This window comes from Lepidochelys kempii, chromosome 1 (assembly GCF_965140265.1).
Source record: "Lepidochelys kempii isolate rLepKem1 chromosome 1, rLepKem1.hap2, whole genome shotgun sequence".
Taxonomy (NCBI): domain Eukaryota; kingdom Metazoa; phylum Chordata; order Testudines; family Cheloniidae; genus Lepidochelys; species Lepidochelys kempii.
Window position 1 is genome coordinate 88,057,540 of NC_133256.1, and position 72,089 is coordinate 88,129,628.

The following is a 72,089-nucleotide window of genomic DNA, read 5'->3' on the forward strand; positions in this document are numbered from 1 at the left end:
CATCAAAAAGAAACAGACTCTCCACATGCTTTGAAAAGTGTGTTATTTGTCAAGAAGTTCAAAAGACTATAAAACAGTGAAAAGCCACCAGTGCTGTACAGAATTCTGTGATGATGGGATTTTGACCAGGGTCCCAAGGGGGCCACACTTAGGGCAAACCTCAAAGAATGGGGCATACAATCCCCAAAGCTAGTGGATATTCCAATACTTAGATCTACCAAGCCAGCACACAGCTCCCTTATTGCAACCCAGCTGTGGGCTTCCACCCAGACACGCAAGTACAATATGTTGGGGATTACTGAAAATCTTATTCATTATATAAGAAAGTTCTACCAATTCCAAAGGATCAGACACATTACCTCCCAAGTTAATGAATATTTTAGATCTTACCCAATTACACACTTAAAGCCAATTCTTATTAACTAAAGTAACATTTATTATAAAAGAAAAGAGAGAAAATATTCTGTTAAAGATCAGTAGACATACAGACATGAGTACAGTTCTGAGATCAGTTTCATAATAGAGATGGTGAGCCTTGGAATTATGAAGAGTTTTTAAAATTAGTTCATAGATTCAGTCCAATGTTTATATCCAGGGTGATCCAGATTGGACTGGAGATCTCAGTTTTACGACTTAAGCTTCCCCTGAATAAAGCATTAAGCAAATCTGAGATAAAAAAGGATCAGGACCCAAAACACTTTTATATATTTACAGGCCTTCTCTTGACAGCACAAACTCTTTGAACAAACAGTAGGAAATATTCAAGACTTTGGGTAGAGTCATTTCCTAAGCATCACTGATAATTTGCTACATGGATTAACATAAGGCAATTGCCTGTTTTCCACCATCTGCAGGTGAGTTGCTACATACTTTAAAGAGAAATCAATACAATATCACTATATTTACAGTTCATTTAAATGTTAAGATCAGCTTTTGATCTCTGAATTAACAGAATACAGCATGGACAGGAACTGTTTGATTACATTGTTAATATCTAACAATATATATGTAAACACATAAAGACACAGATATTATTTACCCATATGTCCCTAATGATTGAATTTGGGTCATTTATCCTGCAGGATGCTTAACCATTTCTGGCCACGTGTCAAACCCCCAGTGTGAGATTGGTGTAGAAGGGAGTAATCAGAGCTCCTGAATACACCTTAAGGACCTTCCAATCTTGATATGAGCTGTGTTTTAAGTACACTGAATTCTTTGTAAGACCAAATTAGTGATGCATGCTCTAGCCCAAGTTGATAACTTAGTCACACTTTGTGAAACAATACATGTTTGTGAATGTACACCTGTAATAGGTTCAGTGTTAATGTGGATACTAACAGATCTTGGAATGATTGCAATGTTGATGTCAAAATCTGTAAAAATGCAGTGTGTATGATTTATAGGAAAATCCTTAAACAGTATGCTGGAAATAGTACACAGAGATGTGCTATGTAACGAAAACCCTTATAATTATAATGTTTTGTTCTATAAGAACAAACTTGGTATTGAAAAGCCTAGAAATGCTGAGGTTTCACAGCTAATGCCTATACACAATCCTAAAACTTTCCACAGCAGGAAAAAAAACACATTACAACCTTGGACTACTATGCAAGAAGGAAAACTGAGGTACAACATCACACAACTTCATGGCTGAATGTCAGAGTAAGTGCTCTCTGAAAACATTTATGTCTGTGTTAAGTTAACACATTGCCAAATCAGCAATTTTCTAGCCCAACTGGGCTATTTTTAGCTGTCAGTTGCCAGGGTTTTGTTGTTTTTTTTTTTCAGCAGGGTTGCGAGTTGTGGTATTTTGGACTATTTTGCTGCTCTGCTGCCACTGGCTGTACTTCTCAGGAGTTCTCAGGTGGGAGGGAGCCTCCTGATCTGCCCTTCCCCCTGCTGGGATGCCCCACATGTCGCTTGTCTCATGTCATAGCCCCTCCCATTAGATAAAGTTTGCAGCATGCACCGGAATTCTTGTCCGAGGGAGGCAGACTTTTTGTTTTCTGCAGAAAATGTGCTACAGTTCTGCCTTTTGCCAGTGTGGCGCTGGAACAGCCTAAGCTGACGGGGATGGCAAACAGCTAGCAGGCAGGTGGCAGGTGCATTTCTATCTCAAGAGAAAAGTCACAGTAGCCATATTGGAGCCAGGTTAGGAGGCAAAGCAGGCCACAAAGGGCTGCTGGGGGGGAGGGGTCACAGGGCCACATGGGGATTCGGGAGGGGGGGCTCCAGGCAGGGCTACAGAGGGAGGCCGGGGGAGGGGTGCAGAAGATGATGTGCCTAGGGGTGCATAAGGTGTAAATTAGGCCCTGCCTACTTGGAGTGGTGGTTGCCATCCTTCCAGCCTTGGGGGTACATGTCTTCTCATCCACCCCTTTGGGGGTGATTCATCATTGCTCATTGCCAGGTCAGCATAACAGTTCTTCAGCGCTATGGTGGGTGGGTTGAGAATAGGGGTGGAGCTCTGCTTGCTGCCAGAAGTAAACAGGAGTCAGTGTCCTCCCTGTACAGAGCCATATCATCCACCACCAGGGGTGTGACAGCAGTTCTCTCTAATTGGATAGCTTCCTCAGGCTTGAATGTCTCCATATGAACATGCTCAATGAATTCCTCATGTGCATGGATGCTCCTCATCCTAGTCCCCTCCTCTTGTAGCTTTCCCACCTGCTTCCTGAGTGATTCCACCAGCAGACACCTTTCACACTGGATGATCGCCACAGCCTGGCTTTCTCTGAGTGGGAAATGCAGGCCACAGTCTCTGCAAATCCACACCTAGGATCTGGGTAGAGGCATCCATGATTAGATTCTGTCTGGATATGGGTGCAAGTGGAAAAATCAGTGTTTCTTCCTGCTTGAGTAAAGCAAATCTTGAAACAAAATAATCTAACTACACTAGAACAATACAGTCATCTTGTGGCATTGCATTTTATCAGTGGATTGAAGAGATAGACAATGATCTCACACAAAACAAGGAGGCTCTTCTCCTGTCTAAGTTTCTACAAAAGATATGAACCCCTACTTCTCTCAAATGCAGGAACTACGAACTTTTCCAGTAGCAAATTACAAGCAAGATTAGAAAAACACTATGGTTCTTCAATTTCATTCTATGCACAGCATGACAAGGTAAGTCTCCATTTTTCTATGCAGCACAGTCTTCTTCTTTGTATGGCTGATGTAAATGTAGAGTAACAACTATAATTTTACATTTAGATGGTTAAGCCAGATTATTGCATCTGGAGTAGTAGGATGTATTGCTGTGATGCCTCCTTTGTATTTTTGAATTGGGCATTGAGTTGTTATATGTTCCATCATCTGTTCTGGGTGACCACAGTCCCACAGTGGAGAGTCTTTAATTTTCCATTTGTGCAGCAACTATCCCCATCTGCCATTTTTTGTATAGATATGGTTTCGGGTTGCCCATGATCCAAAGCCAGGTGATTGTAATTTACAGAAGACAGCTACTTTTGTGGCCCAATTGGTGCAGGTGTCCTTTGGTTGATAGATAAAAGGCAAATAATTCAGCCACCAATGAGCATCATCAATTGCAGAGTGCATAGTGTTTAACAGTTCTAAAATAATCATACAACTGCATGCAAGCCTTGCTGCACAGCTTCAACATGAAATGGGGACTTGCAATTTAATTGACACACCACAGGCACCGACTCCATGGGTGCTTCAGCCCTGGAGCACACATGGATTAAAATTAGCAGGTGCTTAGCACCCATTGGCAGCCAAGCACCCCCCTCTCCATCCTGTCCCCGGTGCCTCTCCCCTGCCAGCAGACCCACTGATCACTCCTCACCCTCCCTCCAACTGCCTACTGCCCACCGCAAACAGCTGTTTCATGGTGTGCAGGTCAGCTCCTGGAGGGAGAGGGAGGAGCAGGGTTGGGGAGCACTTGGGGAAAGGGGTGGGGCAGGATGGAGCATGGGCAGGAAGAGGCGGGTAGGGTGGGGGTTTGAGGGAAGGGCTGGAGTGGGGCCGGGGCCTGGGACGGAGAGGGGCGTCAAGCACCCCCTAGCTAGAGGGAAAGCTGGCACCTATGTGAAATTCTACACATTCATGGATTCTTCATCAGTTATGATGAGCTTAGGCAGTTCATCACTAATGCTGGAAAAAAAATCAAAACAGGAAATAGACTACGGAGCGGTGTGTTCAGTCCAAATAGAATTGTACCATTACATGCTGGTGGAAATCTCACCTATGAAGGAGAAGATAATACAGACACTGACATAGAGACCATTGATAGAAAGAATGCCTTTCATTCAGTGACTAGAGTGGTATCTCAAGAACAGTCTGTTGATAGTGTGACAAGGTTCCTCCTCTGACTTGGTGGGTTCTGCCCTTATTGGCGGATTTGCTCAACTCAGAGATTCACAGCAGCCCTCAGTTTGGCCACTTTTGCTAGTGGCTCAAACCTGCCATTCACTCAGCTAACCTCATAACTGGCCAGCATAGGGAAAAGGAAGGAGAACAAACCCCACAGCCTCTGCTGGCCCACCTAGTGGGTCGGGGAACAGACTAGGGACCTTCCCCTCTGGTGGGACCCACAGTCCAGGTCAACTCCTCCTGTATGCAATAAGGAGTTGGGGGGATGGAGGGAATCCGGGCCCACCCTCTACTCCAGGTTCCAGCCCAGGGCCCTGTGGCTCACAGCTGTCCACAGTGTTTTGTGTAACACCTGTGTGATAGCTACAACTACCTGGGCTACTTCCCCATGGCCTCCTCCCAAAACCTTCTGTATCTTCACCACAGGACCTTCTTCCTGATGCCAGATAGCATTTGTACTTCTCAGTCCTCCAGCAGCAAGCCCTCTTACTCTCAGCTCCTTGTGTGCCCCCCACTGACTGAAGTGAGGTCCTTTTTAAACCAGGTGCCCTGATTAGCCTGCCTGTCTTAATTGATTCTAGCAGCTTCTTAACTGGCTCCAGATGTCCTAATTAGCTGGTCTGCCTTAATTGGTTCCAGAAAATTCCTGATTGTTCTGGAACAGCCCCTATTGCCTTACCCAGGGGAAAGGGACCTGCTTAACCTGGGGCTAATATATCTGCCTTCTATCACTCTCCTGTAGCCATCTGACTTGACCCTGTCACAATAGTCCACCATCACCAGAAATATCACTCAAGCATGGGAAAGAAACAGCACAACTGTCCTTGGGCACTCGGTCTCTCGTTGGCAGTCTAGAAAAACCTAGAACACATCCAGAACCAACCCATCATGAAAGAGTACTTGAGAATAAACCCTTCTCACTACAAATGAATGCTCTCTGAAATTTCTCCTGGTGTGTTTTAAGTCTACTACCTCATGATGTCCTATGATGTTGATTTGTTCACACTCAGGTGATTCCATTTTGGACTGGTTCCAACCACAAGCTTGCATCAAAGAAGAGCACCTACATAGCAATTGTGTATGAACCTATTATGGATACTAAACCAGCTGCCATGGTCACAGTCTATAATACAATATTGAAATATAAGGAAATGCCAGCAGCTCTAGGACAGCAGGACTCCATTTAGACCACAGATCAGCAGCTATATGCTGTTGCTCTGCAAGTGAAATGTACTCTCCCAAACTAATTTGGTATCAATCTGATGCATCTGCATGGTTTTCACACCATGTGCTGTTTTATTGCATGTACGGGGAAAATTTGGGGAGATGCAGGATTTCTATACCAGGGGTTCCCAAACTTGGTTCGTGGCTTGTTCAGGGTAAGCCCCTGTCGGGCTGCAAGACACTTTGTTTACCTGAGCATCTGCAGGTACAGCCGCTCGCAGCTCCCAGTGGCACCGGTTATCCATTCCCGGCTAATGGGAGCTGCGGGAAGCGGTGGCCCGGCCCACGCTGCTTCCTGCAGTTCCCATTGGCTGGGAACAGCGGTCCACGGCCACTGGGAGCTGTGAGCAGCCATACCTGTGGAAGCTCAAGTAAACAAAGCATCTCACGGCTCGACAGGGGCTTACCCTGAACAAGTTCTGAACCAAGTTTGGGAACCCCTGTCTAGACTTCTTGTTGATTCAGATGTGTGTACAGCTTGTACTGCAAATCAAATGCTTGCTGGTAGGCAATTCAACTGTGCTCTACGTGGCTTGACTCTAGCATTTGAAGTTCTGAAACTTCATTAATTTGTTAAATGGCATGATCAGGGAAGAGGACCTCATGTAGTTCCAGAATTCATCTGGCAAATGTGGTCTGACACTCAAAAAGGGGTTATTTTAATGTCATGATGGTGTCATTCTTTGTCCCCACTTCTATTGTAACAGCATAAGTTGACATCTCCACATTATACCTCATCTTAAAATAGACATAATAAGCTTTCATATTGTGTATGATGTGCATATGTATAGAGAGAGTTCATTAAGTCATCCAACTAGGCGGCATCTGCTGCTTGTACTTACTTCACACCTTGAACAGCACTGACATGGTAGAATGAAATGAACCCTGATATTAAAAAGAAAATGTAGTAACCAACTTACTGTAGCAACTCCAAAATTACACAGTATACTTGCCATTTCTGAAAAATTTTGCCTGAACAAAACCACCAACTTGTTTCAGTTCATCATGTTCCCCTTTAGCCAGTGATGAGCTGCAAAAATCTTAACTGGTTTCCTCCTCACCCCACGAGGGGTCATTGCCAACCCCCAGCCCCGCGGGACTCCTGCCCCATCCAACACCCCACGTTCCTTGATGCCCCCCCAGGACCTCTGCCCCATCCATCCCTGTCCCCAACTTCCCCCAGAACCGGGCAGGAGGGTCTTGTGGGCCACCGTAGTGGGTGCCCACCCCACCCCAAGAGCCAGAGGGATTTGCCAGGGGAGGAGGTGGTGAGTCCCAGTAGTGCTTACCTGGGGCAGCTCCCAGGAAGCATCCGGCAGGTCCCTCTGGCTCCTAGGGGTTGGGGAGTGTAACTGGGGGGTGGAGCAGGGGGAGTGGCTACTCCCCCCACTGATCACATCAAATTTTCCACAGGGAAAATTGGTGGGTGCAGAGCACCCACCAGCAGCTCCCCACCCCGCGCCTGGCTCCAGATCACCTCACCTCTGCTCTGCCTCCACCCCTGAATGCACCGCCCTGCTCTGCTTCTCCGCACCCCCGCCCCCGGCTTCCCGTGAATCACCTGTTTGGTGGGAAGCTGGGGAGGGCTGAGAAGGAGGCGGTGGCTTCCCGCTCAGGCTGAGGGTGGCGGAGGTGAGCTGGGGCAGAGAGCGGTTCCCCTGCTTCCCCCCGCCCCCCGGGTTACCTGCTGCGGTGCGGGCAGACCTCCTCGTGCCCCCCAACCCCAGCTCACCTCCACCTCCCTGGGCCTGAGTGCGAAGCTGCCGCCTGCTTCTCAGCCCACCCCGGCTTCCCGCACGAACAGCTGATTCGCGGGAAGCCTGCAGGGGTGGAGAAGCAGAGCGGGGTGGTGCGTTCAGGGGAGGAGGCAGAGGCTGAGCGGAGGTGAGCTGGGGCCGGAGGTGGGGTGGGGTGGGGAGCTGCTGGTGGGTGCTCTGAACCCACCAAATTTTCCCCTTGGGTGCTCCAAGAGCACCCATGGAGTCGGCGCCTAAGGCACCACTTTTGGGCGGTTAAATTTAGAAGCCCTTTTAGAACCGGTTGTCCCTCGTGGAACAACCGGTTCTAAAAGGGCTTCTAAATTTAACAACTGGTTCTAGCGAACGAGTGTGAACCAGCTCCAGCTCACCACTGCCTTTAGCTGTTCACATCTTTTAAATGACCATGTGGTTTAAAAACAGCCTTTCTTTAATTGTAAAGCTTAATATATTTATTGAGTTTGGTGTGCCAGGGCTTTGGAATCTGTTGAGTCTGTGGGTGACCTAATGCCTTACAATGCCTAATGCTTACAAAGAGCTACCATACCCAGTAAGAGTCTGCAGGGTCACCTGGAGCTGGAAAAGATTTTCTGGACTGCAGCAAAATGAAAATGGTCAGTTGGGGAGTTATAGTGCGCTTTAAGAATAGACATGGACACTTCTGGAGTTGACACTTGTTACCTGCTTAAATAATCAGCCCAATTGCTGGATAATGGGCTGACACCATGACTGGTCAAAAATGAGAACACTAATTGCAGCGTTTTATTTCAATTCATTAGCCTTGTGTTCCCTTTTGTTGTGAAGGACTCCCTGTGAGCAGAAACCGGTAGGATTTAGGATTTGGTTTTGTTTACTTTTCTAGATTTTCTTGTCTTTGTTATTAACCTGTCTGTCGGAGTTGCCTCGATACAGCTCCAGGCACCTATCTGGCTCTTTATTGTTGTACAGCTAATTCATTTAATCTTCTCTGTGATGTGGGCTCTTAATTAAGTGGCCTAATTAACTTTTTAATTTTGTAAACTGTCAGTGTGTTAAATCCATTAGGTTTCCCCATACTGTTCTGTAGTTGAGATGGTAACTGTTATGGTTTGCAGGCTGGGCTGCTGCAGTCTTTCTTGGACGTTACCTATGCTACCTCCATTTTATGCCACTTCTTTATAAATATCCCTCCCATGAACAATCAGAGGGATGACAAAAACCTGTGTGTTTATCTTCTCAAACCTCCTCCCAGTTCATTATTATTCAACAGATATTGGCCTGATCCAAAGCCCATTGAAGTCACTGGCAGTGTTTCCATTGATTTCAATGGGTCCTGAATCAGGATTTATATGCTCTACTGGAAATAGCATGGTCTAGTGGATAGTGAATCAGGGAACCAGATTCTATTCTCACTTCTGTCATTGACCTTCTGTGTGACCTAGACCACATCACTTCACATTTCTGCACCTGTTTCCCCTTCTGTTTGTAAGTTCTTCAGGACAAGAACTCTCTCTCATTATGTATCTGCACAAACCCTAGCACAAAGGAGCTCCCATTTCAGTTGACTGCTCTAGATGATATTGTCATACAAATAATTAAATAATAATAGTAATCCAGTTTCTCTCCTGAGAACTCAATTACTCCTGCTGTTTATTTATACAAATACTGACATTTAAGTGGCCCACCATATGCTGGTGCCCCTCTTGGGAACACTTTCTCTTAGGCCTTGTCTACACTGGCAAGTTACTGTGCAGTAAAGCAACTTTCTGTGGTGTAACTCCCGAGGTGTACACACTGCCAAGCCACTTAGTGCACAGAAACTCCTCAGTTGAGTATTGCAAAAAACCCACCATGATGAGAGTTGTAAGCCTTAAAGCGCAGAGGCTCCTGCGCTGTATTGGCAGTGTAAACACATTACAGCACAGAAAGCAATCGATTGGCCTCCGGAAGTATCCCATAAACGCGCAAGTGGCCTCTCTGCTCATTGTTTTGAACTTGTCTGCCCTGGAGACATGTGCCCCTCCCCTTTCAAAGCTCCATTTCTGACAGCCATTGCATGGTGTGGTGATCTGCTCCTGGACACAAAGGAAACCATTAATATGGAATGCTCCTGCTGTTGAACACAGAGGCAGGTGAGTGTGTGCGTGCATGGGAGTGAGAGAGATTGAGATTGCTGGCCAGAGGGCTGGGGAGAGAGGCTGGTGTTGATGTCGGAGTTTCCTCCTTCCCCAGGACTGGTTGCTTCCTGCCGCTATCTGAACTTACAGGACAGCATGCTGACACACTCTCGGTCCCTCAAAACATTGTGTCTCCCCCCCTCCATACACATACACATTCCCTGTCACACACTCTGCTCCCCCCCCCCCAGCTTCAGTTGAAAAGCACCTGGAAATGTAGTAGGATGTCCAGGGAACAATGGGATTTGGAAACCTGCATCATGTGACACTGTGCCTGCCCCATGAGACATTGCAAATCCTTCCCAAAGCACCCTGTGTCCAGTTGCACAGTGGGATAGCTACCACAATGTTCTTCTCTTTGCCATTACAAGAGCTGCTAATGTGGATGCATTCCACTGTCACAAGGAGCACAGAGTTGTGGACACACAACAGCGGTTTAATTCCAGTGCTTTAATAAAAGTAGTAGAACTTGTTGCGCAGAAACTTGCCAGTGTAGACATACCCTTAAAGGTTTAAAAGAGTGACTTCATAGCATAGGCTGATCAACATTTTGACATTCTGGTTGTGCTCCAAGGATGCAGCTAATAGGTTCTAAACCCTGCCTCCAGAAAAGAAGGCACATATTTGGTCCATCATTAAAGGACAGTAATGAGTAAAATGGAAAACTGTATGCAGCATCTGTGTAACATGTATATTATTAATTAATATCTATCCTCTTTGCTGCTTTCATGTTCATTCTGAGACAGAATGGGGGGCTCACAGTATATGGATTATTAAATCTTTTTTTCTTCTTTTGAAATCTACAGAAAACCTTTATAGTGTTACTGAAATTGGATTACTGTAAAACTACAAACCTTATTTAAACATTGTGGTTCATAGAAATAATATTTTGCACATAAGAGGATCTATAATGCAGTTAGCATTGAAGGTTTTACAGGCTAGCCATCAGGCAATGCACTTCCTCTCCAATATCGAATAATTTAGGCATTGGCTACCTTTCAGAATGGCTGTGTGGCTGTCTCCCAATAAAGCACTCAGCAGAGTTTTCTCTTTGTTCTGAGAGTGATACCTTTTCAAAGATCATGGACAGTTTGTCCTGAAGAACAAAAAGCTTGTTTGTGCTAATTTTGTCTCAGCATGGCAAATGAGGAAGAGGAGAGACACTGTACTACGAAAAGAACGAGGAGTACTTGTGGCACCTTAGAGACTAACACATTTATTTGAGAATAAGCTTTCGTGGGCTAAAGCCCACTTCATCAGATGCATGTAGTAGAAAATACAGTAGGAACATATACACACATATATATATACACACAGAAAACATGAAAAAATAGGGGTTGCCATACCAGCTGTAACAAGACCAATCGATTAAGGTGGGCTATTATCAGCAGGAGAAAAAAAAATGTTTGTAGTGATAATTAGGATAATTTATCCTGCTGATAATAGCCCACCTTAATCAATTGGTCTCATTAGAGCTGGTATGGCAACCCCCATTTGTTCATGTTTTCTGTGTATAGCTATATATCTTCCTACTGTATTTTCCACTACATGCATCTGATGAAGTGGGCTTTCGCCCATGAAAGCTTATGCTCCAATAAATTTGTTCATCTCTAAGGTGCCACAAGTACTCCTCGTTCTTTCTGCTGATACAGACTAACATGGCTACCACTCTGAAACCTGTACTACAAAAGGAGACAATAAAATAGAGAGTATTATTGGTAAAATATTTGGGTGAGAAAATACGTAGGCATGATAATAAGCTACGAGAGGAAAGCTTATGTATACTTTTAGCATAAATATTGAAAAAAGAATGCCGATTTGTCAATAAGAATGCATCTTAAGGATGACTGGATAACAGCATGAAATTTACTTACAGAATTTGTTACAATAAGACAACAGAAAGTGATTCATTGTGAATTACATTGAAAATTTGAAAGATGTTTTTTTTTTCCCCTCAGGGAGGCAGAATTGAACACAAGTGTACAGTTCTTAAGATAAGTCATAGATTCTAAGGCCAGAAGGGACTATGATGGCACTGTTACAGTCATACAATTTTTTTTTTTTAAGCGTGAAGGTAGGGTACGCTCTAAGAAGAAATGTTGGATTGTTGTCAACTTTATTATGCAGTTTCTTCTGAGAGATGCAATTGCAAATAGTAATAGAGTTTACTCTTGACCTTAATCTTTCTTAAGAGAGTCAATTCTTAGAGCACAGTTACTTCCTGGGAATTGGGCATTTGTTTCTGGGCTCAGATTTCTGAAAGAAAAAATTGCCTGCATGCATTTGTGAGCATTTATGTTCAGTGGCTGGTTTACTGAGTTTAAACACAACAAGAATATATCTAGATTCTATGTCACTGATTTCTCTTAAAGCAGGAAACTGGCCTGGCATCTGATACTGCTGTGCAGCAGAGAGGTCACAATATAAATGTAAAACTGCCACTGAATTCAATGGAAGGAGAGTTATGCTTAGGCTGAGCAGTTCTGAAAAGCTCACCATACTTTCAAAAATGCATGTAAATAATGTATTAGTTTGTGCCTGAGATCATCCTGCGATTTTGTGTATGTAAGAGAGAGTGTAAAGGGGCTGGAGCTATATATACAGTTACACAAGCATGTTAACTTTGCCACTGAAAATGTCACTGAATAACCAACACACACCAAAGAAGCCACCGTCTCTGTACCTTCCTCATCTGATACCACAGTTCTGTAGGATGATACTAAACTGGGAGGAGTGGTAGATACGCTGGAGGAGAGGGATAGGATACAGAAGGAGCTAGACAAATTGGAGGATTGGGCCAAAAGAAATCTGATGAGGTTCAATAAGGATAAGTGCAGGGTCCTGCACTTAGGACGGAAGAACCCAATGCACAGCTACAGACTAGGGACCGAATGGCTAGGCAGCAGTTCTGCAGAAAAGGACCTAGGGGTGACAGTGGACGAGAAGCTGGATATGAGTCAGCAGTGTGCCCTTGTTGCCAAGAAGGCCAATGGCATTTTGGGATGTATAAGTAGGGGCATAGCGAGCAGATCGAGGGACGTGATCGTTCCCCTCTATTCGACATTGGTGAGGCCTCATCTGGAGTACTGTGTCCAGTTTTGGGCCCCACACTACAAGAAGGATGTGGATAAATTGGAGAGAGTCCAGCGAAGAGCAACAAAAATGATTAGGGGTCTGGAACACATGACTTCTGAGGAGAGGCTGAGGGAGCTGGGATTGTTTAGCCTGCAGAAGAGAAGAATGAGGGGGGATTTGATAGCTGCTTTCAACTACCTGAAAGGGGGTTCCAAAGAGGATGGCTCTAGACTGTTCTCAATGGTAGCAGATGACAGAACGAGGAGTAATGGTCTCAAGTTGCAGTGGGAGAGGTTTAGATTGGATATTAGGAAAAACTTTTTCACTAAGAGGGTGGTGAAACACTGGAATGCGTTACCTAGGGAGGTGGTAGAATCTCCTTCCTTAGAGGTTTTTAAGGTCAGGCTTGACAAAGCCCTGGCTGGGATGATTTAACTGGGAATTGGTCCTGCTTCGAGCAGGGGGTTGGACTAGATGACCTTCTGGGGTCCCTTCCAACCCTGATATTCTATGATTCTTACTGAGGAAAAACCACCACTGACCTCAATAAGAGTTTTAGCATAGTCACTCCTGGAACAGTCTGTACTTTCAACAAATCTCAGAAAAGTCACAGGCTTATTCAGCTGTACTGAAAACACTGCAAGCACAACAAAACAGCAGAGAGGCTAATACAGGGAGTTTGCCTGGGATCTGTCCGTGAGGAGGTATGATATGTGCTGCATTAGGTGGGCTGTGTCGGTGAGTATCTGAGTGTCAGTTACAGGGACAGTTTGTCAGTTTGACCGTGTGCTTGATTGTTTGAAAAGTGTGAATTGGGAGTGCTTTGTTCCAAGTGGGCCTTGAGTGGTCCTGACTACTATCAAAAGGCAGTCAGCTGCAAAACAACTGAGCGGTGAACAGCGGAGAGGCTAACAGAGGGAGTTTGACTGGGAGTTCGCCTGGGGAGAGCCCACTGAGGCTTTCATCTTGCAGGCTTCTGAGTAGTTACAACAACACCTGAGGAAGCTCTTAAAAGGAAGATAATATGGATGGTGAGCGATCAGCTGTTGTGACCTGCACAGGATGTGCCATGTTTGTCTTTCTTCCACAGGACAGAAGCGACTTTGTCTGAACAAAGTGCAAGCTGGTCTCCATATTGGAAGAGATGGTTCAATGTCGGGAGAAACAAGTATCGACCCTGCATTGCATAAGAGAAACTGAAGATTTCTTAGACAGATGTCAGGATATGCTTCTATGGGCGCAACATTCTGAAGATTCAGAGCAGGCTGCGCAGCGGGGACAGAAGGACGGTGAAGAAATTTGGCAGAACGTGACCTCCAGAAGAAGAAAGAGGAGTGTCCATGTACGAGCAAGGCAGATACAGGTGAGCAACTGTTTTCATGTTCTCTCCACAGGTACTAATGCAGAGAGTGGATAGATGATACATCTGAGGGAAGGGAGCAGAAGAAGACTCCACCGATTGGAAGGCATGAGATGCACTGTCTTAGGGATGGGGGTTCCACGACCACACTGCTCCCAAGAGAAGGAGGTGGGTGGTGATGATCAGGGACTCACTCGTAAGGGGGACTGAGTCGTGTATCTGCCATCCTGACCGGGAAAGATGAGAAGTATGCTGCTTGCCAGGAGCTAGGATTCACGATGTGACAGAGAGATTGCAGAGACTCATCAAGCCCTTGGATCACTACCCCTTCCTGCTTCTCCATGTGGGCACCAATGATACTGCCAAGAATGATCTTGAGCAGATCACTGCAGACTATGTGGCTCTCGGAAGAAGGATAAAGAAGTTTGAGGCGCAAGTGGTGTTCTCGTCCATCCTCTCTATGGAAGGAAAAGGCCTGGGTAGAGACAATCGAATCGTGGAAGTCAACAAATGGCTACGCAGTGGTGTTGAAGAGAAGGCTTTGGATTCCTTAAACATGGGATGGTGTTCCAAGAAGAAGGATTGCTAGGCAGAGACGGGCTCCACATAACAAAGAGAGGGAAGAGCACTTTTGCAAGCAGGCTGGCTAACCTAGTGAGGAGGGCTTTAAACAAGGTTCACTGGGGGAAGGAGACCAAAGCCCTGAGGTAATTGGGGAAGTGGGATCCCGGGAGGAAGCACAAGCGGGAGAGTGCAAGAGGGGAGGACTCCTGCCTCATACTGAGAAAGCAGGATGATCAGTGTGTTATCTTAAGTGATTATACACAAATGCAATAAGCCTGGGAAACAAGCTGGGAGAACTGGAAGTCCTGGCACAGTCAAGGAATTATGATGTGATTGGAATAACAGAATTGGTGAGATAACTCACATGACTGGAGTACTGTCATGGATGGATATAAGCTGTTCAGGAAGGACAGGCAGGGCAGAAAAGGTGGGGGAGTTGCACTGTATGTAAGAGAGCAGTATGACTGCTAAGAGCTCAAGTATGAAACTGCAGAAAAACCCGAGAGTCTCTGGATTAAGTTTAGAAGTGTGAGAAACAAGGGTGATGTCGTGGTGGGAGTCTGCTATAGACTACCAGACCAGAGGGATAAGGTGGACGAGGCTTTCTTCCAGCAACTAACAGAAGTTACTAGATTGCAGGCCCTGGTTCTTATGGGGGACTTCAATCACCCCGATATCTGCTGGGAGAGCAATACAGCGGTGCACAGACAATCCAGGAAGTTTTTGGAAAGTGTAGAGAAAAAATTTGTGATGCAAGTGCTGGAGGAAACAACTAGGGGAAGAGTTCTTCTTGACCTGCTGCTCACAAACAGGGAAGGATTAGTAGGAGAAGCAAAAGTGGATGGGAACCTGGGAGGCAGTGACCATGAGATGGTAAAGTTCAGGATCCTGACACAAGGAAGAACGGAGAGCAGCAGAATACGGACCCTGGAATTCAGAAAAGCAGACTTTGACTACCTCAGGGAACTGATGGGTAGGATCCCCTGGGAGAATAACATCTCCTGGGAAAGGAGTCCAGGAGAGCTGACTTATTTTGAAGAATCCTTATTGAGGTTGCAGGAACAAACCATCCTGACATGTAGAAAGAATAGTAAATATGGCAGGTGACCAGCTTGGCTTAACAATGAAATCCTTGCTGCTCTTAAATACAAAAAAGAAGCTTACAAGAAGTGGAAGATTGGACAAATGACCAGGGATGAGTATGAAAATATTGCTCAGGCATGCAGGAGTGAAATCATAGAATCATAGAATATCAGGGTTGGAAGGGACCCCAGAAGGTCATCTAGTCCAACCCCCTGCTCGAAGCAGGACCAATTCCCAGTTAAATCATCCCAGCCAGGGCTTTATCAAGCCTGACCTTAAAAACCTCTAAGGAAGGAGATTCTACCACCTCCCTAGGTAACGCATTCCAGTGTTTCACCACCCTCTTAGTGAAAAAGTTTTTCCTAATATCCAATCTAAACCTCCCCCACTGCAACTTGAGACCATTACTCCTTTTTCTGTCATGTGCTACCACTGAGAAGAGTCTAGATCCATCCTCTTTGGAACCCCCTTTCAGGTAGTTGAAAGCAGCTATCAAATCCCCCCTCATTCTTCTCTTCTGCAGGCTAAATAATACCAGTTCCCTCAGCATCTCCTCATAAGTCATGTGCTCCAAGCCCCTAATTATTTTTATTGCCCTTCGCTGGACTCTTTCCAATTTTTCAACATCCTTCTTGTACTGTGGGGCCCAAAACTGGACACAGTACTCCAGATGAGGCCTCACCAATGTCGAATAGAGGGGAACGATCACGTCCCTCGATCTGCTCACTATGCCCCTACTTATACATCCCAAAATGCCATTGGCCTTCTTGGCAACAAGGGCACACTGCTGACTCATATCCAGCTTCTCATCCACTGTCACCCCTAGGTCCTTTTCCGCAGAACTGCTGCCTAGCCATTCGGTCCCTAGTCTGTAGCTGTGCATTGGGTTCTTCCGTCCTAAGTGCAGGACCCTGCACTTATCCTTATTGAACCTCATCAGATTTCTTTTGGCCCAATCCTCCAATTTGTCTAGCTCCTTCTGTATCCTATCCCTCCCCTCCAGCGTATCTACCACTCCTCCCAGTTTAGTATCATCCGCAAATTTGCTGAGAGTGCAATCCACACCATCCTCCAGATCATTTATGAAGATATTGAACAAAACCGGCCCCAGGACCGACCCTTGGGGCACTCCACTTGATACCGGCTGCCAACTAGACATGGAGCCATTGATCACTACCCGTTGAATCAGGAAGGCCAAATCACACCTGAAGTTGCAGCTAGCAAGGGATGTTAAGAGTAACAAGAAGGGTTTCTTCAGATATATTAGCAACAAGAAGAAGGTTAAGGAAAGTGTGGGCCCCTTACTGAGTGAGGGAGGCAACCTAGTGACAGAGGATGTGGAAAAAGCTAATATACTCAATCCTTATTTTGCCTCTGTCTTCACGATCAAGATCAGCTCCCATACTACTGCCCTGGGCAGCACAGTATGGGGAGGAGGTGACCAGCCCTCTGTGGAGAAAGAAGTGGTTTGGGACTATTTAGAAAAGCTGGATGAGCACAAGTCCATGGGGCCGGATGTGCTGCATCCGAGGGTGCTAAGGGAGTTGGCTGATGTGATTGCAGAAGCTATTGGCCATTATCTTTGAAAACTCATGGCGATTGGGGGAGGTCCTGGATGACTGGAAAAAGGCTAATGTAGTGCCCATCTTTAAAAAGGGGAAGAAGGAGGATCCAGGGAACTACAGGCTAGTCAGCCTCACCTCAGTCCCTGGAAAAAACATGGAACAGGTCCTCAAGGAATCAATTCTGAAGCACTTAGAGGAGAGGAAAGTGATCAGGAACAGTCAGCATGGATTCACCAAGGGCAAGTCATGTCTGACTAACCTAATTGCCTTCTTTGACAAGATAAATGGCTCTGTGGATGAGGGGAAAGCAGTGGACCTGTTATTCCTTGACTTAAGCAAAGCTTTTGATACGGTCTCCCACAGTATTCTTGCCAGCAAGTTAAATAACTATGGGCTGGATGAACGGACTGTAAGGTGGATAGAAACCTGGCTAGATTATTGGACTCAGTGGGTAGTGATCAACGGCCCCATGTCTAGTTGGCAGCCAGTATCAAGCGGAGTGCCCCAAGGGTTCGTCCTGGGGCTGGTTTTATTCAATATTTTCATTATTGATCTGGAGCATGGTGTGGATTACATCCTCAGCAAGTTTGCAGAGGACACTAAACTGGGAGGAGTGGTAGATATGCTGGAAGGTAGTGATAGATACAGAGGGACCTAGACAAATTAGAGGAGTGGATGAATGAATCTGATGAGGTTCAACAAGGACAACTTATGATGCACTTAGGATGGAAGAATCCCATTCACTGCTACTGACTAGGGACTGAGTGGCTAGGCAGCAGTTCTGCAGAAAAGGACCTAGGGGTTATGGTGGACAAGAAGCTGGATATGAGTCAACAGTGTGCCCTTTTTACCAAGAAGGCTAATGGCATATTGGGCTGTTGTAGCGAAGCGATGACTCACCAGTGCAGCTCCTCCTGCTGGCTGTCTCGGGACTTAGCTCTCCAGTCTAAGGAGTGCCCTCTGCAGGCTGGTGTCTCGCCTGCCACGAGCCCCCGTCCCTTCCGGACTCTGGTGCCCTTTACCTTGGGGTTCTGCTCCAGCAGTCCCCACACTCTGGGTCTCCCCTCCCAGGGGAACCCCCAACTCTCTAAACCCACCTTGCCTCAGTGGCTACTGCCAGTCATCATCTAGCCCTATTCTCTGGGGCAGCCTGTAATGGGCACTCATCACTGGCAATCGGTTAGGACCTGCTGCCTTTGCCTATCCTCCAGCTGCCCCTCTGCAGCCCCAGTACCTTTTCATAGGCATTCATCAAGGCCTGAATCCGGGGGGTTTACCGGGCTGGAGCTCCCTAGCCCTATTCCCCAGTACTGCCTCAGCTCAGGTACCTTACTCCCAGGCAGCTAGCCCTTCTCACTCCAGGGCTAGAGTGAGACTCTTCCAGCTCCTGCCCCCCAGCCTTCTTATAAGGGCCAGCTGGGCCCTGATTGAGCTGACCACAGCTGTGGCTGCTTCTCCCAATCAGCCTAGCTTTTCTCAGCCACAGCCCTCTCCAGGGCTGCTTTTACTGTTGGCTGCCCTAGGCAGCCCTGTCCTAGGGCTGTTTTAACCCCTTCAGGGCCGGAGCGGGGTGACCACCCCGCTACAGTTGTATAAGTAGGAACATTGCCAGCAGATAGAGGGACGTGATCATTCCCCTCTATTCGGCATTGGTGAAACCTCATCTGGAGTACTCTGTCCAGTTTTGGGCCCCACAGTACAAGAAGGATGTTGAAAAATTGGAAAGAGTCCAGTGAAGGGCAATAAAAATAATTAGGGGCTTGGAGCACATGACTTATGAGGAGATGCTGAGGGAACTGGGATTATTTAGTCTGCAGAAGAGAAGAATGAGGGGGGATTTGATAGCTGCTTTCAACTACCTGAAAGGGGGTTCCAAAGAGGATGGATCTAGACTCTTCTCAGTGGTAGCACATGACAGAAAAAGGAGTAATGGTCTCAAGTTGCAGTGGGGGAGGTTTACGTTGGAGATTAGGAAAAACTTTTTCACTAGGAGGGTGGTGAAGCACTGGGATGGATTACCTAGGGAGGTGGTGGAATCTGCTTCCTTAGAGGTATTTAAGGTCAGGCTTGACAAAGCCCCGGCTGGGATGATTTAGTTGGGGATTGGTCCTGCTTTGAGCAGGGGGTTGGACTAGATGACCTTCTGAGGTCCCATCTAACCCTGATATTCTATGATTCTATGATGCTAAAACAAAAACAAAAAACAAAAATCCACAGCCTCCATAGAATGCAATACAGGAATAATATTAACTGAGGTTCAAACTACAGTAGATTGTTCATTTTCTGGACATGAGATAAAAATTGATTTTGGAACCAGCCTTGCTTAAGTGACTTCAGAATGTAAATCTTAAGAAGAAATACCACTCAACTCCTGAATGAAATATCAAAGAGCCAAATACAGCACATTGATTAATTTGTGTCATGTCAAAGAAGATTTCCAAGATAAAAGATCCATACAAAATGTTGTAATATAAATACATTACTCTGCCCTCTTTCCTACAACTTTGAAAATAGATATGTAATAAAAAATACAGTTTTCAGAGTAGCAGCCGTGTTAGTCTGTATCCGCAAAAAGAAAAGGAGGACTTGTGGCAACTTAGAGACTAACAAATGTATTTGAGCATAAGCTTTCATGAGGTACAGCTCACTCCGATGAAGTGAGCTGTAGCTCACGAAAGCTTATGCTCAAATACATTTGTTTGTCTCTAAGGTGCTACAAGTCCTCCTTTTCTTTAAAAAAAAATACAGTATATACTTACTGCAGATACCATAACAAAATTAAAATCAATATCCCCCCACCTCTCTCTTCTGCTTTTATCCCAAACTTGTCCTAGCTCATATCTTTCTAGGGTCGTCCTGTAAGTACAATACTTTTTTTTTACTTATTTATTGTATTAATAAAATAATCTTTTATAATATGCATTGAAATTTGCTGCACTCAGAGCCACTAAAATCAGTGAGAGTTTCTTCACTAATTGGGCATTGGTTCAGGCCAAGAAAGCACAAGAACATGCACCTAGATGTCCCAGTGCAGTTTGGATCCCTATTGTGACAGATGCTGCACAAACGAATACTGAGACATGGCCTCTGCTCCAGAGAGTTTACAGGCTTAAATTTTTAGAGGTTAATGGTGGTTCTCAGAGCCTCCATTTTTAAGTATCCAACCTGAGACATCTTAAATGGGCTAGATTTTCAAGCAAGTGCTGAGCAGTGGTTGGCTGAAAGTCAGGTGTCTCAAGTTGAGCACTCAAAAACTGAGGCCTTCAATTAAATTAACAAGAGAGATAAAAGAATCATCATCATCCCCATTTTACAGATGGTAAACTGAGGCACAGAAAAATTTAGGGTGGGATTTTCAAAGCCACATTGGGATTTAATAGCAAAAGTTCATTTACGTGACTTCTGAAAATCTCCCCCCAAGTGACTTGCCCAAGTTCACACAGGAAGTCTGTGACAGAGCCAGATAATGAACCCAAGTCTTCTGAGTTCCAGTCTAGCTGCTTAATGAGAAGACAGTCCTACTCTTCATGCCTGTCTGGCTCTTGATGAGGAGGAAAATTTACAATTTTTAATCAAAAAAACACACACAGCATTCTTGTATTCAAACTCTTATAAGAATGAGCTTTATTTCTCCAATTATTTATTTATGACTGTGATAAAAAATAATATCTCATGCCTAAAACAAAACTTCGAAAAACAAAATAAAAGAGAAAAAAAATGACTGAAAGCTGATTTCAAGCACCACATTGTTTTAATATAATTGTTTTTTTTAAATCCTATATCATGATTGCAAAAGTCCATTTTTGCACAGAAGATCTTTTAAACATATATGTATGAGATGAGGAAACATAAGAATCCCAAGTACGTAGGGTGGCAAGTAGGTAAAAATAAAACCCTATTCAACCATGCTAAAATGCACCACAAATAATATTACTAATAAAGAAAGGTTATACAGCTGAAGGGTATATCACATGGTGGTTTTTCTTTGAACCTCATCAGTTTCAATCGGCTTGATCTTACATCACCCACATTTCATTTTGAATTTGGGATTCAGTTGAGCCCCAAACCTGATATAAAAAAGGGAACTTTAAAACATATACCCGCACATAATACTAGCTCTTTGATCCAAATCCTATTGTGAGACTACTATGGCCATTGGATTGCACTGTTTGGTATTTAAACCACTCAAATTTATAAAAAGAAAAGGAGTACTTGTGGCACCTTAGAGACTAACCAATTTACAGGTTTCAGAGTAACAGCCGTGTTAGTCTGTATTCACAAAAAGAAAAGGAGTACTTGTGGCACCTTAGAGACTAACCAATTTACAGGTTTCAGAGTAGCAGCCGTGTTAGTCTGTATTCGCAAAAAGAAAAGGAGTACTTGTGGCACCTTAGAGACTAACCAATTTTGGTTAAATTTTGGTTAAATTGGTTAGTCTCTAAGGTGCCACAAGTACTCCTTTTCTTTTTGCGAATACAGACTAACACGGCTGTTACTCTGAAACCTGTCAAATTTATAAGTCAGGGAAGATTTTGTTTGTTTACAGATTTCAGCAGCTTTTCAAGAAATATGGTGTGAACTTCATGTCTGTAAAGAAACCTGGAAGCAGGTTAATTTTGCATGACAATAATATTCTGAGCTCTATCCTCTTCCCCCAAATGCATGCAGTGTGGGGATTACGTTACTTACTCTCACCTTTTTGCTCCCCCCACCAAACCTCTCATTTTACAAGAACAAATCTACCTTTCTTTTAAAATGTGCTATACTATTTGCTTTAGATTTCCTTCCCTTAGTGAAATTTTAGAGGCTTGTCAAAACAACTGTGAAATGCCATTTAGGGGGCAAAAACTGCTTCAAAAATGTGACTGTGTTGCACTTCTGAAGCAAACTGTAAAAATGGAGGTTGGCAATAAGAAATTTAAGTGTGTCACGCAAACTCCACTATTGTATAATGACTCAGAATAGGAAGCATGAATAAAAACCGTGTGCTTTTGTCATTTCTATTCATGTGTGAAAATATTTTGTGAGGAGGTTGGAACAAAGGAAAGGGCTTTAGAAAGCAGATTTGCTAAAGGCATATTAGAGAAAGGTGCTGAGCCTTATTTTGTAGTGTGTGAATTGTAGATATCTTGGAAAGAAATCTCAGATCCCATGGTTGGGAATAGATTTTAGTTTGGATTGTACACTCACAACCCAGTTTTGATTTACTGATGCTGAAAGCGTGCAAAATGTCATCATTGCTCTGGTCCAGTCTCTGAAAAGGATTGAGGGTTTTGGTTGGGATGGGTTTCCAATATGTGTGTACGCAATCAGTGTTTCCAATATATAGTGAGAAATATCATTTTGGACACTGCACTGCACTGTTTTGAGCTCCCAGCCCCTGCATTTCTCCCAACCCCAAATCAGCTCCACCCACCCAGCCACAGAACAATTCTACACCTTTCTTGTGCCCAAGCCCCACATTTGCCTCAAGGCCCCTGGACTTCTGCTCCTCCTGCAGTTACAGAGGTTCTTTCTTCTCTCCCTTCCATGTCTGGAGGGAGGCAGCTCCAAGGGGGTTCTCCTCTCCATATTCCCAAGCCTGGTGTCACAGAGAATGACAAGAAGTGGAAAACAGCAGAAGGGAGCAATCCATCTCCACAAAGTTGGAGTAGGGGATGAGAGAGTCGAGCGTCCTCAGAGGCTGTGCTGTTTGTGCTCCTACCTCCTTTCTTTTGAAAGTGATACTAGCTGCTCTCACTCTACCCTCCCCCACCCAACATTTCCTCTTGGCTCCATAGGGGAGGAGGAGAGAGCCCTTCCTGCTTCTTACAGCAACCCTGATTGGCTGTTCTTTCCCAGCAGGTGGGGAGGGCAGACAATCAGACAGATCTTTCCCTTGGACAGTCTGAAATAATATGAAGACCGGAGTTTCTCAGTGCTGAAAGATGTCCCAAAGTGATCCATGCTTAGCCTTGAAAGGACTAGATTTTTACTGGTAAACATTTGTATACATACTCAAAGAAACCAGCGAAAAAATGTTTCCATCAATAATAATCAGAATTTACCTATCGGCAAATAAAGAAGAGTGCTGCTTGATTACTTGTTAGAATTTGATTTAAGATGATTAATTGTATATATTTTGAAATGTGATGTTGACAATTTGTGTTTTAACAGTTATAATTTTTTTACTTTTTGCATCTCAATATTCACTGTCATTAAATAATTGACTGACCCCCTCCCCTCCATTGTCTGATCCCAATAAACTGCTTACAGTTGTGAACATTTAAGTCAATAAAAATACCAAAAAAAGCTTAAAATGCATATTTTTATGCAACTGTGAACTTTGAAACCAATACAAATATAAAAAATAAAAACCAGTATTAACTGTCAAAATCATAAAAATATAAACGTTGAATGTTTCCACTCCTATTTAGAAGCAGCACTGAGATCAAGGACAGCTACTTGGCAGCTTCTTAGTAGCTTTTGAAAATTTTGCCATTTATTTATATACTTAAAAATATATTTAGGAGTTTAGACTAGTTTTTAAATTCTTGGCCCTGATGCTTAATTGCATGTGTGCAGGTTAGTTTTACATTTTTGAAGATCAGACTCCAAATCCCAAGAGCTGTCTGACGAAAATGATGTACAATTTTTGACCCTTAAAAACAAAAGAAAACAAGAACAAACAACGACAACAACAAAAACCACTGGAAAACCAAAAGATTTCTAGATTAGCAACAAAAAATATAAGCAAAGCGGAAGTTGAGTCTGGCCTATCCAGCCTACCACATTTGAACATACTAAAGCATAATAAATAAACCATAATATTTATATGTGGCTTCACATTTGCAGATACAGTCTTCTGAGCAGAATTGTGGTCCCATAACAACAACAGATGATACTGACAATATCTACCTAGCATTGTCTATTATAACACTGAAATGACAAGCAAAACAGATGTGTAATTTAGTGCACAGAAACTTTGCACTATTAAACTTCTGGGTTTTGTCTGCAAATAATTTGTAAGAAGTTTAAGTAATATGATTAAGTGTAAAAGTATGAGCACATATAGCAACCAAAGAGGCATAAAGTTTTAAGAGGCATAAGAGACTGCTGTGGCCTATTATCACTGTAATTCTTTTTTTGTTGTGACAAAGTACTCTAACTACTATCTATTTCTAGTGCCAAATAGTGTTTTTGTTCACTTAACCTTATCTGGGTAAATGGAATATAAACATGCCAATCCATTTTGAATAGTCTCTTAAATTCATTTAGAGCTCACAGTAGAATGTCTCACTTTTTAAATCCTAAATGTATATACTTCCTTGTAGTGCTAACAGAGTTGGTCTTTACTTTTTATGCGACAAAGCATTTGATTAATCCCTTGAAAACACATCAAGATTACAGCCCTTTATTCTTACTTGCATTACCGGCACATTAGACTGCCAGGAAAGAGATAACATTCAATTACAGAAAAACAAATGAAGATTCAGGATAGACACTTAAAGTTCTGTCTTTTGAATATAGACATTATTTGCCAATCACCACCGACTGATTTTATTTCTGTTCAGACTAAAGCAATTAAAGAGGTAGGATGATACTTATGTCATAATTGTATTTATGAAATACAAATGAAAAGTGAAAACTCAAAGTAATAAAAACTCAGTTGCTGCATTTTATTATTAAAAGGACACTCTACCTACACCCCTGGAACTAGTCAGCTGAAATTTTCCATGAACTGAAGTGATCCAGTACAAAATGGTTATAATGCCTATACAAGGTAATGTAGGACATTACACAGAGTGAGGGACACAGGCCCAGATTTATCACTTGATCACTTGCACAGATCTCCCAATCTCAGTGGGCCTATTGTATTAGAGAGAATATATGGGCTAAAGGTGTTGTTACCAGATTTGCCCATTACTTTGGGGTATGCTCATTTATTAGGGTTACTCTTCCGGGGGGGCGGAGGTGGGGGAGTTCTGTAATTCTTTCAGTGTATTACTTGTGTCACTTGTTGTTTTCATACGGAGCTTTGCTTCTCCCTTCTGCAAGTTCCGTCCCAATGGAACTATCCTGCAGGACCTCGGTTCCCCAGGGCTGGGTTCTGCCAGCCCCAGAATCAGATGAACACACACACGCACATTAACAGAGCGCATCTGAGCAGACTGGGTCATTCAGCACTTCCCAGCTATCCCTTATATGTCCCTGGACTTAGCAGGCTGGGTCGAATGGCATTTCCAAGCTGCCACCCTCACTTGCCACGGGCACTACACCCGAATAAAGTATGCCTGAGCAAGCTGGGTCGAGCAGCACTTTCAAGCTGCCACCCTTATATGCCATACTATACTGTTACTATATGTTTCTATTGGATGAGGCAAATCTCAGATATGCACCTTGCAGGGGGTGATGAGATTTGTGATAGCTTTTTCTTTCTGGGGGAGTTTATTCCACAGACTCAGTCCAGCACAGAGAAACTTCCATCTCATGCGTGGATGAGTTTTACCATTATTGTTGAGAGGTCCATTGTGCCATAGAAGCAAAAGTGTGAACTTTGGTCTTCATCCCAAAACTTCAGTTCATCTTTTCTGTGACCTGGATGCAAACCATGGAGCACCTTGAAGATAAGGACTGAGACCTGGAACTCAGCTAAATATTTAATGAGAAGTCAGTGTAGAGAGCAGAGGACAGGCTTGATGTGCTTGTGGTAGCATGTGTCACTGAAGAAACATGATGTAGTGTTGTCTGCCAGTTGGAGGGTCTTAACCACTGAAGGCTTTATGCTCAAGTATATTGCATGGCTGTAGTCCAGTGGAGAGGTGACAAAGGCATGAATAACCAAGGTCAGGTCTTCATCCACCAGGGTGGGATGGAGTTCCTTGTCAAATGGAGATGATATAAAGCAGTGATACTCAGTCCTCAGTTATTCAAGAGCCAAATTAGCAATCAGTATTACCCAAGAAAGCCATAGTAGTTTGAATTCATTGTTTATATATATATATATATATTCTTATAGGAAAATGACTGACCAAGTATTCTACAAATGGCTAATAACATAGTAAAAGCATTCTGATTGATTAATAACTTTGATTGGTTAATAATTAAATCACACAGTGTTTTAATGTCATGTTCTGCAAAGAACGGCAGAAGACACATGAAAGATACAGCTTCTGAGCCTCAGTCTAAGTATCTCTGATATAGAGTATTACTCATGGATGCTATGTGAGAGCTCAGAGTTAAAAAATTTGTTTGCATACAGGTAATAAAAACGGCAGTGTACAATAAGCCTATATATATTTAACTCACTGGATGGATCATTCAAATTAATAAAATTTTATTTTAGTATGTTCTTGGTGATAACATACATTTCTGTAACACAAGGATACTTTTGCCTGTGCAGTATCCTGGCATTAAATAAAGTCCATTTGTTTTTTAACATGCATGTTTTCTGGAAGCTGATCTGCCTGTGTAAAAGGACAACATACTCAAAATTAGCACACTCTGCCTCTCAGAGCATTTAAAAGTGAGGAGGATACTCAGCTAGGATGTCAAGGCCATTTCAAACCATTCTTTAAAACTACTTAAAAAAATCAAAGCCCAACCTTACCAATTGTTTATATTTTGAAATATGCAGTTTTTGAAAAAAAGACAGCAATCTTCCTAGTTCAAGTGAGCCCCTGAGACAGTTTTCTGATACAGGAAGCAAAGAAAAAAAGTTAACGCACAATGATTAGTGATGGGAAACTGTATTTCCAGAACTACATTTCTCACTTGAAGAACGCAGAAAAGATCAATTCATTCTTCAGTCCTGTTCAACATCTATATGCAGTCACTAAATGAAGTGGTCAGATGACATAGACTCATGTGCCAGCAATATGCAAATGACACATAGGTCTGTGTATTCTTGTCACCATCAACATAATGGCTCAGTACTTTGGAGTACGCTCATTTATTGGGGTTAATAATGGATTGAGCTCAGCTCATGGATGAAGAACAGCTGGTTGAAACTGAACTTCTGCTAGTCAGAGGTGATGCTGAGGGGCAGAGTAAAACATTTTTAAGAGTTTGCAGCCACAGTGCTGTCTGTTTTCATTGAAGGTACATACCTTGGATCACTCAATGATTGCCTGTTCTGTACATTTCCTCTGAAGCACATGGTATTGGTCACTGTCAGAAGACAGGATACTGGAATATATGGACCACTGGTCTGACCCATTATGGCCATTCTTATGTTCTTATGTACCCAGAATTGGTCAATTCAATGCATAGTTTAGGAGTGCTCCTAGATTATTTTTTTCATACCAAACACCCACATACCAGCATCCATAAGTTACCCTTTCTACCATCTGTAGTTTGTTAAGATAATCCTTCCCATCCTGACATTGACCTGGCCTTGGTTATTCACACCTTGGTCACCTCTCGGCTTGACTGCAGCAATGTGATATACCCAAGCATGAAGCCTTCAGTGCTTAGGAAAGCACACTTGGTTCAGAACACTCTAGGAAACAAGCTGCATAGCTGTTTGTGTGATGAATGCCAACATCATCAAAAGCAAGGCGGATGCCCCCAGGGAAAGGGTGCAAGCGAGGTGCCAGGTCTGCGGGCTCCCTGCACACACAAATTATAAATGTTTGTATTCTAACTGCCCGAACTGGATCCCTACACTCTGATGGAATCCAAGCTGTACATGGACTCCTGACCCCAACCTTTCTCTTTTACAACCATTACAGGAAGAGATGAAAAAGGAGACTGTAATTTCTAAAGCAAAACTAAATCTCTGTGTCCTTAGATACCCACCCCCATTAAGACACAACTGCCTTTTTCTGGAAAGCATTATGGCAGGAGAAGGTAGTCCAAAAAAAGTGTCAGGTATTCATGCACCCTCTTCATCACTTATGTAAGAGTGGTCCAGAAATCCCTGCACATCTGTACTTCAGTCAAACACATGCAGAAATGTTCCTGTCCTCTTTAGCAGATCAGGGATGTATCAGTGTTAATAAAGACTGTAGTGGTGATATAAAAATAGCACAACATAAAAATAGCATGACTTCTGGTGATTATTATGTAGTAAAGGGAAACTTGTAAAACTCATATTTGTTGGCACTGATTTCCAGAGCCAGTATAACTCAGCTGTTGTGACACTATAATGTTTTGTTGTATGAGTATGACCTTGGGAAGCAGAGTACCCAAGGGATAATTCAATCAGAGACACCAAGGAAGTAAATCATCTTTTCCTGGGATTATACACAGTTGTGGTACAATTCTATATATGCTAATGAAAATCATTTTTTCCAAGATCTAGTTGTCTACATAGATTCAGAACTTGTAAGACTATTTGTGTGTAATAGTACCATCTAATAACTCCCAACACCATTATATTATCCTATTTTTCCTCCAACATATCACATCCCTTTAATTTGATAAAGGCATTCCTTTCAGAATGTCCATTGATTGAATTGTCCTAATTCTTCTTCTTTCCCTGTGGCAGAAAATAGGGAAGGCAAGATGAGCACAGATTACCCCCATCATCATGCCTCATTCAATATATGTGACTCACAGACATGGGTTCTTCCTGGGAGAATGGTTTCTTGGTATGACAGCAGCTGCGGGAGTGGAGGTTGTGAAACATGCTAGCAAACGTAGACTGAGTGCCTACCTCCTCCTCTTTGGCCTAGGTCATCCTGCACATGCTCTCTGACTGGGGAAAAATGTGCCTATCTTTTCTATTTCTCACTATGGGCACTGAAGTGTCCTGCAAAGGACAATTCTGCTGCTGTGAAGGTAGTGTTGGGAAGATTTTTGTTGTCTGTGGCTACTATACATTCCCCTCCACTGTGTCATTTCTCTCCCATTGCTTTTCCTTTCAGATGTAGTTATGTGATTCCTTTGAGGTGGTTCAGTTGGAAAGGTGTTCTTTTAGTTCATACAATCCACAGTTAAGACAAGACAGCATCACTTATGACACAACCATTCTGAAGAAGGGCCTTGTCTTAGTTACCCATCTCCACAACATTTGCAGGGGAGAGAGGAGAAGACTGGCCTCAACCATCCTTCTGCCAAGTCACAGGAGATGGTCCTGAGTTCATATATGCCTCCCTTAGTTCCAAACTAATGCACTTTGCACCTGTCATCTGCCCTTGATGCTCCTGACCTCGGTTCTTCACTGTTCAATGTTTTTCTACCTTTTCTATGCTCAGTGGGTTTTCTGAATGAGTCCAAGGGTGTAAACAAGGGACAGGCATTTGTCAAGTCATTGCTGCACTTGTGTTTTGGCACCCACCTGTTGTGCCAGCAGATGCAACTCTTTATTGTCAGTTCCTTAACCTTAGCTCATTTAAAAGAAAAAAAAAGAGTGGTGGCACAAACACAGTGATTCCAATCTCAGATAGTCTCTTGAAAAAAATAGCTTTTTCTCCACTGGTGTTGCAGCCATCTACTGTGAAAAAAATCTTCATTGTAGCAGATCTGTCTTAACAATGCTAAACCCAGTAAAATTGGTTTGAATGCTTCACTTTAAAAATATATTCATATGAAAAACTTCCTGTATTATTCCACTGAGAGGTATAGAATGACAATAAACAAGAAGGCAGCAGAAAGAATAATTTGGTTGTTTAGCATTAATGGACTTTTGTCTCTAATTCCCAAATTGATTCCTGAAGATATTTCTGAAAAAGTTGATTCCAAAATCCACCAATATGTACTGTTTTATTGCTTCTGGGTGGTGCCTTATAACATGTTACATGACATGTGCAAGACACATGGCAGAGGCATATAATAAAGAAAAATTACATGGCATAGGCATGACAGGCTGACAATATCCTGAACAAAATTTATGGAATTAAGACAAACTTACTTCAATAAAGTTAAACCTTTTTTGAATTAGGGTCAGTACTCTTGGTATACTTCGTATTAAAATTTAAGTTTTTATGTACTACTGTGAGATAGTATGAAACGTCCTCAACAGGGAGACAAGATAAATGCAATTTCTGGAATGTATTCGGAACTTCAAGTCTTTTTACTAACAATACATGTGAAGTGGATTTCCTAAGTACCTTGGGGTGAGGAGAATGCAAGCTCTCCCCCTGGGAAGCCAACCTTTTGAAGATGCCCTAGGGAGAGAGGCCCACTGGATACCAATTACTTGCTTCTAGAAACTCCAGATCAGGGACTGTATACTAAACTGTATGAAAGGATGAACTTAACATATGATGAGTGTGTTTGTTCTGAGGTGAAGCTGTGATGAACTGGTAACCATGAGGATTCCTCTTGGGTGAAGATTTGAAGGTTCTGCCAGAGTCTATGTTAAGTTTGGGATAATCTTGATAAACTAATTAGCACAGGTGTAGGTTCCTTTATTGTTTTTTAAAAGTTTTCTCTGTAGGGTTTTTTTGTTGTTTGTTTGTTTTTTTACCTTAAGTATAAAATAGGCATGCATAGAAAGAGCTGTGTGGTAGTCATAACTGCAGTAATTACACGTTCACCATCTCTGAAGAGAAAGCAAGCAGATGTCCTTGGGCAATCTGTGTGTGCTAGAATAACACAGTCAAGGTAAGGAACTGTGCAGCCTGGAAATACCCTGATGAGAAGGGAAAAAGACAGAGGTTTACCCAAGGGAGGTGACAGCCAGGGGATTCAGAAAACTGATAATAGGTGTGCTTGCTGTGTCACTGAGGGGAAATACAGCCATGATTGCCCTGATGTGTGACAATAGGTAAGACATCTTATTTATCTCTTTTTTATCCCCGTCTCCTGTTTTCTGTTAGTGTTTGAATTCTTAATCTTCTGTTTGGTTTCTTCCCTTCAGCTATTGGTAATGAACTTGAGACAACACAAGATCCAATGCCAGGTCATTATGTGTGGCCAATACTGTATCTATGGTAATTTAAATTCCGAACCCATGTATTTTAGCTTAAAGGCAAGGTAGTTTGGAGGTGCCTTTTTTAAAAAAAAAATCTAGTGAATCAAGAATTTCAGTTCTTCCTAATCTTCTGATAATCTGGATTATTTTAAAGCAATTTCATAGTATTTACGGAGGATCATTAACAATTGAAGTTTTGTTGATAGCCCAGGTTATTCTCAGTTCAATTACTAGCAAACAGCTGTGTACAGCCAAAAATTAATCTTTGGTTTTAGTTCCATGAGGGAAGCTAAAGATTGGAAGAGCACAGAGACTCATCGCCTCTTTCATTGCTAGAGGCAGTCCCCCAAGCCTGGGGTTGGAGAACATTAGGGGGAAACAATTCTAGGACTCTTGAATTGCAACTGCCTCCGCTATATCTGTTTTGTAGCTTGAACATTCCAGTCTCCAGACCTTTGAAGGTGACACCTTTTAAAAATCCTTCATTTTAAAAAAATACAAAACTGTTCACTCCTTGATTAGACTTTATTTAGAAAAATGTGTCTACCCTTAGTTGTAGCTGCAGAAGTGGTTTCTCCCCTCCCTCAGGAGCAAATTTCTTTTAATTCCAGCAAACTGTTTTATTTAAACATATGGATTTATTACCCATGAAAACACAGCTGGTGAATATTTCTTCCCAGAAGCTAGGCTGTTATATTCTAATAGGTATTTGTAGGTATTTAAGGTAACCTGAAGATTTTATTTACCATAAATCTTTACCTATTGAAAAGTTTGGTTCAGTCTGTCAATTTTTTCTTTTTCTCTAGAAATTCTTCAACATAAATCTTTGAGGTCTAAGAATAGGTTATTGATTTACTTCTTGTTCTGGATTTATTATGACCTTGAAATCTGCACAAATCAGATACTATTTCCAGAGAGAAGCAGAGATACAGACAGTGGGGACATACCAGTTACTAAGATCTAGTAGAAGAAGCTTATTTCATTTTCTAGGTATTGTTTTTTTGAGATTTCACAGCCTTTTAAAGAAATAAGATTCCAACTTATCAAAAAGCTAAAAATATAGGAAACTATTTTCTTTTTTCCTTTCAGCTGTGCATTGAAATATTATGTTAAGCCTGTCTTCCAGGTTGAATCAAAATTAGCTACTGATTGCATGGAAATGTAATGCAGAACAAAATTTCTGTTGTCAGGCAGTATATGCATTTCTGCATTAACTCATGTCACTTCACATTCCTAGTAGTTTATGGCTATTGTGCACGTGAACAAGGAGATATATTTTGTACCAGACAAAGGTAATAAGGCCACCTATTTCATTTTAATTTAATGTTGGGGGTGCATCCATATTATGCAAGTATGAATTGTTTATCATAGCCAACATAGGTAGAGTATAATTTTTTTTTTCCATGACACTATGATAAGAGTTTTGGTGCATCATGAAATTATAGAAGAGAGAATTTTTTTTTTATACAGAGCCAGTGAGTATTTACCTGATATGCTTTTCATTCATATTACATCACTGCTTTCCAGTCTACCACTGCCAGCACAGCTTTCTTACTGACACTGATTGTCCCCCACTCACACCCAAAATAGAGCAAGAATGATGCTTCTTGCACAGGGGGTTAATTGGAAATATTAAGAGGGAAGCATGCCACACAGAGCAGTTTCTCCTCTGCCCTTTTGCTTTCACTGTGCTCAACTCTAAGTCTTTTTAAAAAATAAACAGGATTGTAAGACTGTCATCTTCTGCAGTGAAATCCGGACAGTGAGGGATTGTGTCCGTGCCTTCCATTTAACCCTGAGTACCTCAAAATACTTTGCTACTGTAGCTTCCTTGACAGAATGCATTCAGCATGCACTGAGCATGCATACAAGCATGCACTGATGGCCTCTTTGTTAAGCAACTGTAGTTCAGCACTCTCATTCCAGCAGCTTTCTTGTTATTGTACGGCCACACTCTGGCCTCCATCAGCCTCGGTTATACCTGGAGTGATGACCCTGACCCTCCCAGTGCCAAATTTTCCCCAAAATATGTGCTTTGCAATGTCCACCCTTCTTCTGGACCATTCAGGGAGATAATATGATTTGTTTGTGCCTTTAAAGATATAATACCCAGCAGCTTGCCATATTAACTGGAGTTAACATTATCTTTAAACCAAACACAGCACTGGGTTGATTTACATAAAAAAGTAAAACAAGTTTATTAATCAAAGGAATAGGATTTTAAGTGAATTCAAATATAAGGGATACAGTTAGAAATGGTTACAAGCAAATACAAGTGAAAAATGCTTTTAGAAGCTAAGACTTAACTAAACAAGCTACAGCCTTTCCTCAAGGCAGTTTCCCTAGCTTCCATCAAGATGGCTGACCAACCCCTCTGGTCAGATATCCCACAAAGTCTAAAGTGCTCTATTCCTTTGTCTTGTTAGGTGAAGGAACACTTGGTGTTCTCTGCTCCTCTCTTTTTAGTCCAGTGAATCTTCAAAATGGATTATTCTGAAGATTACCCAAAAAGTAATGTTCATTCAAGCTGTGAGGAAGTCTTCTGCTGAATGAGGTCTCATGCTCCTTTTTTCCCCTGGTTGGTGTTTGCCAAAATGCAAGCTGATATGTTTCCTGCAATTTCCTTCTCCAGCTGTAAAGCTGAGTGGTTATCTTCTCCCCTTGTTAGTTTGGTGGTCATGATTACTTTCTACATATATTGCATTCCAGTGTCTCATAGTTTAACTTGCAAATACATACCCAATGGCAGAACCACATTACTTTGTCTAGGGTAGGGTAACTTTATCCCTGCCTGGAAGACACACTTTAATAACATAATTTCCAATGTGTTTGGAATTTTGAATTTGTTATTTGTACATATGCCACACAATAACATTAACGATCAGTTTACTGTTGATGTCTAACATGGCACCTTCTAGATACAGATTATGACACAGTGACTTGGGGTGCATTGAACTAATCAAGTCAGCTGAAACTCACTACCACATACCAATGAGCCCCTTGCCCTCTTGTACTGCGATGCTGTTTGTTATAATTAGATACCCTATGAACACATATTAGTACTTCCCATTATCATTATCATAAGTGACAGTATAATATGGCTGCATACTTCATCCCTAAGTCCAGTGCATATGCCTGTACAAAAGAAAAACAGGTTATAGAGACTAGCCCACAGCACTCTAACAGTTTCAGGCCTAACTATTTTCCCTTAGTCCATAGGCTCACAGATTATCCCCGGTAAATAGGGTTTTCCACAACCCTTTTCCAGTTTTTTAATCCAAACCTTCCTCTTTCCATAGTATAGTTTCCACAGACCCTTGGCTATCCCTCTATATCTCTTCTCTAGATTTCTGGAAAACAGCCATACTAAATCTCTTACTCATCTAAGCCGCAGATGGCTCTTTTATAACTGTGCTGTCATGTGACCCACTCAGTCACCTGACTCCTCTAGGGACTATTTCATCCCTTAGGCAGCCGGAATACAGAGCAGGAAGGGGCTGGAATCAGGTCTACCCTTAAAAGCACATCCCGGCCTGTGACAGGCAAAAAGGTAGATTTTTTGCCTGTGCTGGAAAATGTTCATAAGATTTTTGCATGGCTGGTGTGAGGTTTGTCCACCAGAGCCATACAGTAGCCATTCCTTAATTTCTCATCTGGTGTGCTCTTATATCTGTCTAAAGTTATCAATTTCCTAATATATTGACGTTCCAGAATAATCCAGAAGTGTGAGTGCTAAGTATAAGGGTCTTTTTTCTACTAAACTCTGTTCACACAGGTTCTTATACTCAGCACTACAGCATGTGCTCAGCATTAAGTGACATCACTAGCACCTGTCACTCTTGATTCATTCTCTCTCTCATCCCTCTCCCCAGTGTGTTATGGGAGGGTTCTGGTTTTGTGTATGTTGTTATGTTTTAAAGGTACCCACTCCTTAGTGTTTATATTAATGAAGACAAGGTTAAAGAAATAAGCCTTGCACTTGGAGTGCAAAGGGTGAGGTTCATGATGGTCACTAGTTCCTGTGGAAGTTCATTCCAGACTGTCAGACAGCCCCCAACCCCATGAAAGCTCTGTCTCCTGCACAGATTTGAGACGGTCTCCTGCAAATAGTGGGTAGATGATACACACAGAATCAGAATGGTTCTATCCTCAGAAGCCAGAATTCTATGTATCCCCAGCCATCTCTCCATCACCAGCACACAAAAGGTATACCAGAAAAGGGTAGTGACAAAGTGCTCCCTATGGCCACAGTCGTAAGAACAGGGGTACCCGTAACCTACTTTTTCAATGTGAAAATAAAAATTGGAGATGTTCAGCTTTGGAAGGAGCCTTTGTACCTAGGAAAGCAACAAAGTGATCAACAGAAGGGAAGAGAAGGGAATTTAACAGACTGACATCTTTGGTTACTACCTCAGAAAAGAGGATCCAATGACTGGAGATTCCTTTATAAAAAGACGTATATAAGGGTGGATAAGAAGTATGTTTTGTTGTTGCAATCCCTGGTACTATAATGTCCCAGAGAATTATTTGGAGAACAACATCATTGTGATGAAGAATACTAAATGACTTTTAGGACAATTTAACAAATTTTGCAATAATTGATACAATTATTAAATTACTGTATTGTAACTTCATAAGAAATAAATGTAAGGCTATAAAATGATGATCATTATACGTATAAATTCCATGCCTATAGCATAATGTTAATATGTTCAGAAATGCCCAGGTGCATGCTACCTGTCTGCTAGCATTGCAAGTCAAACTTTTTACATCTATTGATTGACAGCTAGGGATACAATTGTGCTACACTGTAACAAAGAGACTGCTTCTGGGAGGATGGCCAACATTTGTAGCATCTGAATATGTGAATCACAAAGCCTTCAGTGATATTGAAACAAAACGTATTTCAGCACTGAACAATCAAAACACATTGATGTCAAACAATTTCCTGGAACATGCCTCATATCCTCCCTGCCAAACCACAGCCATCACCACTACACCAAAACAAAAAACACCACCAACATAAAGTAGCTAGTCATTTACTCCTGGGGTCACTTTCTTTTCTCAGATCCGTATTCTAAATGTAGACATAGAAATTTGCTAGAACCAAAATAGGCCACAGAGCATATTATGCTATTACCCCTTTGTACATTCATTGTTTACATGTTCTTACTTTCTCCTATTATAATAATAGTGCTGTTTCAAAGTGAGCTACAAACATTAGGTAAGTCATTTTCACAACATTACTATAGTGTTCTTCCCAATTTACAGATGGGGAATTTGACACATAAAGGTTAAATAATTTGTCCATGTGGTCTTTAGTCCAAACTTAGGTACCTGATGAAGAAGTGGATCTTAAGGAGAACGCATTACCAGAAGGGTCAGATGCACATATTTGCACTGATGGGCATATTTACTGTTATAACCCAAGAAATGTACATCCCTTCATGCTAAAATTAGGCTACAAAAAAAACCTTAATATTAAAACACTTATTGTGAACTCTGCACCACTGTCACCAAGGAGTTAAATAGTTTTTATTGGCAGCAAATTCATGCACTTGTATGTTGAGATAGGTGATTAGCATATGGAAATGCCATAAAAACAAGTGGCTTTAAGTGTGTGGTTATATGAGGCACATAGTATGCAGCAGACCTCATTATGCTGAATTAGAGGACTTCTTGTGCAGTAGATTTTTACCTGTCAGAGAGCAGAAATACACTTAGATGATTTATAATTCTGATTATTAGGATATTCTGCATGAGGAGCCCTGCAATTCATCACAGGTAGAGTTCTCACATGTATAATTGTCTCTCTTGGATCAAACTTGTCTGTTGCAGGAGAGGAAAGCAGACACAACTTTAAAAAAACATAACTAAATCTATTGTTGCAACCTATGTTCTCAGCAGATTTAAAGGTTACACTTAGAGTTTGACAAACATAAGTGCTTGGCTTTCTGCCTTCACTACTGTCGATGAGCTGTTTTTCTATTAAATATACACATGCAAATAGATTTCTGTTTTTCTTAGCAGTATCATTCTGATAGGTCTGATCTCATTTTTTCCAATCTCAAATAGCTCCTCAAAATGACTGGCTATATTTATCCTGAGTGTAATTTTGTTGAGAAATAATACATTAGGTTACAGGAAAATAAAGTGATGTATGGATATATTAGCCTCACAGTTTAACATAGATCAAGAGTTCCTGTTGAGAACTGGAAGATGTCATGGCTCTTTCTCCTCACAGTTGCTCCTACAGGTGGCCAGGCTCTATAACAGCAGTACAGACTTAACACCTGTAAATGCAGTTGAAAACAAGGAGGAGTCAGCTTTACTACTGAAGAAGAGAGACAAATGCAACCTCTCCCACAGGGACTAGAGTTGCTGGCAGAATAAGAACTAGACGCTGCCAGTGGGTTCAAAGTCTCTAGTGGAGAAGGATAGCCAGTTGGACACAGGAACGGTAAACCAGGCAACAGTGGAAGACAACGAGACATGCCTGTGGAAGAGTGAAAGGCAGAACAGGTGTGTGGGGGGACACCAGTGGAGTGATTACACGGAGACTGATCCCTCCCTTCTCTCACCCCCCCCCCAGAAAAGCTGCCTAAATACTTTCCTAATATCACTTTTCCATGTAAACACTTGTTATAGCTCTCACAGGCATATGAGGAAAATGGTGTGTACATCTGTGAATGGGATATGAGGAGGTTGGTTGGCGAAGCACTCTCTATCCCAGGGATCGGCAACCTTTTGCACGCGGCCCATCAGGGAAATCCTCTGGCGGGCAGGGATGGTTTATCTGCAGCATCCACAGGTTCAGCCGATCACGCTCCCTCTGGCCGCGGTTCGCCGTTCCAGGCCAATGGGGGCTATGGGAAGCAGCATGGATTCGCCTGGAACGGTGAACTGCAGCTAGTGGGAGCTGCGATCGGACAAACTGCTGGATGCGTCAGATAAACAAACCATCTCGGCCCACCAGCAGATTTCCCTGACGGGCCGCATGCCAAAGGTTGCCGATCCCTGGATTCTATTCAAATGTGGTCCAGATTATTAGAGAGTTTGACAATCATGTTGGAGGCAATGTATCATAAAATGCGGCTTCATAAAATCCAGCACAAAGCAATTGAATACAATCTTTTTTTTTAAAGAACTTCTTCTGTGGAGTCCTGGCCAGCCATATGAACTAAAATATGTAGTCAATGGGTACAAAGAGATCTAATGTACCTAGGTACAAAATAGCTCTTTTGATTAATCATGCCCATATAATCATAAGGATAATCTCTCGTCTACCCAGGTATTTATACAGGCCCCAGGACTGTTGTGCATGAATACTCAAATACCAATTAAAATGCACAGGAACTCTTGCTTTCTGATAAATCAATGGAACTCTCATTAAATCTATGTGAATTATGTGTAGATATTTCAGAACAGATGTACGCCCACCATCTTTACAACGAAATTACATACCACACAATATAGTTATTCTGCGTTACTTCTTTCTGTTATTCATTCATCAGTGTTTGAGTTTATAAAGCAAATATTATTTGCATTATAGTTCAGCATCTCCTTGGGCTATATGAGTTTGAGTGACTAATAGTGATAATTAGATTAAACCCATTAGTGCAGTAAGTGCATGTCTTATTTGATTTTTCGTGCAAACCTCAAACACCTTTTTGACTTCAGAGCCTGTGGGGTGACTGATACTGTGTATTTGGTCATTGCTTATCCATGCAGCGTGTTTGTAATTACATCTCCCATTGCTATAAAATGCAAAAGTTCAATGATTGTTTTGACACTAGCCCACTAGAGATTGTCCCATTCTGTTCTATGTAAAAGCTGAATTGCTACTTTTTTTCTTTACACAAATAAATTTGTAGAGCAGTGGTCCCCAACCTTTTTGTGGCCAATAGCACATTCATGTTTTCAGAAGAGTGTGGTGGGCACCAACAATTTTTCAAGGCTTATTTTGTATTTGTACATTAAACAATACGAAAATCATGATATTTAATATTACATAATATATGAATCCATAAGATAAAAAGGGTAATTTTACATGTAGAAGGTATTAATTAAATTATCTGGCAATTATTCTTTCACCTTACCATGTGAATTTGCTCTTTTTTATCTACCTGTAAGAAAAATTAAGGAATTTTTACAAAAATAAATATCATAAACAGTTTTCATCTTATTTATTTTTAAAAAAGTAAAATTATTTTTTGATCGGACAGTTTTTTGGAAAAATTTGAGTAGCTGTAGCAGAAAGTGAGGCTAGTAATATTTCAGTCCTATATATAAACATTGTTGAACTGCTGGTCCAAATATACTTATTATTCTTACTTTAACATAGATAGCCAGTTATGGTTAATTAAAAAATATTCATTATATTGTTACTTATATCTGGATTTCAATAAACAAACAAACAAATATGAAAAAAAAAAGTTAAACACAAGTTAATCATGCCCGCTCATCAGCACTTAATGGAAAAAATAGGTATCATTAATTCACATGTTTTTTCTAATAAAGTCAGTGTGATTTTTGGCACTGCATTTCTTCAGCCAATTTTTCGTAGTTGGGAGAGTAGGATGATATTCCCGTTCGTAAGCAATCGTCAAGATGGGCATCTGTAAGCCGAGATCTGTATTTTGATTTTATGATGTTTATTATTGAAAACAGAACTTCACATAGATAAGTGGAACCAAAATAAGATTTTATTTTTTATTCTACATTTTTTAAGGCAGGAAACTTTTTTCGGTCAACCAGATTGCAAAAGATTTCATCTGTTGTGCAGGATTTTAGAACAATATCATTTTGAAGGCCCAATTCTCCACGTCTTCTGTTCTTACTTGAATGACACTTGCAATTGATGTAGCCATTTCTGTTACCTCTATTTGGCAAGTAAAAGGATTCACAAGAAAAGCAACTTCAGGATCAGTGATGGTGAACTGTTGAAATCTCTTTTCAAATTGTTCCAGAAGTGTTTGAATGTGGATAACAAATGGTGATGGGTTAAGATCACTGTCACATACCATTTTCTTCATACTTGGGAAATGTACGAGAGACTTTGTCTTCATATGTGACATCCACAAGATCAGTTTTGCTTTGAATGATTTTACAGAACCTATCATTTGAACCACATGTTTGTCTTTTCCCTGGAGCTCAAGATTTAAAATGTTCAATTTGTCAGTGATGTCCTCAAGAAAAGCCAAGTCCATTAACCAGCTGGAGTCTTCTAGTTGCTCGAAGTTCTGATTTGTGGACTTCAAAAATTCTTTGATCTCTTCAATTAGGCTTAAAAAACATGAAAGAACTTTACCTTTGTTCAGTCATCTTACTTCTTTGTGCAAGATAAGATCAGATTGTTTATCATCAACATCTTCCAACAGTCGGTGTTAAAAAGTCGGTGTTGCAAAGGTTTCGCTCAAATAGAGTTAATTATTTTAATAATGACATTCATGATGTGTTGAAAAGAAAGAACTTTGATGCACAAGGCTTCTTGGTGGATAATGCAATGATAAGACATAAAGTTCAGAAAGGATTCATTCTTTTTGCAGGGTGCAATGAATCCATTGGCGCTGCCCATCATTGCTGGTGCCCCGTCAGTGGTGATTGCAGACAGCTTGTGTAGTGGCATACTAATTGATGTTGCATATGATTTGAATAAATTATAGATGTCCTCACCCTTTGTTCGCCCTTTCATAGGCAATACTTTTAGTAACACTTCTTTTACAGTGAAGTCACTAAATACCATCCTCACCATAACTGCCAACTGTGCTGTTTCCAATATATCTGTTGATTCACCGAACTGCAGTCAAAACCAGTCACATATTTCTAAGTCATCCTTTAGCTGACTTTGCATGTCACTTGAAATTGCATGTATCCTCCTCGTAACTATGTTGTATAATAACTGCAAGTCTTGTATTGCTGACAAAATCTCACGCTTATTAGGAAATCCTTGAAACAGGCAATCAGCACCAGTCAAAAATGCTTCCTTCAACAATTCACCATCTTGAAAGGGTTTATTTCTTCTTTGCGAGCAGATGAGCAATTTTAAAGGAAGCAATAGTAGCACTTTTAGACTTTACCACTTGTCTAGTGAAAACAGATTGCTGGGCAGATAGGTTTGATTTGAGTTGATTAATTTTTTTCTTTCTCAGCTCAGATTTAAGTGGATGGCTAATGTCAAAAGAGCTGTGATTAGTTTGGAAATGGCATTTGACATTACGTTTTTTCAGCACTGCAACAGTACCACCACACAATAAGCAAACACATGTCCCTTTATTTTCAATAAAACAATCGGATTCTTCCCACTCTGCGTTGAAATAATACGTACGTTGTCTTTTATTTGAACCACTCATTTTGGGGCAAAATGTTAAAAAAATAATAAATCGCGAAGCACGAGAAAACACGAGTATCAGTGCAGCGGAAGAATACTCGCATACAGGGCTGGGGCCGTCACATGCTAAGGAGCGGCATTCCATCCATTCTTGGGGTGTCAGAGTCCGAGTGGGGTTTTCTTTTTCTGCTTCGGCAGCTTGGGCGGCAGCAGTCCAAGCCGCTTTTGTGTGTGTGTGTGGCAGTTCTGGGCAGCGCAGAGAGAAGCTGGAGAGAAGCTGTGGCCCCGCGCCTGCTGGAGACAGAGAACACTGGCGCTCGCAGCCTATGGCCCTGGAGTTCTCTGTCCCCAGCAGGAGCGGGGCCGCAGCTTCTCTCCCCTTCTGGCCGCTACTTTTCACACCGTGTCGCTAGGAGGGTGCACATAAATGCCCAGGTGGGTTGGGGACCACTGTTGTAGAGTGTTGACCCTGAATATAGTTGATTATTTAATGTATTTTACCGTTCTTTCTACTAAAACAAATGAATAAGACAAGTGATTAAAGTTAGGGACTGGGGGAAATTACAGATCTCCTTCCTCTTTTAAAATCAGAGGGAGAGTTCCTCCTCATCTTGACTGATAATGTTAAATGTATAGGCATATTGCCTCTTTGTCCCTGGTTACTGTTGTGAGAACTCCTCTTCCTGTTCCAATCTTCTTAAATATACACTAAGACTCTGTAGCCCAGATCAAATTCACATCTACAGTGAAGCGAAATCAAAACTGCCCTGATGGACTGGATTGGAGCCAGCCCAGCTTTTTCTCATATACTCATAGACCTTAAAGTAAGAAGGGACCGTCATGATCATCTAATCTGACCTACTGCACATCGTATGTCACAGAACTTCTGGCTGAGATACTGAAATCCTTAAATCTTGATTTAATAACTTCAAGTTACAGAGAATCCACCATTTATACAAGTTCAAACCATCAGGTGACCCATGCCTACGGGCTTCAGAGGAAGGTTAACTGCACTCCCCGACAATCTGACCTGGGGGGGAAAGTCCTTCCAGACCCCAAATATGGTGATCAGTTAGATCCTGAGCAGGTTGAGGAAACCCACCAGCCAGATACCTGAGACTGAATTATCTATAGTAACTCAGAGACCTCCCCATCTAGTGTCCCACCTCCAGCCATTGGAGATATTTTGCTAATTGGAGATATTTGCATTGGAGATAGTTGCTATTCTTCTGATTCACAAACTTTTGTTCATTTAAGAAGTAGCCTCCCAGCTCTACTGCCAGCATTCTGGATTCACAAAATACTTGAAGTCAGAGGCAATAGTGGGCCTGATTTCAGTGGAGTTACATCAACAGAGAATTTGATCCAATGTCCCTACCCTTTGCTCAGCTATCACTTTCCCCCATGGGTCTTGCAACTTCCAATTCAGAGCAGAAGAAGTGTGATCAGAGAGGTAAGCCTAGCTGTGTTTTCTACTCTGAAGCCTAAGAAAGACGAGACTCATTTTCCTTTTTAAAAAGAAACTGATCAGAAGTTTTGCACTATTTGATCATCCTAAGAGAGAAAAAGAGATGCAGTTGCAAGAGAGTCTTCTTTACCTAAAGTGATAACCATTCTTTATTTAAAGATCCCTTGTTTATTGCCCAGTCTCCTGAAACCTGCACCCATAAAGCTGAACATTCAAAGATGTTGTGCTGCTAAATCAGGCAGTTGGACAGTTTGCAAGGAGAGAAAAACTGGGGCTTTGGTAAATTACACTTGTCCAAAGTTCACTTCGCAGGAGGAGCATGGCCTGGAAAATACCCTAAGCATGGAATGTTGAACATTGCATACCTGGCTGAAAAATTGAAGCTGCAGATGCAAAGGTGTGGTTGTTTTTTTTTCCCCAGAGACTGTGTTCAGTAGGCCTCCTGCAGGTAACCAGACCACACAATTTCTCTCAGTAGACCAGCCATGTTAAAGGAACTGGAGACAGACAGTGAATTGGCAGCAGATTTTGGTTTATGGCATGGCACTGACAACATGAACCCATTGCATGCTGGGACTCAGCAAAGGAACAAAGGGTTGGGAAAGAGATGAGGAAATAATTCTGGGAAGCCCTCTGGCCCGTGTTATGCAGGAGATCAGACTAGATCAGCGGTGGGCAACCTGTGGTCCACTTCCTGCAGGTCCCATTGGCTGGGAATAGAGAACCGTGGCCACTGGGAGCTGCGGGCAACCGTGCCTGTGGACGGTCAATATAAACAAACTGTCCTGTGGCCCACCAGCAGATTACCCTGATGGGCAGGCCACAGGTTGCCCATCACTGAACTAGATGATCACAGTATGAAGTATGAGAAAAAGAAGGAAAATGACCCATGGATGGAACAGAGGTCATGTATATCTCCATTAAAGAATTTAGAGGACACAGCTAAATTGACTCTATCTAGCACAGGAAAGAAGGAGATACAATTCACAAACTATTGCAAGCTTTTACCAGGTGCAAAAAGGAAAGTTGGGAGAGTCACACACAGAAACCATGCTTAGGTGGCTACAATCATCACTATATGGGTGGTGCCTAGCGACAGATCCCATAAGGGAACAATCCAGAGACACCACAGTGATTTGAAGCCACTCTTCTGCTTTTATCTATATGGAGCCATTTCTGAGTTTCAGTCTCAGAGGACTAGTCATTAGAATAGCTTCCACTCGGACAAGCTACACTAATAGCAAGTCAAAAGAGAGACAGTTCATGACATTTCACAGTGTCTCTGTTCTGTTCCAAATGCAGGCTACTGCACTTCTGTTCTCAGTGAATGAAGCAACCTATGGAAAAAGAAAGGAGTCATAGTGACACAGTACCCTGGACCATGTCCTGATTTGTGCATTCTCAGGAGTTCTGGTCTGGCAGGGAGAGTCTGAGACCCTTGAGATGCATGTGGTCTGCAAATACTTACTGGAGTACAATTAATTGTAACCAGCTTCCTGGATGCTACTGGGAACAGGCCATAGCTGAAATATACTTCCCTGATTTGAGAGATGCTACTTATTTTCTGAAAACGTTAATGATAAATTCTGATCCAATTATCTGTGCTCCTTAACAAAGAATTCAATGCATTGCACAACAGCCCACTGCTATGTATTTCTTCTCCTGGACTGAAATGGAACAACTCCTGCAATGCAAGCCTCTACCCTATCCTGATTCATGCAAATGTGGGTGCAAGTGTGCCCCTGAAGAGAATATCAGGTACATCTATTAGTGATTAATCATGCTGATTGGGGGAAAATGCATAAGCTTCTGTTGCCCCTTTGGCCAATGGGAAACTGAAATTTGAGGCTTTGGAAAGTAGTATCCATTTGGATGAGAAATTAATGACAGAGTTTGTGTGTAATTTCATTATTTGAAAAATGTACATGCATCTTGTTTCCTTGAGTAGCAGCTGGATTTAAACTTTATACAGACAGCTCTTTTATTGAAGAATCCTCAGGCGAAGGCATTTCTGCCTTGTCCAAACAAACAAACAGACAAACAAACAAACAAAAAACAGCTCCCTCTCCTCTAATTATTTCCAGAAACCCATAGAGACTTACTGGAAACACAACACTTTTTTTCCAGCCTCCAACTCAAGTTTGAAACTAGGGCTATGTCTTCACTGCCAAAAACAGTGTGTTTTTACAGTGAGATAATTAATGCACACTAGCTATCCTTCTATAAAATCCTAGTTAAGACACAGCTCTGTAAAATTTACTGTGAGGTAGCTAGATTGGTCAACACTAGGATTTTACAGCAGGATAGGTTATGCACAATAGTTATCTCCCTGTAAAAACACACCTTTTGGGGCAGTGAAGGGAAAAGCCAGGAAACCTTGTTAGCTGTACACTCCCCTCTGGGCGATACAGTCTTATCAAATGGTTCCAGGCATCACCCTCTCTTTGGTTTGCAGCTGTTTTTACTATACAAAGGAGATTCTGTTAAGTATTTACTGCACCCACATACTATAAGAATGTCTGAGGTTGCCATTGCTTCCAGGGACCCTAATGGTGGCCTACTGACACCTGTTTCATAACACTTCTGGATCAGTTCTGGGTCCAGTTCTGTTTAATAGCTTCATCAATGATTTAGATAATGGTTTAGAGAGTACACTTATTAAGTCTGCGGATGATTCCAAGTTGAGAGGGGGTGCAAGTGCTTTGGAGGATAGGATTAAAATTCAAAACGATCTGGACAAACTGGAGAAATGGTCTGAAGCAAATAGGATGAAATTCAATAAGGACAAATACAGAATACTCCATTTAGGAAGGGAAAATCAGTTGCACACATACAAAATGAGAAATAACTGCCTAGGAAGGAGTACTGTGGAAAGGTATCTGGGGGTCATAGTGGACCACAAGCCTAATATGAGTCAACAATGTAACACTGTTGCAAAAAAAAAAAAAAAAAGCAAACATCCTTTTGGGATGTATTAGCAGGAGTGTGGTAAGCAAGATACAAGAAAGGAATTCTTTCACTCTACTCCTTACTGATGAGGGCTCAACTGGAGTATTGTGTCCAGTTCTGGAGGCCACATTTCAGGAAGGATGTGGACAAATTGGAGGGAGTCCAGAGAAGAGTGACAAAAATGACTAAAGGTTTAGAAAACATGACCTATGAGGGAAGATTGAAAAAAAACTGGGTTTGTTTAGTCTGGAAAAGAGAAGACTGAGAGGGGACATGATAGCAGTTTTCAAGTATGTAAAAGGTTGTTATAAGCAGGAGGAAGAAAAATTGTTTTTCTTAACCTGAGAATAGGACAAGAAGCAATGGGCTTAAATTGCAGCAAGGGAGATTTAGGTTGGACTTTATGAAAAAATTCCTAACTGTCAGGGTGGCTAAGCACTGGAATAAATTGCCTAGGGAGGTTGTGGAATCTCCATCATTGGGGATTTTTCAGAGCAGGTTAGACAAATACCTGTCAGGAATGGTCTAGATAATACTTAGTCCTGCCATAAGTAGAGGTGACCAGACTAGATGACCTCTCAAGGTCCCTTCCAGTTCTATGATTCTATGATTTTCTATGATTTTTCTCCATTGTGACTTTATAATTTCCATTTTATGTAATATAATTTCTATATTATGCATTATTTTACATACAAGTAAAACAATACAGAAACATTACAATGAAACATTACTGTGATTTCCTGTGAAAGTGTTGACAAATGTGATATGTCCCTGTGAACCATTTTGATTTAGTCAAATCAGCGTTTTACAGCAGAAAAGTTCTATTGGAAATTTTTTGACCACTTCTAATAATTATCATGGACTACACTCATTGCTCCTGTGCAAGGACTTACAGAAGGACAGATAGTCAGAGATACTTCCCAACTGATTTGGAAATACCGGTAAGTTACCTTTGAAAATCATCACCACAAACAAGGGTTTGATACACAAAGTGAGAAGAGGATATGGATTCCCAATCCCATGAGTCCTGAGGCTCTGTGAATAAGGTAAAGGAACCTTACATGCATAAAGGCAATGGACAGCCACATGCTGGGTTGGCACTCTACTTTGCCCTATTGACCTCTTATTTCTAATAGTACCACTTTCAGAAGAGCCATGCAGTCACTGGCTGAAATGCCTTTTGCTGCGTGGTTGCAGTTATGAATTTGACTACACAGAAACTAATGGATGGTATATCTGTGTTGTCAGACAGGAGTGAAGCTGCAGAGTTGTGGGTCCTGGGCTGCTCGTCCTGGGCCTGCCCATTTCCTCAGAAACTAGTCCCCATGTTGCTTGCAGGGAGGGCTTCTGATGTATTCTAGGGATGAGGAAGGATGATACCAAGTCCTCTTTGTTGTCCTCCTCCTTGAGTTTGATCCTCTCCACATGGTAAAATGATGCAGTAATCTGTGGCCATTTGCTTGCACATGTGGAGGGGGATGAGAAAGGAAGTGGAAAATAGGGGTCAGAATAGTTTAGGGGAAAGAATAGACATAGTTTATGCATGATGATATTCCATAAAGGCCATTAGGTTAAGTGATCATGCATTGCCTCAGGGCAGAAACCAGTTATATGTTTTCAATTTAATACTATAGCTCGCTAAAAGGAATATAATAGGCCACAGACTTGTCCAGCAAATCACTCCAGCAAATTGTCAAGTGTGCACATAAAGTTTTTCACGTGACATGGGGATATTTCTGGAACCTTAGTTGCCTCGTGGAGAATAATATTCCTTGACAGTGACAGCCAGGAAATCTATTGTTTTTGAATCAGTCCACACATTAGTGTGGAAATGCACTTGTTTTTCTTTATGCTGGTTGAAGTGCTCATTTTACTGCGACTCAGCTTTTCAAGACAATAGCCAAAGATGGGAAAAGGGGATGTAGTAATATGGCTCTGCGGCTAAAACAGCACATAATAGTTACCCTTCTCTAGTGCTGTGTGTAGAAGGGAGAATCAAACTTAATTTAGTGATGTTACTTTCAGTTCAGCTTGGAGTTATCTTGACATTGATTTTGCCTTCTGTGTGTGAAGTTATTTTCCTTAGCACCACTTAGGTCAAAACCTTACATAACACCTTCATAGTCAGCTACCTGATAAAACTGCATTTGAGAGATGTATATGAAGGATGGGAATTTCAAAGGAACTTTCTTTATTGGACAATAATATAATTAATTAATTAGTAGAATACTTACTTCACAAGGCCTAAAGGTATAAGCATGCAAAAATTCAATTTCCTGTCCAAATTGTATGAATCACTAAACACCACCAGCCCCTGTGACTGTTCCTACCCTGGTCTGCACATAGCCTCATTCTTCCCAATAGGTCCTGGATACCTTCTAAGTCCTCTGTTCTCTAAGGCTATGTCTACACTTTTGTGCTGCACTGGGTACTTGTCTGTGTATTGCTAGCTCATGTACCCTGTACCGGCACTGAGTGTCCTCATATGCTGTGCTGGGCATGAGTATACACTGCCGGCACCCACACTGCCCCTTTCTGGTACACAACAGTAGTTCTACCATTTCAGGGATAGTGGAATTATATAAACAGCTTGCAGCAGCCCTCCTGCACCAGATCACTCATTTTTGGAAAACCATACCAGTACAAAATCAGGCTGCTAGCTCCCTTTGTGAGCTGACAACACCTGACAGCTACTGATCAGTTGCAAATCAGTGTTTGCAGGATTAGGAAGTCAGCTGTCAGGGTGATGGTTGTACAGGTTTGCCATTCTGTCAACACTGTAATCTACCTAGAGGTAGTTGCCATAATCAAAGTCCTTGAAATTAGAGCAGGATTTCAGAGAATGGGGTTTCCAAACTTTGCAGAAGCCATCAATGGAAAACACATCCTAAAACTTTGCCCAGGAAAAGGGGCCAGTGAATATGTGAACCAAAAACTTTAATATTCACTCATTCTTCAAGGCTTAGTGGACCACAGGGGACTGTTCATGAACACCAATGTTGGATACACACAGACGGTCCATGATGCCTGTGTGCTCAGGATGGCAGGATTGTATCTCAGGGGGAAGAAGGGACTTTATTCCCCAGACAGATGTGGTTGTGAACAGTGTATCTGTGCCATCATTTATTTTGGGGGACCCTGCGTACTTGTTCCTAATGTGGCTCATGAAGCCACACACCAACATCGCTGACCCAAGAAAAGGGACTTTAACTATAGAGTCAGTAGTTGCAGAACTCTGGTGAAGAGTGCCTCTGGATTCCTGAAAGCTCAGTGGTGATACCTGTAGACCTTTCTGGATGTCAATGTAGCCAATGTGATTCACATTATTGTGGCATGCTGTGCCTTGCTGACACACAAGACTGAAGGAAAATACTTCCAGAGTGAATGGGAACAGGACAGATCTGGTTTTCAAAGCCTGTGCAGGAAGCTGGATCCCACCCATGTGCACACTGCTCCTGGTTCCCATTAGGCAAGGGAAATTCATGATACAATTTACTTGCGCATTGTGAATCAATGTGGATCCAGAAGGCGACTTGGGACTATGCCAGCAGACACTATTGTAACACTGTGGTGCTGCTGGAAAAGTTCAATAGAGTATTGCCACATAGTTGTGTTGCAATGTACCTTGGTAGATTTCAGTCCCCTGCATCTGATGTTAATGTACTAACCGAAAGAAGGCAATTGGATGAGAGCCTTGGGTTGAGCAGATCAGGGGAAAAGGGGGAAGGTTGTGATAGGGTTCAGGTGGGGAAAGAGGAGTTTTAATACACTTATGGCTGTGCAAAGACACAACATCACTTTTCCTTCCCCATATAAATGGGAGCCATGTGGAAAGAGGTTGGGAGTGCTTGGTTGCTTGGACCCACCTAGGTCCAGGAAGGGAAAGGGAATGGATGGTTTGGTTGTCTGAGGGATGTCATAGTGGTCCTTTCTCCCTGTGACAATTTCAAATATTTTGTACCATTCCCAATCCCTGGTGTCTGTCCCTCTGTCCCTTAGGGTTCCCTCTAAGCTACATGACCGCGCAGCAGCCGGTCAGCCGCGCAGCCACCGGGGCCTGGACAGGAGAGCAGCCACTGCCGCCTCTCCCTCAGCCCTGGCCCCAGCCCCAGAGCTGCCACAATCAGGGAGAGGTGCCTCTCACCCGGCCCTGGGCTGCAGCTGTGAGAGAGGGCTGGCGGAAGTCCTCTCTCCCTTCCACAGCCCTGGGGCAGCTGCACCCTAAGCCCCTCATCCCCGGCCCTACCCCAGAGCCTGCACCCGCAGCCGAAGCCCTCACCCCCTGGACTCCAATCCTCTGCCCAGCCCTGAGCCCCCTCCCACACTCCGAACCCCTCAGCCCCACCTGCACCACTCATCACTTCCACATTGGTGCACATAACACAATTTATCCCACACATAGATATAAAAAATTAGAGGGAACATTGGCAATCTGTCCCCTCCCTGAGCTGAGACACTATGCAGAAGCCAAGAGAAGAGGAGGTGGGTAAAACATCAGTCCCAGTAGCTTCACATACATAATGCCATGTTCTTTATCAGTGGAGAGATGACAGGCTTGTGGAGTTAATCCAAAAATTCAGGGAAGAAAATAAACTTCTGAAGTGACTTTCTGTTTCCCTATCCTTTTCAATACTGTTCACTGGATACATGGGCCAGATTTTCTGGTGAGGCAGGGAGAGCTAAGTGGTGCATGGATGTTTTCTTCTGTTCTCTATTCCTTTTCCATGGGAACACTGTCTATAGCTTAGCATACAGTCTCAAATTGTCTCTCAGTCCTGTAAACATAATTGAGCAAATTTTGGGTGTATTAGAAATTCAAACTGGTTCTTCAGATTTAATGGCAGGGCAAATGTGTTTAGTCCACCTTCATAAATCACAAAATGTTTCCACTCAGCAATATGAAGCATCTTTCTGGAATATGTAGCTGGGTATCCTACTCAGGACTGGAAAGTCACTTCTCTTTTCCAGTCTGGTTCTCTGAACATTGCTATGTTCTCCAATGATGGCCACTCTTTAATGAAGAGCTAGGTAACTATAGAAGTAGCATAATCCCTGAAAGGAACCAAAACCCACTCCTGCTGGCACCTGGATGCATTGTAAACAGTGAAACATTTTGATAACAGTACTGTAATCTTGAACAATTTTTACCCTCAGCCCCTTCTTCATGGGATGCAAAAGTAGTCAGACGGAAGGACGCTGTAACAGTAGCATTCCTGGAATGCTAAGAAGTATCAATATTTGAAACTTATGTGTGTGTGTGGGGGGGGGATTTTATAGGTTACTTCAAAGGTGAAATGAAATATAATGCTAGTCTTGTCTTTGACTTGCCAAGACATTCCTATGCCAACAGGGAAAACATTACACCGGTAGGGCAGGATCTGAACTGCAGAGATAGGAGAGGGAAAAGACTTGCTTATTGGCATTGACAGAAGGAGTCAGGAGCACTTTGAGTTCCTTAGGGCAAAGGACAATCAGGTTATTAGGAAGGAGGAGGAACTGATGTACTGGTTCATAAGCAGGAGCATGCCCAGAGGGAACAGGACCACACACTTATACAGATTCTAGTTCAACTGGTGAAGAAAAATTTCAGAACCTGCCTGCTGCCATGACCATTGCTCTTCTCTGGGAAAAGGCAGCACCTTCTCCTCTTCCTCTTCCTCTTCCTCTTCCTCTTCTCTGTAGTTGCCACCCAGGCTGCTGCTGAGGTAATGAATCCCACCACCACCCCTGCCAGGGAGAAACATGCTGGACACCTGGCACAACAACTTGTGCTGACACCTGTAACCCCTCACAGTGAAACCACCTCAGAGCATGCAGGAAGGGAACAATGAGCCCAATCCAGTCCCTGTAACCCAGCCTCTGTTCAGCCCACTAACCCTATACAGAAGCTGTCCCTGTTTGTCCTCCTGCACAATATTCCACAGTCATTCCTCACCCTTGTCAGCGTGATGGGGAGGGTAAGGGCAAAGCAACTTGTCCACAGACAGTAACGTTTGCCCACTTCTCAGGGAATTTGACTGGGTGTTTTGTTCATTTGTTCCTGTTACAAACTGTCTTAGCTCTATGTACTATGTATGTCTGTAAACAAGTCACTGTTCACTTCGCTTTCTGTGTGCACCTTGCTTTCTGAGTATGATCAATGTCATATTTCCCACACATTTGGGATGGAACAACAGGATTCACAACACAAGACTGTGATTTCTGTAAATGTGTGGTGCCAATGAAATGCAGTGAATATGTCCCTCCTACGGCCCCTTCCCTCCCAGCCATGAATTTCCTACTGTAAAGAAAAATAAATAAAAAAACAGTGTTCATGACAATGAACTAAATTGTGAAATAACCATTTCTGTTCAAAGCAGGAAAATGAAACCAGAAGAGAAGTTAGCAAAGCCATAAGACATTTCAGTTAACAACTTAATTGACAATACAGATAAAGGAAACAAAAGTAAACTAACAGTGAAGATATCTGACATGGAAGGGAGTTTTTACAACACCTTCTCCTTCACCCCCTTCCAAAAATAACCATGGGAATGCTCATGCATAGCACCTTACATGCATTGTGAGTAACAGTGTCAGAAAACATTATGAGGAAGGAATTGGTTGAAGCCCCTCCCAAAACCTTACAGAATTGTTTTTAAAATACTTTAACAATGCCCCATTATGCACCCTGAAACAGAACCATCACACACACCCACATTTCTCAATGATGGCATGAAAGGGCATATGCACTCTCTGTAGGAGAAAGCAATAGCTAAAGGTGTTCTGGTTCCTGCAGCATCTCACAATCCTCCTCAGGTTCCTCTATGGGTGCTTCCTCAACCAGGTCCATGGGTAGAGGTGCAGAATCATATGCTCCTCTCCAGGGCTTCCTCCATGACCTCCTCCAAAGTCCCTCCTGCCTCCTCACCCTGCCCCTCATCAGCATCTCATCATATGATGAGGAAGCTCCTGAGTTTGAGTAGGGGCATTTTAAACACTGGAAGCTTCAGACAGACTGGACCTGAATGCTGGGACAGTGAAGCATCCTATTCTGGGAGCTAGAATTTGGAGGCTTTTATTTAATATCAGGCTTTTATTTAATTCACAAGAGAGAGAAATGTCCCTGTGACTTTTATTTTATGAAAGCCAGACCCACCATTTGAGCTGACCTGTGTTGGACGGAAAATACACAAAGTGCCCAGAAACTCCTCTGTCAAGGGAACAGAAATATAGGAACACCTGTCACATCAGTACCATCTCCTTTCCCCACTCAGCACACTGCTTCCTGAGGGGAACCAGCTGAAATGATAAAGGTCTTTGACTTCAGTGAACAACCTTTTATTTTAGGGAGATAAAACTAAAGAGTAGCTTATGATTAGGCTCCTCAGGCACACTATGATCTCTCTGACTCTCTCAAGAGCAACCAACTTCTCCTTCTTCCTTCAAAAGATTAAAGGTCACAATGTCCAGATTGAACAAAGACAAACTTAACAAGCAACATATTGTATTATTGTAAATATTATAGCTGCCTTCTGCCACAGACTTTGCAGAACACTGGTGTAATTTACTGTAAGTATTATCCAGTCACTGTGAGAGTTCACCTCATTTTGACAACTATTATGGGTTCAGCTTTTGGAACTTTAGATATTATAAGCTCTTACCTCATTATAATTATTGCGTGCATTGAATACAGGTTAAATAAAATAACTGCTGCTTCTCACAAAAGAATTGCAATATTTACTTAGAAGTCAAATTAGAGTCAAACATTAGTCAAATGTTCCAGATGAACTCAGTTCACACCAGCTGAGGAACCTGACCACAAAGACCTAAAATATTTTATATTGTTTTTGCTAATTTGACTTTCTAAATAAAAATATTGAAACAAATCCAACATACACGCATTTTTGATATTCATAATATTGGTTTGGAATCATAGATTTGTATTTGTATCTTGAGCTCAGAATACTATACATTGTGTAGATGAGGGAAAAAAAAGATGGATAAAATAATTCACACTCAGGCCTTTCCCCCCTTGCTGTTCCTCTTAATTTGGGAATTTGCATATTAGAAAAAAATATCTTTTTGTACTATCTATGAGGAATGAGTTTAATGCATGTGAAGGCTCTACCTTGGAGAGATAGGGCCAGATCCTCAGGGTAAGCCCTCAGCTTGTGAAAGTGCATGTCACTCCGGAAACAAGACAAAGGCATAGGGCCTTCCCATGGATAGGTCTGTAGATACTAGAGGATACCTCCAGGTTCAAGGGCAGATCCCCTGGATCATTTGAAAATCCTCCTTCCCATCCTCAACAGAAATGTCAGGGCAGAACACCATGAGGGGCTTACTGTGGAGCTTTGTTCCCCATTAGTCCCTTTCTTTTCAGGTAATAAGGTTGGCCCTTTATTTATTTATTTGACTTGAAATGGTTGTATTATTAAATCATATTCTCATTCAGATACATGCAGCATCATATATGAAATTCTGTTTTTTTCCAGGGCTGAAACCTTTCCTGTGATAGTATCTGTGTGAAAGTCGCATGATGACTTTTTTAACTTTTTTGAGAATCTGTCTCCTTATACATTTTCTATTTAAAAGAGACTCTATATAATCTGCTGAAGTAATTGATAAATTATATTAAATAGAACAATACAGACAAAATCCTGCAATAAACATTACTGAGGTAGTTTCAGTGCAATGAGATTCCTTTAACCGTGAAAACATTTTGAATTTTTTCAGTTCAGTTACACATTTCCATCTTTATTATACTGCACTTCAAGATAAAAGCAAAATGTTATCATTAGGTAAAGTTGCTTTTCCCATAATTGTAAGCAATCAGTTATGCTTCATACTAATGGTCTTTCAGACATGCAAATTAGCAGCAAATTCTCTTCCAGCATCACATCTTGTCTCAGATTCTCAGTCCTGGTAAGTTAAGTACAAATCTGCATGATGTTTATTCTTTGAGCAATATCAATGATTCAAGACCTTGTTAATCTAACCTTTAGTGTAAAAATGTCAGTTTACTTCTGAGGGGCCAGCAAACCATAGACTTTTCACATCCAAATTTTCCCACTTGCAGTCCGGGGTGTCAGTTCTGAGGATTTTCGTTATCATTTTAACATTTGGTTGACATAACTTCATTTTATAAGACTCCTGCTGAATTTTTACTTTAAAGAGTAAAACAAAAGAGTAAAGTTATGACTATTCAACAATCATCCAAACGATCTACCTAAACTATCTATCCAGAATACGGATTTCTATGAGCACCCTCATATTGGTCCCTGTATGTCAGACTAAAGCCTGCAGCATCCCTGATTGTTCTCTTTACTTATTCTTACTGATAGGAAGGCTCAGTAGCGCCACATTGTGCTGTGCCAGGTACAATTCTGTTTGACATTTAGCTATGCTGGATGAATGCCACATTATATATAGGAATGCTGAGCAAAGCTCATGCCCAGAAGCAGTGGAGGATGGTTAAAGTAGTACTGCGGAGATTTAGAGGAGTGAGGGACAGATAGGGCCAGATCCAAAGTCCATTGAAGTCAATGTGCTGTCTGCAATGGGCTTTGAATCAGGCCCCCTGGGAATGACTGGTAACATTAGGGAGTGTCATTAAAGCAATTGCATCATTCTTTTTTTTTTTTTCTTCTAGAGACACTACTGCTTTTTATGACATATTGAGAGCTACTTTATGTTAATGAAAAGGTTTATTCATGATTGAGGTCATAACAAATCATGGGTAATGGTTGCTTCCTCAGTACCTGTCAATGTTCTCTGTAGAAATAATTTTGTGTTCCAAAGGTCACTGGATAGATACAAACATTTAAGAGGCAGATTGAAGAAATCCAAGGTCAAAAAAAAGCATTTTTAGCCTCCCTCATTCATTACATCTCCCAAATTGATATCTAAAAAGATAAGGCATTTTTAAGCCTTAATTATTCGGGGTAGTGTTTCATATATATAAACATTTTAAAGAGAATAAGGAGATTGTCTACACATAAAGTTTGTGGTATACTGGAGTATAAATCTACCTTGCATTTACACTTGGATATAAATCTACCCAGCACTAAGTAACATATTACTTTTCTTAGGTTTATCTAATTTGTAGTAATCTTGCTGTCACATATTAGGTCACACTTTTTTGTATCATCTTCATTTATTACATTACTTTGTAGTTAAAAATATTCCTGCAGGTTTACAGTTTTAAAAATACCATATTAATTTTTTTTCAAGTTAAAATATATATATTTTGAAAACTATATTAGTGTGTATATATATAGTATATATAAAGTAGCTCTCAATATATATATACACACTAATATGTTCAATAATATATGTGTAAATTTACACACACACACACACATATATTTGTCTAAGCCTGGACAATGAAAATGGACTAATCATCTTCATTTTTGTTTATAGAATTTTGAGTCAATTTCACTGTAAGAGAAAACTGCTTTAGTGTTTATAAAGTGATCATGAAAATACTCCTTTAGAACTTATTTTTTGTAAAAGCTTTTTGCAAAACTTAATATTTGGGATGTATATCACCTGACAGTATCCCTTTAATGGTCTAATTATCTAATCCAGTATACCACCAGATGATCATTGCTGGGATTGTGCCAGATTGGTGTGGCCATACTGAATGAGTGGTGTGAGCATAAATTGACATGACTTAAACATGGCTGAATGGCTGCAGAGGATCCTGGGAGCAGGGTCCCTTTAAGCAGAAGCAGATTTGATAAAGGACTGGCAAAGTCTGCATGTGCGATCGATATTGAACCTATTGGTTGGCAAATATGGACCCATGCAAAAGTAAATATCACATATATAAAGTTCCAGCATGGAGCACAGGTTGACCTTGTTATAGTAACCTTACAACAAGGACACCACACAAAGAGCCAGAGTGAATAACTGATGAGTGAATAAATGTGGGGTGATCTTTGTTCAGTACCACCCATGATCATGTACAATTTATAACCACAGACCCACTGGGCATGCTCTGAAGACATGTGACTCCTTTGAGGAAAAAGACTATAAGAATCAAACAAAGTAAATTACTGTAGTTGGACTTCCTTAATTGATGCTTAAAGAAGCAACACTGCAAGACAACATAGCCAAAACTCTGCTCTGTGGCCTCAAGTAGGAATATGAACCAGAGGGGTCTCAAGGAAACCAAGGCCTTGTCTCGAGGGAATCCGAGACAAACCAGAGAGCTGAAAAGAACAGACCTGGAGGAAAAAAGACGTCTATAAAATTGGTAACCAACTTCTCTGTTTGCCAAGCAGGAACTGAGTGAGGCTAGCGCAGGGCTTGTTTGTGTATGTTTGTGAAAGGGAGACTCGTTAAGAGGAATGTATAGCTCTTAATGTATAGCTCTTAATTTTAACATAGGAGTTATGTGTTTAATGTAACCCTTTACCACTTACATAATTCCTTCTCAATAAACTGCTGTGCACTGAAAATAATTAATGTGGACCTTTTTCACTCGTATGACACCAGAAGCCAGTAAAGATCCATTTCAGGGCTAGTAGTGCCCCCTCTTGTCAACAGTTGTGACCACAGGGGGAAAAAATGCAATAGAGGTGGAGAGTGTGGTTTTAAAAGGCATTGAAAATTTTATTACAATCTAAAGCAAAGAAAATTTCACTCTCCCACTCCCCACACACTTAGAATCATAGAATCATAGAATATCAGGGTTGGCAGGGACCTCAGGAGGTCATCTAGTCCAACCCCCTGCTCAAAAGCAGGACCCATCCCTAATTAAATCATCCCAGCCAGGGCTTTGTCAAGCCTGACCATAAAAACTTCTAAGGAAGGAGATTCCACCACCTCCCTAGGTAACACATTCCAGTGTTTCACCACCCTCCTAGTGAAAAAGTTTTTCCTAATATCCAACCTAAACCTCCCCCACTGCAACTTGAGACCATTACTCCTTGTCCTGTCCTCTTCCACCACTGAGAATAGTCTAGAACCATCCTCTCTGGAACTACCTCTCAGGTAGTTGAAAGCAGCTATCAAATCTGTCAAAACTGTCACCCCTAGGTCCTTTTCCGCAGAACTGCTGCCTAGCCATCCCTAGTCTGTAGCGGTGCATTGGGTTCTTCCGTCCTAAGTGCAGGACCCTGCACTTATCCTTATTGAAACTCATCAGATTTCTTTTGGCCCAATCCTCCAATTTGTCTAGGTCCCTCTGTATCCTATCCCTTCCCTCCAGCGTATCTACCACTCCTCCCAGTTTAGTATCATCCGCAAATTTGCTGAGAGTGCAATCCACACCATCCTCCAGATCATTTATGAAGATATTGAACAAAACCGGCCCCAGGACCGACCCCTGGGGCACTCCACTTGACACTGGCTGCCAACTAGACATGGAGCCATTGATCACTACCTGTTGAGCCCGACAATCTAGTAAACTTTCTACCCACCTTATAGTGCATTCATCCAGCCCATACTTCTTTAACTTGCTGACAAGAATACTGTGGGAGACCGTGTCAAAAGCTTCATTCAAAATACTCAAAACATACACAAATGAATTATATAGACTTAATTGTTAGCATTCCTACATTTTTTATTCTTACCTTTTATAGGAAATGTAAATTTGTCACCTTTGAATAAGGGCTTGCCAACCTGAAAAGCTGAGAAACATTGATCTAACCTAATCCTATCATTATTTATGTAGCCCTCAGCAGGTATCTGTATATATCCCATCAGTTAGCTTTATGTACCCATCACATCAAAGTTTTAGTATCAATATAGAAGAAGAAGATGAAGGAGGTAGGATATCTATTGATACTCGCTGGTCAACGTTCCATGCCAGATCCTCAGCTGGTGTAAAATATGCCATTTTGCTACAGCTGAGGATGCGGCCCTTTGTCTTCAGAAATAGGTATATGACACATGTGGCTGAAAACTCTTGATTTCCATGTGAAAACCCAGGTATAATCTTATTTAGGACATAACTTGTCTCTGCTTCTGCACCAATCCTCAATATGGACTCCATCCTTTATTCATGCCAGAGTCTTTCCCTTTCCCCATCCAGCACATTATATGTACCATCTTCTTCTCAAGTGGGATCTGCTGTGTTCTCAAGTTGAAGGACCTGTTGCTTTCAGGCTAGCATATCTCAAACTCTTTGTGCCAACTCCAATCATATCTCTTTTAAAACACCTTGCTTACGTTCAGGTATCCAACCTGCAATCCCATTACAAGAGGAATGGAAGCAGGTTTTTTTTTTTTCAGATAACTTATGAGAATTCCTGTAAAGTTCAACTGTGGCTGCAGGCAGAGTATTTTTAAAGCTATTTTTCAAATTACATAGACTTAGGGCCCAACAGTCTTCCAAAGTCCATAGTGTTTTAAAATTGGATTGTTAAAAAAAAAAACAGTAAGAAAAACACTTTTCTCCTTTCATAGACATAATGAGTTAAGAGAGAGTAAAGGACTGACAATTGTTGATCCAAATGTTTATACAGGATTCCCTATGGTCATAACCTTTGCCATGAAAAATCAAATACCTTATTTCATAATGTTCATTTTATAGTGTAGTGTAGCAAAGGTTTGTCTATATAGACAGCAAAAGACAACTTATGTCCCTGAAGATATTGTCCAGAAAGTAATTCAGCCAAAAACTAATATTATTGTACTGACAGGCCCAATTACAGAACAGAATAAAGAGAATGTTAAATCCTCTTGGATTTAGGTAACTGAAGGTTTGCTAAACTAAGTCCATATTTCTTATTGTGGTAATAAAAACTTTTCTAGCCTCATAATGTAGGAGCATTTAGAATGGGCAATAGTAGTTTCTTAACCAATACAAGAGATTATACTATTTCAGCACAATATCTACAAGTGTAGTATTCAGCACACATGACGGACACTGTAAGCTGAGGACTGTCCATTTTTCTCATACTTCTAATTTGGAAGGAAGTCTCAGACTCCCAAATGCTACATATTTTGTTTCTGTGAGGTCACTGTTATGGCTTCTATAGTCCTGGTTTAGAGAACCTTCAAAGTGGCTCAAATTAGGTTCAGGTCAGAATCTTCAAAGTGGGCTGGCTGCATGAAGCTGGCCGCAAGGCTGAGAAATATATTCTCAGGTGTGTGGTAAACGTTCTGTTTTGGGCACAGCTAAATTGGGGAGATCAATCAGGTCTTGATGATATGTGGACTCTCTTTTGTAAAGAGGGTGTCCAAGCCCTAAGTGGGCACTATACTCATCTCATAATCAAAAAAATGAGATGTAGGGCAATTCAAAATTACTTAAACCCAATTTTGATAGGGAGCTGTTGTAGTAATTTAGATGGAATAAATGCCCATCAGGTATTAACATAAACCACTCACTGTCCAACAATATACAAAGTTAAACAAGTGTAAGGGGTTTGTATACAGAGACCTCAGCCTGATTATGGCACACACACCATTAAAAATCCTTCTAATCTTTTACTGAAGATACATAAAAGCAGGATGAACATTTAATGCATTAGAAATATTAAGTATTAAATGAGACTTTCCTTTTAACAACATTTCTTGTTCTCTTTTTCTCTAGCTAGAGAGAGTTTTTAGAAAGAACACCCCCGCCCCCCTCCTTGTTTGACAGTCTCTCTGTCAGTATCAGAGATGGTAATAGCTGTCATTTTGGGGTAAAAGAGAAGAAATTATCTGAGATGACTTGAAGTTGTTGTAGATGTTGATGTTGTTAAAACCCAATCCCATATCATCTCAGGTGGCATTTGGGATTCAACTGGAGATGATAGGGGTGGTGATTTCATCTGGATCCTTCACTCTGACCCATTCTTGTCAGGACATAACTCACGATTAGGATGAAGAAGGTCTAGGGTCCCAGGAAAAGGCAGGGTGGCAGCCATGATCATAGAATCATAGAACTGGAATGGACTTCAAGAAGTTTTCTAGTCCAGTCTCCTGCACTCAAGGCAGGGCTAAGTATTATCTAGACCACAACTCACAGGTGTTTGTTTAACCTGCTCTTAAAAATCCTATCTAGAAAATTAAAGAGAACAATTTTCCTCCATCCTCCTTGTAACAACCTTTTATGAACTGAAAATTGTTGTTATGTCCCCTCTCAGTCTTCTCTTCTCCAGACTAAACAATTTTTTTTTCACCCTTCCCTCATAGTTCATGTTTTTTAGACCTTCAATCACTTGTAGTTCTTCGTCATTCTTCTTTTTGTCATTCTTCTCTGGCCTTTCTCCTATTTGCCCACATTTTTACTGAAAAGTGGCACCCAGAATGGGACACAGTACTACAGCTGAGGCCTTATCAGCAGAGAGTAGAGCACAAGAATTACTTCTTGTGCCCTGCTTACAACGCTCCTGCTAATGCAGCCCACAATGATGTTTGCTTTCTTTGCAACAGTGATACACTGTTGACTCATATTTAGCTTGTGATCCACTAGGACCCCCAGATCCCTTTCCACAGTATTGCTTTATAGGCAGTCATTGCCCATTTTGTATGTGTGCAACTGATTGTTCCTTCCTAAGTGGAGGTACTTTCCATTTGTCCTCATTACATTTCATCTTACTTACTTCAGACCAGTTCTTCAGTTTGTTCAGATCATTCTGAATTTTAATCCTATCCTCCAAAGCACTTGCAACCCCTCCCAGCTTGGTATCATCTACAAAATGTATAAGTGTACTCTCTATGCCATTATTTAAATCATTGATGAAAATACCGGACTCAGAACTGATCCCTGCAGGACCCCACTTGATATGCCCTTCTAGCTTGACTATGAATCACTGATAACTACTCTCTGGGAATGGTTTTCCAATCAATTATGCACCCATTTTTAGTAGCTCCCTCTAGGCTGTATTTCCCTAGTAGCTTTATGAGAAGGTCATACTAGACAGTATCAAAAGCCTTACTAAAGTTAAGATATACCACATCTGTCACTTCCGCCCATCCAAAAGACCTGCTACCAATGTTCCCTCTAATTTTTGACAGGCCATGTGAGTAAAAAATTTCTTCTGTGCAAATTGTTGTGCTTCTTTACAAATTTTCTGCACATGGTGTTTCGCTGTGTGCATGGGGTTTAGGAGCTGTGTGCACACACGCACAGCTTAGCGGGAACAGTGCTTGCTATCCTGCTAAGAAAACTATTAGATTGGTTTCACAGAATTTGTTCTTGATAAATCCATGCTGACTGTTACTTATCACCTTATTATCTTCTAGGCGTTTGCAAATTTATTGCTAAATTATTTGCTCCGTTATCTTTTCTGGTACTGAAGTTAAGGTGACTGGTCTGTAATTTCATGGATTGTCCTTATTCCACTTTTTATAGATTGGCTCTATATATTCACTTTTTCAGTTCTCTGGAATCTCTCCCATCTTCCACACCTTTTTGAAGATAATCACCAATGGGTACTTAGTTATTAAATTATATAATGTTGACAAGATTACCTTTCCACCTTACCACTCTGCCTTCTTCTTGAGTCTCTTTGTTTGCTTCTCTTTTTCTTCCCCAAATACTTAATCTTCTCTTCACCTAGAAAGCTTCACCTAGAAAGATTACCTTTCCACCATACCTCCAGTGTCACCAATATTTTTTGCTTCATTTTGTGTTCCCTCCCATTTCCTCAGTCCACCTGAACTCTACTCTTGACTTCTCTCTTTATCTCTTTTACCCATTCATGCCTATACACCTTGTCTCCTGCCATCTCCTACTCATGGAACAGCCCCTTAATTAAAACCTCCATCATCTAGTTCTTCAAAATATTCATGAAAACAGCTACAAAATATTCCAGAAATAATTATCTTAACCCACTCTGTTTCCCTGTATAACACATGCACTTTTGTTTTATACCATATTTTATGCCTATGCCTTTTGACTGTCTGCTCTTCAAGTCAGAGATACTATTATTTTTAAGCAAATTATATTTCTATGGTGCTCTGTAAACAATAACAAATGCACATATCTGCTACTATTTAAGTATGCTCTTCTAAATTATTTAATTTGAATATGTTTTGTTATTCCTCTAGAAGACCAAATTTTTTTTTAAAACGTCCTTTGATATTTCCAGAAGTTTGCCTATTCATGTTCTTACTCAAATATTTCCTTACTCTTCTCTGCTTTTACTTGTTTCTCAGTTTTCTTATGTCCCCACAACTTATATATATATATATATATATATATATATATATATATATATATATATATATATTCAACATGAAGCACAATTCTATATAAATATTCAAAATTTGATATATAATTTTGAATATTTATCTAGAATTATACTTCTTGTTGAATTACTACATTGACATTCTGAATTTTGAAAATTTAGGCCCTTGTGACTATCTATCTATCTAATCTATCTATCTTTAAGAAGGCAGAAATAAATAGTGCATTTGTAGATGGAAAAAAGTTACTATACTTCTGTATTCAAACTTCAAAATACACTTTCATTAATAAAGCCACATTACCCCATATGAGTACAACAGTGGTAGGAGTTCTGCTTTCACAGGCCAAGTTTGCAAGACGTTCCTTGAAACTTTTGGCTGAATTAGAACATATCTGTCAGATAGATGCCTAATCTTGATTTAAAGAGTCTAAAGTGACTGTGAATTTATCACATCCCTTGGTAAACCATTCCAATGTTTAATTACCCTTTCTGTTAAAAAAATAATCTTTTATTTCCTATTTGAATGTTTCTGACTCCAGCATTCAGCCACAAGAATTTGTTATGTCTTAGTCTGTTAGATTAAAGAACCATCTAGAATGAGATAAATTCTCTTTATTAGGGCCTTATATATTGTCATTAAATCTTCTTTTAATCTTCTCTTTGATCTATGAGATAGACTGAGCTCCTTCACTCTCTAATTGTAGTGTATGTTTGCCAGACCCCAAATCATTTGTATAGCTCTTCTCTGAACACTGTCCAATTTTTCAACATCCTTTTTAAAGTGTGGATGCCTTGAATGGGACACAGATTCCAGCAGTGTTCTCATTAATGCCATGCACAAAGGTAAAACAAATTATATTATGTACAACCCTAAGGTCCCTCCTCATGTATTATGCATAAACTGGAGAGCCTGAACCCTGAATTTTCAGTACTATGGCATAGACTTCTACCATTTGAGCTATATAACTAATTACAGTTAAATTCCATCTTAATCACAAGGCATTTATTAAAAAAAAAACAGCACAATATTAAAAGGCTTCCCCACAGCTTGAGTTCCTTATTTGTCTTTGTCTTTATTTGTTTTTCTGCCTAACAGCTTGCTGTGGGGCCTGCCAGGCATAACATGTCCAGTCAGGATACCAAGGCCTGCTGCATCCTTGTAGTGGCATGGAATTGGTGAGTGTCCTTCCTGAGGACAATTTCTCTGAATCTTTCTAGTGGTTTCTCTCAGGAACTGTAGAGCTACTGTCGTCTAACAGAGCTGCTCACCAACTCGCTGGAGCTTCTTCCTTTTAAACCCCTTTAAATCTCTGGCATGTCCTGGCATGACTGATGGAGTAGAGTCAGCCTAGCCCATAGTAGCTCTTTAACCTGTTTATCATCTTGTTCAGTGTTTGTACACTCTGTCACAGATGCATAAACAGAGGAATCTCAAGTAGGAGCAGAGAGGTTGTTTTACCACTATATTTGGCACTGATGCAACCACTGCTGGAATATTGTGTCCAGTTCTGGTGACCACAATTCAAGAAGGATGCTGATAAATTGAAGGGGGTTCAGAAAAGGGCCATGAGAATGATTGACGAATTATAAAACATGCATTATAGTGACAGACTCACAGGGCTCAATCTATTTATCTTAACAAAGAGAAGGATAAAGGGTGCATAAGGATGCATGGCTGTCCTTCCTTGTTAATCTCTGAGGGAGGCCACACCTCCTTACAGTCTCACCCTTGTTGTAGTGCTCACTGTGCAGGGAATTAGCTGTCTGAGGCCACCTGAGCTGGGCTGAGCAGCACTGAGTCTAGGTGCCAGGCCCTCAGGCAAGGCGGGGCACCACCCAGTTAGGGGCTCTGGCCTGAAATTAGGCAGTACAGTAAGGACTATGAGTCCAGGCCGTCAGTCAGAGCGGGACAGCAAACAGCTAGGAAGCTCTGGTCTACAATTAGTGCAGAGCAGCAAAGGGTCTATGAGCCTCCTCGGGCAACAGAGGTCCTATTCAGCATCTCACTCTGGCAGCTGAGAAGAAGCATGTGTCTCCCTCAGCAGCTCCAGCCCCACTGAGATGCAGGGTCTGCCTTTTATACTTCTGCTTCCTTTCCCACCCCTCAGCTTCTGGTGGGGTGTGCAGGGATTTCCTGGATCTGCAACCCAAGGGGAGAGTTGTGGTCCCTCCTTGTCGATATCTGAGGGAGACTAGGCCTCCTTACTATAGATGACTTGACATTAGTCTGTAAATATCTACAAGGGGAAAAATATTTAAGAATTTGCTCTTCAATCTAGCAGAGAAAGGTATAACATGATTCAATGACTAGAAGTTGAAGCTAGACAAATTCAGACTGCAAATAAGGCATAAATGTTTAACAGTGAGAGTAATTAACCACTGAAATAATTTACCAAGGTTCGTGGTACATTTTCTATAACTGACAATTTTTAAATCAAGATGGGAGTTTTTCTAAAAAAAACATGCTCTAGGAATTATTCTGGGAAAGTTCTATGGCTTGTGTTATACAGGAGGTCAGAATAGATGATCAAAATGATCCCTTCTGGCCTTGGAATCTTTAAACATAAAAAAAAAGTCAAGAAAATATTTTATTAAAACAGAGGAAGGCGATGAGATGGCATGCAACATGTGCCGTGATAAATTCTGTAAAAGCAATTTTCAGTATGATATTTAAGAATACTACATCAGACCCAAATCCTGCAGAGTCATACCCTTGCTTAACTTTATGGAGTAACATAAGGTAATAATATAGCTAAAGGACAGACCAATGAGTTTTACAGTAAGCTCTGAAAATTGTCATACTAATGGTCATTTTGGTAGTGTGTTCCACACTCTATGGCCCAGCACTAAGAGGCCTTTCCTCCAGCTACCTAAATTTCTCTGGTTTCAGAGTAGCAGCCGTGTTAGTCTGTATTCGCAAAAAGAAAAGGGGCCCACCTTGATTATCACTACAAAAGATTCCCCCCCCCCCCCCGCCTCCGCTCTCCTGCTGGTAATAGCTCATCTTAAGTGATCACTCTCCTTAGAGTGTGTATGATAAGACCCATTTTTTCATGTTCTGTGTGTATATAAATCTCCTCACTCTATTTTCCACTGAATGCATCCAATGAAGTGAGCTGTAGCTCACGAAAGCTTATGCTCAAATAAATTGGTTAGCCTCTAAGGTGCCACAAGTACTCCTTTTCCTTTTGCTAAATTTCTCTGAAGGCACTGGTAATTTCCATGATCCCAGCAAGAGCAGTTGCTTTGGTTTGCAAATGGACATGTGATCTTTGAAGTAATTGATCCAAAACCTTGAAGAGCAGGACCAGGACTCTGAATTGGACTTAGAAGCATGCAAGGTCTCAGTAGAAGATTCAATACACTGATGTCCAATGTTTTTACTAGTTGGTTTTATGTAAGTACCATGCTGCTCAATTAGCTAACATTATTTTCAAAGCTAATCAGGCCATCCCAAGTAGAGAGAATTATACTTGTTTAGACTTGAATAAAATACATTGACCATGATTGTTGGGTACTCATGTGAGAGGTAAGAGCCTGATCCTGAAAAGTGGTGAACAGCTGCACTCTGATCAACTGTTGGAAAGTGTGGTCTTGCAACAGATTTACATCAGTGTAAATGAGAGCAGGATTTGTCCTATACTAATTCATGTTAATTACTTTGGACACTTATCTTTTATAAGAAATTAAGTCAGTTTGTTACATTACTGTTACTGAAATATGCAGATGATTATTTTTGCTAACAGAACAAATGGATAAAGCCTAAGAAATATATATTACATCAACTAACTAAACTGGAAGGGATGATAACTATAAAGAGGAGAAAGAACAACTGGAAACCTCTAGCTAATAAAATAGGACAAAGTATTATACTATAATCACAGCTCCTGCCAGCATATTAAAAAGACAAAAGAAGTCAAGCAAGACAGTCTAATAAATATAAGATGTTTCCTCCTGCTTTTCTCCTTGGTTATTTCTCTTGCTATTGTTAATATTTAAAGAAATACATAGCGAAAGAATCCCAGCTGACTGCGTTCATAGTTGTGTCTAATGAACTGTACTATTCAAAATGTAGGAACCTTGAAGAGAGGACTCAAAGCATGGCTGATTATGTGGTTGTACAATGGCAAACTGAACCAAAACAAATTAGCAACAAGAAGTCATTTAATTATTTATTATAGCACAATTATTGATACTTGCTTAATGCCAGTTTTTCAGAAATAATTTATACATTTGACTACAGTGACTAAACTATCTCATCTTGTTGACAATATCTAGCATTCTTGCCAAAATGTTTTGAAACTTCTAATATACATGACTGAAAAGTTGATAGTGTTTCCTTGCTGTCCATTGTGTTGTTTTTAATTTCAGTTTACTTCCAGGAAGTGTGGGTTTTTTGTTGTTGTTGTTTGTTTTCATTTGTTTTTTTCTCTTAACTTTTTATCCATGCTGCTATCTCAGATGCTTTCTTCCAGAAAAAATGTATTTTGGCTGTGGATTTATAAATAATGAGCATTTTTCTATGTGATGTTCCAGTTTGGATCCCTTGAGTTTTAAGGCTTAAATGACCGTAATACATTATCTTTTTAGATTATTTGGTGCTATTCTTTAATTTTGAATCATTGTTAAGATCACTTCTTTTAATCAAATGAAAGCTCAAGAAGTGTTCTGTCACTTGCAGCCCTATACTAAGAAGGGGCGGCTAGTTGGAGGTGCCCAGTTCATTTTGGGTGCCCACTTTCAAAGCACCCAAAATCAGTGTCACTTTTCAAAAATGTTGAACTCAGATTACAGTCCTGCAGGATGCTAAGTAACTCATATATACAAAAATTACACATGGAAAACTATGCTAAAAGAACATTATTAAGGTTGCAATATCAAGCACTCAGAAATTAGGAAATGCTCAAACTAAGGTCACCTGTGAAACCTTACTTCATCCCCGCTTGTTTGTATTCATTTCAATAGTCTTTAATTATATGATCACAGACTTTTCCCCCCCATAGGACTGTTGCCTCATTCAGCACAAAGCACACACCTGCTCTGGGGATGAAACAATCTAATAGTATGTGGTTATCCAATTAAAGAGTGAATGATAACATAGTCACAAGAGGGCTCACTTAGGATTTCACAGGCAGCCTTAATTCTGGCATTTCCTATCTTCTGAGAGCTTGACTGTACTACATTAATAATGTTCTTTTAATGAGATTTTTGATGTTTATTTTCTTAGTTTTTTCTAAAGAAAACTGAAGAAACATATTTTATCATGTGACATCATAGACACTCAAAGGGGTGAAAATTTTTGAACCACTGGAAAGACTTGTGCCATCTGAGCTAAGACAATAATTGATAGTGATAGTAGCTTGTTATCAACCAGTACAAGAGGGAGACGAGGCACTCTGTGAGTGAGTTTGTCAGGTATTTGCTGACAGCAAGGGAATGGTGAGACTCAGGAATCTTGGGTTCCATTCCATGCTCTGGAGAGGAGAGCATTCTAGTGGGCATAGATACTTCTGCTCATTCCCTTCAAGCCTGATCCCTTTCTGCTCTATCCCCTCCAGTCAGTCCCCTTACACTTACACTCTCAGTCTTCTTGCTCAGCCAGTCCCAGTTCCCAATCTTTCTGCTTCTAGTCTGAGGTCTGGTCTATACTACGGCTCAAGTCGATGTCATTTACCTTGCTGAGGGGTATGAAAAAGACACCATTCTGTGTGACACAAATTACATCGACTGTATGACTGTATGCCACATCAGCACTATGCCTGCAGGAGATCCTCTCCTGCCAAAATAGCTTCCACCTCTCGTGGAGGTGGAGCAGTTATGCTAATGGGAGAGCACTTTCCTGTTGGCATAGAATGTCTTCAACAGGTGTGCTATGGTGTCAATTCTGCATTGTACAGCTGTGCTGATTTAGCGCCATAGTGTACACTTGCCCTGATTGTCCCTCTTAGCTACTCACCCCACTGCCAACATTCTCCATCCCCACTGGCTCCAACTCAGTTTACCTCCCTAGGTTCCTTTTCTAATCTCCTCCCCTGAACCCTGGCTTTTAGCCAGCCAGTTCTACTCTTCCTCATCTGATATTAGTCCTCATCTGATATTAGTCTTCCCCTGTGTGACGGTCAATGCTCAGGTGGAGTGTTGCCTAGTGGTCAGGGGGTTATGATCTTCAAAATGCAAAGGGGGTGGATTGGCAGTAGAGCCCAGGCTCTCCCACTCCATCAGGCTCTGGCCCAGGGCCCTGTGAGGGCTACCATAGTTCTGACACCATAAGCACCTTAAGGCTGCCCTCCCTGGGCCAATTCCTACCTGCCCTCTATTGTCCAAAGTTCGCTGTCTGTAGAAAGAAGGTGGGAAAGGGGTCAGCTGCCATGCCACAGCTTCATGTCGGGCTGTGGCACAGCAGTTCTCGCTCTTGGTCCTCCAGACAGGTTAGGTCTAAGTCTTTCCCCTTCCAGGGTAGCCCATGAATAAAACAAGGGGAATTAAAACAAACAAACTGAGTCAGTATGTGAGGGGGGAATATGCCGCCCTCTCATTGTAAAGTAGCAGGTCCTCCCTTCCCTTAGGGAGGGACCTTCAGAGTAGCTGGTGATGGGAGATCCTGCCTTCTCTCAGCCCTTTCCTCAGGAACTGCATGTTAAATGTCCTTTCTCTTCCCTGACCTGCTCACAGGTGTGCTGTTCTGCTCTCTTTTCACTCCACATCCAGTATGTGCATCTCTTACAGGTGTGGTGGGGTGAATCTGTGTGGGCTTTGCATACCATATCACATACCCTCTGCCTCAAGGTGGAACCTGGGGAGCCAGGACCGTTGAATTGCCACAGTAGCCCAGAGATGGACATATAGGGAAAAGCTACTGAGCATGTGTGGATGGCATTGTTTCAAAAACTTATATGTTGGCCAAATTGGTGTAATTTGTGTTTGATTTTTCATGGGGATATCGTGATTGACAGAAAGGCCATTTTTAGGAAAAATTCAAGAACCTGTTCCAGAGCATAGTGATGCTAGATCTACTCAACAAAATGATTATAAGATTTTATTTTCAACCAGGGCAGAACAATATATTTTTACCCAATCTATTTCTCAGAAATAGCTGAACCCCCAATTTTTCTTGAAACTTCCCCAAAAATTTCAGCTTGAGGCAGACGTTTGGCATGTAAAATTGTGGCTCCAACTGTTAGTTTGGCAAAGCTGTAAGCAAATGAAAACAGGGAAATGGGACATTTTGGGCAACCTTAATAATACACAGCACCTGCAATTAATCATTTCAGTGGAAGCTGACAGAGCTCAGGACTCCCAGGAGCAACATATTACCACTCAGTAGCAGGGCCTAAAAGAGGTTAAGAATTTCATAGGACTGTTATGTTGTTTAATACATGTCAGACTGATTAGTGCACTGGCTTCTAAAAGCCCAAATATCCTGCAGTTATAGGTCACTGATTTTCAAACCCCTTTGTGTGTGTTATCATTTCAGTTTTTTCTTCTTTTTCCAAAGGAAGCTTCTTGCCTTTCTTGTTATAGAAATAGCTTGCAAAAACATAAATTGATTAAGAGGGTTGGAACACTGATGGTGATTTTCCATAAGTCATTGATCTAGGAGAGGACAGTGGTTGTACTGAAAAATTAGACCCTCACGGCTGTGGTCAAGACAGAGGTCAAGCATCAATGCTGATATTATGAGATCTATCAGTAGTCTTTCATATATCCAAATCTTCTATGACATTTTCTGCTTACATATGAATGCTCATCTTTCACAGCTGAATCATAAGAGATAGCTGCCAGTTTCTCGGCTACTTCTTGCACTGTAGACTCAAGTTCTGCCATAATAAGGTCTGGTTGGTATGGAGACATGGATAGAAGTATATCTGAGATCCATTTTTGAAACCATTTTGAAACATGGCAATTCCGTGGTCTTTATAAGTGTCCAGGATGGACATTTATGGTGAAATCCTGGCTGTATTGCAGTCAAAAGAAAAACTCCTATTGATCTCAATGGAACCATGGTTTCACTCATCATGACAATGCTTACCTATACCACAGTAGAGGTTTTCCAACTGGAAGTTAGTGTGCTGGTCCCATACACATCCATACAGAATCCATTATTTGGTATGGCACACCTCAAAGTCACCACTCTGATCAGAGTCTGGTCATCTGATAACAGTAATGTGTACAAACAATCATATTATCAAAGAAACCTAGTATCCCTGGATATTCTGGAATGTTCACCAGGGAAAGTTGATGTCAAGGTTCCTCCCCCACTCTGAACTCTAGGGTACAGATGTGGGGACCTGCATGAAAAACCTCCTAAGCTTACCTTTACCAGCTTAGGTCAAAACTTCCCCAAGGTACAAAATATTCCACCCGTCGTCCTTGGATTGGCCGCTACCACCACCAAACTAATACTGGTTACTGGGGAAGAGCTGTTTGGACGCGTCTTTCCCCCCAAAATACTTCCCAAAACCTTGCACCCCACTTCCTGGACAAGGTTTGGTAAAGAGCCTCACCAATTTGCCTAGGTGACTACAGACCCAGACCCTTGGATCTTAAGAACAATGAACAATCCTCCCAACACTTGCACCCCCCCCCCTTTCCTGGGAAATGTTGGATAAAAAGCCTCACCAATTTGCATAGGTGACCACAGATCCAAACCCTTGGATCTGAGAACAATGAAAAAGCATTCAGTTTGCTTACAAGAAGACTTTTAATAAAAATAGAAGTAAATAGAAATAAAGAAATCCCCCCTGTAAAATCAGGATGGTAGATACCTTACAGGGTAATTAGATTCAAAACATAGAGAACCCCTCTAGGCAAAACCTTAAGTTACAAAAAAGATAAACAGACAGAAATAGTTATTCTATTCAGCACAGTTCTTTTCTCAGCCATTTAAAGAAATCATAATCTAACACATACCTAGCTAGATTACTTACTAAAAGTTCTAAGACTCCATTCCTGGTCTATCCCTGGCAAAGACAGAATATAGACAGACACACAGACCCTTTGTTTCTCTCCCTCCTCCCAGCTTTTGAAAGTATCTTGTCTCCTCATTGGTCATTTTGGTCAGGTGCCAGCGAGGTTACCTTTAGCTTCTTAACCCTTTACAGGTGAGAGGAGCTTTCCCCTGGCGAGGAGGGATTTCAAAGGGGTTTACCCTTCCCTTTATATTTATGATAGTTGAGTGTTAAAATAAAGTTATAGAATGTTTGATAATGGAAAGTGTTGGGCAATATAAATATAAATGTCACTGGAATATATTACACAGTACATATACA